At 47.1% G+C, this 72,089-nt stretch overlaps 1 pseudogene; it reads right to left on the bottom strand.

The window, feature by feature from the left end:
* Positions 1-45,200: 45,200 nt before the first annotated feature.
* On the bottom strand, positions 45,201-71,627 carry LOC136545359 (protein NRT1/ PTR FAMILY 8.3-like; annotated as a pseudogene).
* Positions 71,628-72,089: the final 462 nt, after the last annotated feature.

The raw sequence follows: 72,089 nt of genomic DNA, 5'->3' as shown, positions 1-72,089 counted from the left end.
GATCAAGTTCAAGCAAGTTGTGTTGTTCTTCCTCGACATCATCCATTGCTTTGGAGTATCGAACTCCATCATCATGGACAACAACACACAGTTCACCAGCAACAAATTCCTTCGGTTTTGCGATGAACAACACATCCGAGTCGATTGGGCCACCGTTGCGTGTGGCAGAACCTCCTAAGAAATTGGGCCCACGTGCATCTATAGTTGTCTTAACAGACCTCTGATAGCGTATATGAGTTCCCAACAACTTAACAGGTCTATCGGGTGTCCTCAGGAAACCTGAATCATCCACGAATCTTTTTTGAACAGGATCCCAATCACAGACATTGCAGATTACAATAATTTATTCAAATATATACATCAGAGTAAAATATAGCGGAAGTCTTAAGATAACATAGTTTACAAACCAGCTGTTTCAAACTTACAAAACCATAAGTGTCATACAACCATAGTAGTAGGATAATATTACATTAACATTATTTATCATACAAACTAGTGCCTTGTCCAAAGGCCATTCATCATTCCTCATCATCATTGACTTCAAACACAGACATGCAGCAGGGACCAAAACAAGCCTATGCATGCAACTCACCTGCAACAAGGGTTAACAAACCCTAAGTACAAAAGTACTCAACAAGACTAACCCGACGTAAAGGGGGTGTAAGACTTTAGAGATGCAGGTGTTGGGGCAAGGTAAGGATGTAGCAAGATTCAAAAGTTGTTTGCCAAAAGCTTACTATTCTTGATCCTATTTTCAAGTTTTTACCCCCTAAGTATTCTTAGTTTATTATCTCAACTAAGTGTTCACATCCCATGTTCCCATCCTTTCCATTCCATTCCTTTTCTCAAATTTTAGTAATTCACCAGTTCTGCATTGCTTCTGTAATGAAATGAGTCTCCATATCCGCAGAGCACCGGCAATTCGAATTGATTCAAGTCCCAGCTGAGGATTCCTTATCACACGACATATGTAGAACTTAATCTTGCATATATCAACCTCGCTATAGGATCCTCCTATACTAAGCCGTCTCCATGCCACCCGAGAGCACACCACACCTCAAATCTGGCCACATTCTAGCCATGAGGGTACACGCTACTCCCACCATCTCTCCACTCCTAGTGCATGGGCATTCGTCTTAGTATTGGATTAGCTGAAGTAGGCTTACCGGAGTATGTGACCAGTACTACAAAGTGTCTCGTTCAGAAGATCCACAATGAGTGGCCTTTAAGCGACGTAGTCGGCAACATTACCCAACATTCAAGATAAGTCACCTGACTAGTCTCTAGTTCATTCTATCTTCCTTCTTTCTTTGGCTAGTATGCCATCTTTGATTGTATCAAAACTTTTACTTTGAAAGCCTACCATAAAGCATACTAAGCATTCTATGCCTTTATAAATAAAATCATCTTCAAGGATGGTAAACAATTAACAAGGTAGGCAATGCATCAAGTAGGTAACATTTGAATAAATCAACTTAATGCAATAGGTAATATAGGTGATAAACTTTTCAAAGTAAACAAGGTAATGGTTTAATGCATAAACTAGGGCTTGCCTTCGTTGACGATCTTAGGTTCCAGATCAGCACCACAAATATCGAATCTCGAGGCAACCGGGGATCCTTCCACAACTTGCTCAACCAGGATCGTTTCACTCTCAGATTCTACACGAAATGATAACATATGCTTCAACATGATGATAATGTAAACATGATGCTTTCATGGTACATGAAATATAACAACACCTCGAATACAACTTTCCTTCACGGTATAGTTGCAAGCCAACAAAACCAACTTGCAATTCTACCATCAAGGACCACACAAGTGATTTGACCAAAATGATCTTGAAACCCTACTGGTCACAAAACATGACCAAAACAAGATCAAACCCTAAACTAACACTTAGGGTTTGCTTTCATCCATTTTTGAATGAATTTGGAAATAAGCCCAAAAATGAACTTATTCCAAATGACCTCAAAATTTTATGTAAGCTTCCTCATGACAAATTAGTGTACCAAAACAAATTTCATAATTTTTGGAGTTATACAGTGGCCTACAAAAATCATGGAAATTACATTTATCAATTAATTGACTGAATTATTAAACATTAAAAATTTATTCAAATTTCAAGTTTCATATTTTTAAACCATAATAGAACATGTACAGAAGCTACACATAAATTTTCAGAATTTCTAGAGCTGTAATTATTTTCCTATAAATTTCCAAAGTTGCTGCACTATTCACAATTCAGAAAATATCAAAACCTCATTGTTCTCTCTCTCTCTCTCTCACTGATGACCCGACCCCGCTGTCAGTGACACAGACAAGGCACACGACGGCGCTGCCATCACCGGTCGGCCAAAACGCGCCGACGGTGATGCTCCGGTGAGGTGAACCACACCTGTATGACCTACACTACCCCACGAATCTATCCCAGCCTTCAGAAAGGCAGCATGCGCACCGGAGAGAGCTCCACGCTGGCCATGGCAGCGCGCGGCACGACGTAACTACGGTTACGATGCAGTAGAGGCTAAAGCGAAGAGAGCATCACGCTCAGGAGCTCACCACAATCACGTCGATGTGCTTGGTGAAGGCGAAGATGGGTTGGAACGACGTGGCCACGGTGAGGTCGATGGTGGCGGAGCTCCGGCCGGTCATGGGGAAGAATGCGTTGCGCCAGGCGATTCCGGCCAACCCAAGCGATGCGAGCAAGCCTAAGAGGAGCGCTAGGTCAAGGCGATCATGCTGGCTTAGCTAGGCACGACAGAAAGGGGTCAACGGTGGCTATGGCGAGCGGCGGAGCTGATCGGTGGTGGAGCAGAGCAGAGGGGAAAAAGGAGGATGACGGTGGCGGTGCTCCTATTTATAGCAGAGAAGGATGTGCCCGACGTCGATAGCTCACGCACGAGCTCGCCACGGAGCCTGCTGCATGTCACCGTGCGAGAAAGCGGCGAAAAACGATCGACGGCGGCAGCTGCGTGGCGCCGACGGCAAGCAGGGAGGTGGCGCTCGGTTGCCAACGAAAATTTTGAAATATTTACAGAATTGCCACTGCGTTTATTTTGCAAATTACTCACAATTTTTCTAAAGAAGTTGAAAATCTCCAAAAATGAAAGTTGCTCAACTTTTCAAACTCTACAACTTTGCTTCAAGGAATATTTTCAATTTCTGCCTCCATTTTGAAATTTGAATTTGGGGTGCATTTGAGCATTTGAATCATTTCAAAATTATTCCAAATTTTATATGTAAACTTTAAAAACTTTGAATACCAAAGTTGATCCTTATAAAATAAGCTTCAACTTTGCTTTTTGTCACAATCCCAAATTCCAAATGGATTTTGAATTAGACAAAAGGGGCAAAAAGGACTTTTATGATTTGAATTTGAATTCAGATTTGATTTTGTTTACCTTTTTACTTTACTTTGATTTTTGACCAGTAACATGGCCCATTAGGGTTATTTGAGTCAATTGACACATGGTCTCATATGATCACATGAAATTTGACCCTTGTAGTCATGATCTTTATTTAGAGTTTTGAATCACATCACATAAAATAACAACTTATGAAATATAGCTTATTTAGTGAATGCATTCAAAATTTTCTACTTTATGAGTGCTTTGCAATGCATATGATGACATGTCAAGTTTTAGTGCTAGGTCAAAACACCAAAGGTGTTACATTGTGCACCCCTGAACAAACAGGCAGGTCGAGCACACAAACGACATGCTCCTACAGGGTCTCAAACCCAGAATCTTTAACTGTTTGAACAAGTTCAGCGCATGCTAGGTCACCGAGCTCCCCGCGGTGCTCTAGAGCCTGAGAACAACTCCTAGCCGAGCCACTAGCTACACATCTTTCTTTATAGTCTACGGTTTAGAGGCTGTCCTCCCAATTGACCTCGACTATGGAGCGTCAAGGATCAGAGCATACGACGAATAGGGAGCCAAGGTGTCCCATGAAGATGCCATGGACCAGCTAGACGAAGCTCACGACATCGGCCTCCTCCGCTCAGCCAAGTACTAGCAGGCGTTGCATCGGTACCATAGCCGACGGGTGTAGGACTAAGCCTTCAACGTCAGGGACCTAGTTCTCCACCTCGTGTAGAGCAACAAGGACCATCATAAGCTCTCCCTGCCCTAGGAGGGGCCATATATCATCATGGAAGTACTCCGGCCAGGCGCCTACAAGTTGAAAACCATCAATGGTGAGGTCTTCACCAATGCCTAGAACATTGAGCAGCTACGTCATTTTTACCCTTAAATAAACACATAATTTTTCTTATCAGTTTTTGTCATCAAAATCCCCAACCTTTTGTAACATCCGACCCCTGCAAGTGTGAAGGGTCGGACCCCACTCGGGGGCTGATATAAGTACGTTTATCTTGCAAACACTCTATGTGTTATCTTTGTAAACATTCTCTATGTTTTCCCTCTTTTCTTATGGTAAGTCCTAAGGGCTAGGATTTTAGGAACAAAATCTGAGTATAACTGGTAGGACTACGGGAAACCCACGCCCCAGCGGCTACGGCCTCCTTGCTCACCAACATAATCAGAATTGGCTCACCCACACTCTGAGTCTTTTGTGACCGTAACTATGGGAAGGTCGGAAGGCATTAAACCTCCTTTGCCAAAAAGAGGGAGAAGAGCTAAAAAGCTGTTTGCCATAACAAAATTTAAGTACTTGTTCACTTTTTGCACAAATTCATCGCTTACAAAGTGATTTCATCACGAAAAGGACTGATGTATTCACAAATATAAAAGACTGTTCACTCAAGGGCTTCCCCATGATTTATTCGATTATAGTTTCTGACCAGTTCTACTATAAGCACTACTATGGTCGCCGCACCATGCTCTCCATCGGTGATGTCCTACCGCTCTGTGGGATCATCGAGAGCGCCGTCGTCTACAATGTCGAGCACCACGTTGGTGACTGTGGTGCCTTTGCCAGGGCATCTAGGGACTACGCCATCATGCATGATCAGCCACAACCCTAACAACGACACCTGGATAAGGGGTGCTCCCCGCCGAAGAAAGGCCACCATGGCTGATGGATGTCTCTTACATCTCATCAAGCTTCATGAACTAGCCAATCTGAATGGCTACAAGGGCGAAGCCCCCCATCGACGTAGTCTTGGGTGGCTTCCCCACCAACAAGACTCGCCTAGAGAAGATTCGCTAGAAGAGCTTCCCGTATGGCTCCATCCCGACGAAGGCCTCGCTAACGATGGCAAAACTGATGACGCTCAGCACCCTCTAGTGCGCCTCCTCCTTCGATGGAAGCGGCCCCTTCTCAGCGAAGGTGTCTAACACCATCTCATCTATGTTGGATGACCTCTAGCTCGACATTACGCTCTGGATTCATGAGCGGATCTGTGAGTTTTTCTCTCCTTGGCATTACCCTCTCTCACATGGGAACCATCGCGACATACGAAGGCGCTCGGCGAGAAGGTGAAAAGGAGGAGAGGTAGAGGCTCAGTAACAGGTGAAGGAATGGGACGAGAACTCCCCTCCCCCTGCCTATTTAAGAAAGAGGTGCAGTAGCTGAGGAAAGGCAAAAGGTTGGGACAAAAAACTCTCTCCCTTCCCCTATTCAATGCAGATGGGAAATCGATGCTAACGAGAATTCGAGGGGACACGCTTGGACCGACGGGACATGCTCTGATCAACAAGACGTTGCCTAGTGAAACAGGACATTTCCTGGGCATGGCCCACCACTACCACACACCGGGCACAAGAATCAGGGCGCACCCGTATGTAGGCGACTCTCCGCTTCCCCAAGCAAGACCATGGAACGACCCGACAATGGAACACCCATAAAGGGGGGCCCAATGGGCCTCCTAGGTTGATTGGATGCCCTAGGTAAAATGATGAACGAATGACTGCCAAAAGATAAGCACCTCTATTTATTTACTTTGCGTGATTAATTTCATTACCAAGCTTCCAAACCTAGCAACGGTAGGGCATGGACATCGCTTGGAGGCTACCGAGAGTGTCTACTTGTTTAGATATCCTCTTCGCTCGACCCCTCCTTATGTTTAAAACTAGAGGCGTGGTGTGCGGGTGTAAAACTTTGAGTAAAACTGGATGAACTGCTAGACCCTATGCCCCGACGGTTATGGTGTTTTTGTTCACCAGCATAATCGAATTCACAGTTCCCTACACCCCAAGCTTTGACATCCACCTTCTCGAGAAGGGTTCGGAGGGATCCTCCTGTAGAATCTCCTTTAAGGAGAAGCTGTCAGGTCGCCTAAATCAATCAAACGGCTCAGATCATCACCGAGAGACATAAACAAAAAATTGTGATGCCCGTGTAGGTTACACCGGCCATGTCGTAAATGTCAGACTCAAACCCCACATGAACATGTCCGGTAAGAGCTTCTTGTCGCTCATGCCACCAATCTAACATTATCGACCCTGCTTTTGTTTCAATTAAATTGTACATTAAACCCATACATCAAAACGGTGCATATGCAATTGCTGCATCTCAACGCTTCATGTTGCATCATGAAGCGGTAGTCGCCTCATTCAATATGAGTGACAACTAACCAAGGTTCAAAGGCTGGCCCACAAAGGGCTCGAGGTCGCCTCGCGTTAAATAGAGCTAGGGGAGAAAAACCGAGATGAGCGCCAGCAGCCTTGCCTGACCCCGCTCATAAGCAGACGGGGACATCTTGACCTTTCTCGTTTGATTCTAACCTTGAGCCAAACCTAAAGAATCTCCATCGAGGAGAGGCCAACAGGCCACCTGAGCCTATCGAATAGCTTGGGCATCTACCAAGAGGCAGGTTAAGTAGTGGAATGCCACATACGGTCACTACCGACCCCGTCAGCGAATGACGGACCCGAATTCCACATGAATGTGACTATTAGCGAGCTCATTGAGCATGACACTTGAGCCGTCGAGCCAAGTGTCATTAGCTCAGCCCCTCCGGTTGCAGAAATTGAGGACATGGTGACACACGAAACAAGGTCGAGCCCTATCAGACCCTAAGGGGCTCAGGGGCTCGAGCCGCTCGATCCAAGATCAAGAGACCAAGGTTCAAAGGCTGGCCCATGAAGGGTCTGAGGCTGCCTCGCATCAAACAAGAGCCAGGGGAGAAAACACAGATGAGCCTCAGCGGCCCTTACCCAACCCGCATTGAGGCGGATAGGGTCATCTCAATGTTCTAGTTCAATCCAGCATTTAGCCGAGCCCATAGAATCCCCATTGAGGGGGAATCTATTGTTAGGCAGGTCAAGGAGCAACAGAATACCACCCAAGGGCTTTGCTGACCCTGTCGCAAAGCAATAGGATTGGATTCCATTCAAACATCCCCATTAGCAAGCTCATCAAGCACGTCACTTGAGCCATCGAGGCAAGTGACGCCGCCTCAACCCCTCTAGTTGCAGAAACCACGGATGGGGCGATAGTCACAAAATGAGCCAACCCTTGACCGAATCCCCACCATGCATGGGGGCTCGGGGAAGGCCAGGCCAGCAATGGCACCAAATGCACGGTCATGGAATGATCGCTAAAATCCTAAGTAAGGGGTACATGTGAATACAAGAGTAAGTTCGCTACCCTTGCTTCAGTCTCTAGTAACATTCAGCCCTAGCGACCACAAGGGGTCGGATCTCACTCGGGGCTGATAAAGGTATGAATACCTCCTTTTTTCGAAATAGTTGTTGCATCAGACCTCTTCCTCATGTTAAGGTTAGCGACAAGGTTTGTGGGAACAGACAAACGAGCATACTTTGTAAGACTACAAAAAAACCAATGCCCCGACAGCCATGGTAACTTTGCTCACCAACATAATTGAAATTTCCCCTATATACACCTTGGGCCCTACAGTCTTAATGAATGGAAGGATCAGATTACATAAACCTTTTTTCTCGAATGCAAAAGGGAAGAAAGTAAGTTTAGACAAACAAAACAAAATTATGAAACAAAATTACGAATCTGTTTTTAGACACAAAAGTATCGACAATTGTCCACAGATTATACATAAATGTTTATTAGACTCATTCGACTAACTACTTCCTTGGAGGGAGAACTATGTCTTTCAGCCTGTCTGCCAGGTTCCACGCAATAGGAGTCACTGCCTTCTCAATCTCATCTAGCTCAGAGTTTTCGTAGCCAGGCATGAAGCCAAGGCTCATTGCCTCCAAGTTAACTTCCTGATCATAATGAGAGCGGGCAACAGCAAAGGCTTGGGTGATCCCAGCATGAAAGGCTTTCTCTTCAAGCTGGCGCACCCGCGCCATGATATCTACGGCACGGGCCACAAGTGAGCCGGTTTCCTCTGGCCGTGCCACCCCTAGGTCATTGAAAACAACCCCAATGGCAGCGCATAGCAGATTGTGCTCATCACTCTCAGCTTGAAGAATCCCCTGTACCTCAGCAAGCTCCATGCCTAGCCCGGTAGAGATGCTCTCAGCCTCTAGCCTTTGGGCCACCGTGGCTCCAAGATTCGCTCAGAGGGAGCTGATCCCCTGACGCGCCTCATTGTGCTCTCGGACGGTGTGGTCGCGCTCCTCATGGGCCATGCCATGCTCTGAGCAGAGTCTTTCTATAGTCTGGCATAACTCATCTCACTCCCTGCTCACCTATCCTCAGCCTCCAGATTGCCCCTCTACTGTAGGGCCATGGACCTATCCTCGGCCTCCAACTTGAGATCATGCTCTGTCTCCAGCTCAGCTAGGAGGTCGATGGCCCACTGGCAGGCCTCAGCATCCTTCTAAAGTAGCTTGTCCCACTCATTTTGAACCCTGGCATCTGCCTCCTTGTTCTACTACACCCTCGCTGACAAATCCTAGAACATCACCTGGATCTCCTCCGTGTCCCGACGTGCCTTGGCTTCCCGCTGTTGGGCGGCAGCAAGCTAGGCACTCACATCTTCATGTGGCCAGGCCTCCTCGATGAGGCGGTCCCATTCTACCTTCTGCTCATAGAGGAACCAAGATTTCTCCTAGCTATGAGCAATGAGGGAATGAAAAGAAGACCAGTGTTAAAAATACAAAAATACATGGAGAAAAAAGAAAGCGAGAGGGAAGATCAAGCGGATACCTGACCATTGGGAATGATGACATCACACAGGACGCCCCTAGCCTAGTTTAGGACATCCATCATCACTGAGATCTCTTTGTCGAGACTCCCCCGCTCTATGCTCTCGGTAGCATCATTGAGCGAGAAGAGAGTCGATGTTGGGTCTTGGGGATCCATCCACTAGAGCAGCAACTCACCCCGTGCGGGCAAGCGGCTGCCCCCCGATACCAGGGCCAAGGGTGACCCCCTATTGATCCTCTCCACTACTGCCACAATGCCCAAAGACCCTCTAGCCATGTCCTCCTCCATTTGGCTTGCCTCAGACTTCGTCGCCTTGGCCGCCGGTGGCACGGATCGTGCTGCTTCCTCAGACACCACCATGGCTGCGTCTGGCTACCTCTGGCTTGTCACAACCATGGCCACCTATGCTTGCAATGCTGGGGACTCAGCTTGCTGCGCCGTGCCCACCAAAGAGGGTGCCACAAGCACAGGTGGAAGCTCTATCCGCTCCGACGTAGGTGGCAGAATCACCTCCGTCGCCATTTGCTCGGTGACCCCCAAGGGCGCTCCTCCAACCCTAAAGATGGCAACGGGGCCCCAATACCCAATACTCGACGGGTATTTGATCCATTAGGGGATGGGGATGGGATCATATCTTTACCCACGGGCATCTAAATGGAAAAGAATCCATACTCGACGGATATAGCGGGTACGGGAACGTTCCCTGTTTACCTGTCCCCGTTACCTATTGGGGAACCTGACTATTTGAGCTATCATGTGAGTATTAGGCCCAAAGAAACTCAACATAGGTATTTTGGTCCAAATCTGAACAGTCATATATATAGTTTGTGTGTTCTAGGAACCTTCTTTCAATTTTTCCTCACCATCTCCGCTAGCAGCACAAGCACGCCTGTCTCACGAGCGCTCGTGCCCCTTGCTTCCTCAGTTCGGTCTCTCTACCACCTTTGCTCGTCCTCCTCGCAACCTCGCTCCTTCTTCTCGGCATCTCCGAGACTTCGACACTTATACTCAGGTGAAGAAGAAACATCTCTGATTGCAAAGCTGTGACCCCAAGTGTCCTTGTTTATCGGGTATGCAGTACCCATCGGGTATCTGTTACCCGACCGATACTCGACGGGTATGGGGATGGGCAAGAATCTATACCCGAGATAGTTAATGGGGATGGAGACGGGATGAATTCTCCGTAGCGGGGAAGAGAACATTCTAGCAATACCCGATGGGTATATCCCCGTTGCCATCCTTATCCAACCCTAGCATCTGCTTGACCCACCAAGAGCATGGCTAGCCAATGAGGCTGCAACATCGGCTCTGCTCCTGCCCAAAACAGGAGCAACATCGGGTGATGGCACCCGTTCCGCCTGAAGAGTGATGCTCTTCTTGGGTGCCAGTGCCAAAGAGTGGCCCCATCTCAAGACTCTGCTAGAGTTAAAAGGCATAGGTCACACTAAAAAATAGAAAAATAGGAAAAATAGAGGAATCGATGACTTATGCTGGCGCCATTGGGCGGTAGGGACATTTTGGGGATGAACCCTTAGATTCCTGCTCCAACTAATATGAGCCTGCCCCCTGCTCTCGGGTAGAGAGGCTCATCTCCCTTGCCTCCGAGGGAGCAGCGGTGGAGCCACCCCTCTCTATCGGTGCCTCAGGCGTGGCGGCAGATCCGCTCGCCCCTATCAGCTCATGGGGCATGGTAGTGGTGCCGCCCCCCTCCACCAGCACCCCAAGCATGGCGGCAGATCCACCTGCTCCCACTAGTCCTGAGGATGGGCCGATAGTCTAGCCCATCTCCACTAGCCGCATGGACTCACTTCCCCCCGCATGGAACAGGAAGGGTCCCTACAAGGATGAGTGGGTACCTATCAATGAATCCTCGCCCTCCAGGACATCCTACTCCATATCAGCAACTACCTCATCATACTCCTCATCATTGTCTTTGCTGTCGTCATCACTGTCTATCTCCTCTCCTCATTCCTGTGCTTGTTGCTTCTGTAGTAACTTCTTCCTCTTGAGCTCCTTCATCTTCCTATCCCACTCGATCATGGTGTGATTGGCCATCACCATGAGCCAATCCTTCGGCAGCAGAGCCAGGCTATCCCTGAAGATGAGTCTCTTTGACTGGTCCTGCTATCCCAAGGTCAGCATCAAGGGGTTAGGAATTCAAGTAAAAAGGAGGCATGGGGAAGGAGTACTTACAAAGTCAATGAACCCTGGTTCCAGCTGCATTGGGGGATGCCCCGGCATTGGATACACAAAATCGAGGACAACGCCAGCATTGTCCTTTGAATGCTCCATCGCCTCCTTGATGCGTTGCACCACTTCAGAGGGGGGAGTGCTTCGTCGACAAGTGCCATCCCTTCGAGCGATGCTATAGGCCCCATTAGGTATAGGGGAAGTGTGCAGCTCATCAATGGCACCACCCTCCGCGTATGGTAGGCGTCGATGATCCTCGATCCCTTCACGCCCCCTCCTTTAGAATTTGGAGGGCAGCGAGATGGTCCTTGATCTTCTTCTTGTCTTTGTCCAGGACACCCCACTTCCACGACCCCAGGACCTCTTCAATGATGCACCTGGAGAATGCTGGCAAGGGGGTGGCGATGTCATCGTCCTTGACGTAAAACCAATGCAAATGCCACCCCTTGTTGGAGGTCGATAGATGCATCGATGGGTATTCGTTTACCCGGTTGTTGCGGAGATGAATGTCGACGCATCCCATCGGCACGCTCAGCTCTTGCTTCTCGAGCCACTTCTTCAAAAGGTTGAGATGAAGAGATACCGCCATAGGTCAAAGTAGGGACTAATCCCTAGGAACCCCTAACATAGGGCAATGAACGCCGTAATGTGTTGGACCCCATTGGGAGTCAGGTGCTACAACTCCACCTTGTAGTAATCCAACAGCCCATGAAGGAACTTATGGGTAGGTATGGTGAATCACCGCTTGTGGAAGTGAGCGAAGGACACGACATACCCTTCGGGTGGTGATGGCTCATCCTCATTACTGAGCAGCCACCACTCCTCGGCGGCGGTCAGTGGGCAAAGGAGGGCACGACGAATGATGCCCTCTAGGCACTGAGGGGTGATGTCTGATCTGCACCATGGCTCCATTGAACAATTGGGAGGGGGGGTGAATGTGAGCTTGGTGGTGACTGTAATGCGGATGAGAGCTTGACGGCGGCTACGATGCGGGTGTGGAAGGCTTAGGCGATTGGTGGCAGAGGTTGCAGATGCAAAGGTGAGGAGGCGAAGTACGGAACCCTGGGGGTAAACCCCTTGGTTTTATAGGGGCGACGGATGTGAGAAGAGCAGCTACCCGCCTAGGTCTCTGAGCCTGCCATGATACACCACCACATCACATCGTGGGATATCCGCCCGCGATCCCTATCTTCTCTCGCCAAAATCGCGTTGGGCATTTCGCCTTCCCGAGTAGACCAGAACTCTTTTCCCACAAAGGGGATACGAGTCAAAAAGCATATCTTCGGCCTGCCTAGGCCTAGGAGTTCGATGACTGGCCCAATAGTTTCGACGACCATCCCAACGAGGGGTGGGCCCATGAGCGGCCAGAACTTAGGCACACGAGCCTTAAGGGAGCCTCCATCCACAATCGAGTCCCAACTAGGCTGACCCTGGATGAGTCCCCGCGAATGGGAAACCAGGGTTTCCTTTAAGCTGTCTAGTTGTTGAAACACCAAATCTCACAGCCATACCCATGAAGGGTCCAAAATTACCCCCTGGGCGATTCTATCTGAATCACCCGGGGGCTCAGGGGCTACACCCAATGGGTGCGCTCGTGCGCACCCTCTGGCGAATCAAAATACCCCTAGGCCATTCTGCCCAAATCACTTAGGGCTCAGGGGCTACACCCGTCGGGTGCGCTCGCGCGCACCCTCTAGCAAGTCAAATCAACCCCTGGGCGACTTTATCCAAAACACGCGGGGTCTCGAGGGCTACTGTTGGGGACCTAATACTAGGGTACCCAATGAGGTGGAACTAATAACCATCAAATGTTGATGCTTTTGAATAGGTGAGAGCGCAACTACACCCCTTGTCCATACAACTGAAGGTTGGCCATGCCTCGCCCTGTCCCTAAGGGTTGGCTCCGCCTCGCCCGACCCCCAAGGGCTAGACTCTGCCTCGCTCGACCCTCGATGGCTAGGTTCCGCCTCGCCCGACGTCTGGGAGAGGGCTTCGCTTTGCCTGATGGCTAAGGGTAGGCTCTGCCCCACCCGACACCTAAGGGCTGGCTCCGCCTTACCCGGTGACTGAGGGCTAGTTCTGCCTTGCCCGACGGCTGAGGGCAGGCTATGTCCCATCCAACACCTGAGGGCTAGCTCCACCTCACCTGATGGCTGAGGACTGGCTTTGTCTCGCCCGACATCTAGGATCAGGCTCCACCTCACCTGTTGTCTGAGCTCTAGGGCTAGCCCCACCTCGCCCGACGTCTACACCGTACCCTCTCATAATGACGAGCACAGGGCCAGATAGGACACTTAGGTCAACCATAGTACCAAGGACCATGCCCTGTGCACCTGCAAGAAGATAACATTAGGATACAATGGGACGAGCACTTTAAGCCCTCCCAGGCATGGCAGAGCCCAAATAGTGTTGTGGGCGTCGACTTTTGTCCTATAGTATTGTAGGCGCCGCCATCAGCCCTCGGGCGTGGATCCTGACATAAGCATACGACAACCACTACAATTCAAGGAAGAACTCACATCATCTACAGTAATGGGTGTATGGTCATTTCCCCATCTACTCCCCGTGGAGTCATGGCTTTGTGACCTAACACACCGCACTATACACTAGGGGGACGATGGGACGTGACCACTCGCTAAAACAAAGCCAGAGCCTAGCCCTATCAGGATCAGCGAAACATGCTATCCCTGGCATGGTCTGCCAAGTCAGCAGGGCAGGCTCAAGGGAAAAGGAAGACCCGGCACCTTCGAAGGACCTTCTCTACCTTTGGTTTTTTTCCTCTTTAAAGCATCTAGGCCACTAGTTGGGCTTCATTGATTAATGACAATACATGATTACTATGGCTAACATGTGTTTTGTAGAAGCAATTAAGTTAGGTCATGGTAATGGAGATCGATTGGGCTATCATGGTGGTCATGTCCCTATGATGGAAATCATTTCAGTTTTCAAAGGATGGACGACAAGGTTAAGGATGGACTAGTTCTAAGTGTCGATTGGAGTGGAAGAGACACTTAGAGTAGTTTAGGACTTTGTTTTTTTCCTTGTAGCTTGACCTAGGTGAGTCTAGTGAGTTAGGTGTGGTGCACACTTGCTAAATGTAGCACTAGGTAGCTCCTAAAAAGCCCTTAGATCCATTGGAGCAAACTTCATTCACAAATGATCAAGAGTTGGAAGTGAATGGAGGGTCAAATACTGACCGGACGCTGGCTCCGGGGTGACCGGACACTAGCTTAGAGTCTGGTAAGTTCATTTGATCTAGGTGAAATCATCTATTACGACCGGACGCTAAGAGGTGAAGTGACTGGATGCTGAGTCCCACCGTCCGGTCGACTCCAATAAGGTTCCAGAGAGGGAAAATCATGACCGGACGTGTCCAGTCAGTGTTGACCGAATGTTGTCCAGCATCCGGTCACAACTTAAACACTGGAGTTCGGGAAGAACTGACCAGAGCGTTCGGTCAAAATGACCGAAGCATCTGGTCAACATGATCAAAGCGTCCGGTCACCCCGCAGAGGCACATAACGGTTCATTTTTCAGCCATGGTTATAAATACCTCCTCTATTCATGTGTGGGGGTACTTTTGCTCATTCCAACAACTGAGAAACACCTTTGAGAGTGCCAAGAAAAGCAAGGTCCTAGTGAGGTGATTGAGATTTGAGAATCCCAAAGAGAGCCCTCATTAGTGAAAGCAAGAGTAGCAAAGTGTGCATCCACCCTTCTCATTAGGCTTGTCGTGGTCAAGTGAGAGTTCGTGCATGTTACTCTTGGTGATCGCCATCACCTAGATGGCTTGGTGGTGATTGGGAGTTTAGTGATCATCCGGCGGAGCTTGTGGATGACCCAACTCAAGTTGTGAGCGGTTGTGGGTGATTCACCGCGATGGAGTATCAAAGAATCAACCCGTAGAGAGCACTTGATCCTTGCGCGGATCAAGGGGGAGCTACACCCTTGTGCAGGTGCTCCAACAAGGACTAGTGGGGAGTGGCGACTCTCCGATACCTCGTCAAAACATCGCCGCGTTCCTCCTTCTCTCTTTACTTTGTGCATTTACTTTGCGCAATTCAATTCTTGTCATTTACATTCATAGAATTGCCATGCTAGAGTAGAATTGAAACATAAGTTGGTAAACTTTATGCGGTAGATCAATAGAAACACTTTCTAGGCACAAGGGGTTAATTGGGCTAACCATAGAATTTAATTATTGCAAAGAAATTTTGAATTAGCCTAATTCACCCCCCTCTTGGGCATCTTGATCCTTTGACCTCTTTCTCCCACCTGTAACCCCTGCTCCCCCTTGGTCTATAAAAGGGAGGGTAGGACGCCCCACTAACGGGGGATCAATTCCACACACAACACACAGCCAAGCAGCAACCGAGCTCTTGGTATCCTTTCGACCTTTTCATCAGAGACTTGGGACATATCCCTCTCTCGACCGTTTGAACCCCCTACTATAAAGCTTTTTCGAGACTAATAACACGAGCAGTAGCAAACTGGATGTAGGGACGTTCTGCCTGAACCAGTATAAACCTTATGTCTTTTAGTACACCATCCGAGCCTAACGCGCAACAAATATAAATTTACTAGTTGGTGTTTGTTTGAAACATCGACAAATTGTTTGGCATGAAGAACAATTTATATAAACAAAAATCAAATTTGAAGTTAAGATAAGCTCTTTTTGTTAAGTCGGCAAACACTTGAACTATTGTTTAAAATGCCATTTTTGGTGAATTATATTGAGTAAAATAGTTAGATAGTGCTTAAGTATTTCATTCCTATAGTCTAGTATGAAGTATGGGCTATCACATGTAGTATTTCTTGGTTGAAGTTACTAAGGTATGGACCTCTTAAAAATTATGGCAACAAGTGTTCATGGATGTTATGTCCAAATTGAACCCTTGTCTTTTCTAAGTCTGAAAAGAGTGTTGGACAATGCTATTTTGGCGTTTAAATTCTAACTAAAATGTTTAAACACTAGCTGCATGTTTTGGTATGGTTGATTGCATCAAAGTGAGTACTTGAGTATGGTATAGGTGGTTGTTGTGTTGGGTGTCATGTTGCTCTCATAAAAATTACCCAAATTTCGTGGGAATGCGCTAGATTATGTCATGGGCGCTCCGTTCATGAACCAATGCTTAGCGCGATGAGCTCATGTTGGCATCCTTCCAGTCCCCTCTCTGGTCACTCTATGGGAGTGTAGTTTACTTTGCTAGCTAGGTGATAGTACCGGCCCTGGGTTGGTAACTTTGGTTGGACCTCCACTGAGCTGGGTTTGAAGTTTGGCGCGCTCCAAAAATCATGCAAGCACGTGGTTTGGCCGTTTGGGCCAAGGGACGCGGTCACCGCGTCCGGTGTCGCATTGTCGTGGGCTACCTACACTGCTGCCGGCCACTGCTACCACGCATTGCACCATGCATTGGCTGGCGTACCCTGCGGCTATGACCGTTGTCCCGTTGGCCAGTCGTGTGGCGTCGACTGCCCACCGGGCCAGTCATGGCCGCAGCTGCTCTCCACCATGCACGGGATGCTACCAACCATGGTGCTGTCCGAGGGCACATGATGGGCTGTCCCTTGTCCTCTTGTCATTTTGGTTACTACAACGCTCGCCCTTCGCCACTCAACCCACCTACTCTAGCTCTATTTTCGATGCAGTGGCGTGACTTGCCATGTCGCGAGGTCACGCTGCAGCGTGCACATGGCCACATAGCCACCCCTAAAGGCTCCACCCGAGCATTTAGCAACATGACTTTTGCACTCACTCAAGCGGTCATATCCCTATGCTGTCATGCCTCATTGGGTCATGGTCGGGCCACCTATGCCAGGGCTGCTTCCCGCGACGTGGCGGTGGCAGTGCACCGCTCTCCCTTCCCCTTTCTTAATCACTAGCCCAAGGCTTCCTAGTCCAATTCCTCACATCAGCGAGTAGCAGAGGAAATTAGCTAGGTTCCCCGTTCACACCGAGTCCAGTCATTGTGTGTCATGGTCGAATTTGATTTTTACCCGCCGCCAGTCATGTGCGCCGCCAAACCGGTAGGTCAGAAGGTAAGGCATGTAGGAGTGGTAGCAGTTCAATTGCTCATAACCCTGAGCTCGCCTTGACTTCCTCCATCTGGTGCACACGCTATTTTGCCTAGGGTGCTCATCATCGGTGGGGTGACACGCTGGTGACCATCGTAGAGCGCCGCCGCCCCGCTCGGTCGCATGTGGCTAGCCCTGTTCGAAACGCCTCTGACCAAACCATCACCGTGGGCAAGCTCGCTGTAAGTGTGGTAGAATCGCCCAAAATAACACACTTACGGAGACGCTCGTCTTCCACCAGACACAAAGCACCCCAAAAGCATGCTACAATAGGCAGTATCCGTCGGGCACACCCCAAGGGAGAACCCGAAAGATCCACATTTTCCCCTCAAGGATCCAATAATGAGAATGAGTTACAATAATTAATACATTTCATACATCCAAAGTTCTTAGAAATTCTTTATTACATTGCCAAATGTCAGAGTGCGGAATATTAAACAACAGAATTGAAAATAAACATCTAGCGTTAAAGAACAAGGATCCATCTGTGCCCACCAGATGAATCCTCTACACAAAGGTACTCCTCATGTGTTACCTGCAATAGGGGTAAATAAACCCTGAGTACACAATGTACTCGCAAGACTTATCCGACTAGTGGAAATAATTTCCTGACTACAAGGAATATGATAAGTTTTATGGTTTGCTGGTTTCCTTTTTGCAGAAAGCAATACTAATAGCGAGTCCTTATTTATGTTATTATTATCAGCCGTATTAATTTATTATCTAGCCAGTCTAGGTAAGCACCTATTCTACTTTCAAGCAAGAGTTGAGCAATCAGTCCATTTCATCACCTTTCATCTTTTGGTTCTTACAACGATGCTAAACCATAGACAAGCCATACCGGATCGCCCGACGATTCACGAATCAATGCCCCTAGCTAGGTACTCCAAAAACACATGCCCTGCTTGTACCCCAGGCATAAGTAGGGCTAACCCATCACCCTCCTGTCCTAGGTGTCTAGGTCCCCATTCAAACTTGGACTCCAAGCCCCCACTCCTGAGTCCTGGACTCAGTGCGGTACAAGGACCTCCACCATCCCTACCTCCAATGAGTCGGTCTGGAAAGAGTCGGATCCATAACAAGTGAGCAATGAGTCTTCTCTACACCCTTACCTAAGTATGTGCTCGGGATAAAAAAAATCTGTGACTTGCCTAGAGCCTTATGCAACGATCGGTCCTCAACCGACACAGACAGGAAAAAAGTGTAACCAAGCTATGCTCTGTTGGCTGCAGAACACAACATCTTACACCCACCAATACCCAAACCATATCCCTGCCTAGTCACAACTTTTCCTTTCAACCATTTTATCATGAGTGATCATAATTATCACATATTACGAGTAACGGTAGGTTACTCGTGCTACTGAAATCTTGAGCATAGCAGCTACTCGACCTGTACTACTAGGACTCATAGGTTGATATATTTATGCATGTACTTTCCATAAAATACCTATAATGTAAATGCACATCATATATATATTTAGTGATCATTAAAAATAGGGGTTATGCACCGGGGCTTACCTTGGGTAGGCGGTGGGTCAGCAAAGTTAGCACCAAAAGGCTCTGGGGCTCCCTCCTATATGAGGATCTCCTCCTCATACTCCTCAATGACATCTCCATAGTCCTGTTCGTCCACGGGCACGAACTCTACCAACTTATGATCTACATGCATAAAATGATGATGCAACACTTAGCAATATGACAACAGCAACTCTCAAAATAAAAATACCTCTATCAACTACTAAGCTAGTGCTACCGACCAAGGTACTAAGTTACCTACTGTTACCACTAACAAGTATGAAGCATGGCATACAATATCATAGCAACTAAAAGTATTCTTACTTCTAATACTGATTTACTCTATATATGATAAAACAAGGATAATAGCTACTCTATTTATCAACCTACTCTAGGGTTAGAAAATTTACAACAAGTACATAATAATCTAATGAGCCTACTGTAAAAGTTTCGTAGCTAAAGCTATCACCAATTTACCATAATAATTCCTACAAATATTAAGCTAAATAATACTAAGCTTTCTAAATTGAATTTATGAGTCTATCATTCTCATAGCTAACTATAACTACACTAACAGATAGATGGCATTTTTGTGAACCTAACTAATTTTGTTGTACTATTTTTGGACATCTACAGGATTTACTATAATTTATCAAAGTTCAGCTCAAAACTAAATTGAATAAGCATTTACTACTTTACTAGAAAATGAAAACCCAACTTCTATCGCGTGGCCCAAACGCGCGTGTCTCGGCCCAGTCCAGCATAACGCGCGTGCGCTACGCTTGGCGCGGCCCATGTAGGGGCACGACCTAGCCAAGCGATGCCGGCCCATGATGGGAAGACACACACGCGATGGCCGGTTTGTGAAAACGTCCTTGACCTACCAGTGAATCACCCTAACACCCATGGCACTGTTTCTATAGACAACTACTTCATAGATAAGCCCTTGGAATAAATCATCTTTGTAACGGCGACACCCTCGACCACCCACGCGTGCACCGGCATGGTGGCGCTGGCACCAAGCTATTATGCCAGCCAGACCAGCCCCTCCCCGCCCCCAATCTCGAGCCGATGCTCACCTAGACGTAGACCCAAAGCAATGGGTGGTGAAGCGGCAAACAGAGTTGCTGTCCCAAGCTCCCTTCACGATGGCAGACTCCTACCTTCGATGGCAACCACGTTCCCATGAGCCAAGGCATCAACAACGTAAACGAGCTCAAGAATGGGCATTAGCGACTCACCCTGAACCTACCAGACATGGCAGATTGACTAGAGGAAGCTCAAGCCAAGATGGCCGCGTGCACACGAATGGTGTGGTGGCGCATGATGGTGGCACGACTGCATCAGGGATGGCTAGGCAATGGTAGCAATTTGGCAAAGGTGCGTAGGGGGATGAGTGGGTGGAGGCAAAGTTGGTGGTGCAACTAATTGGACGTGAGAAGCTCTAAAGAGGGGGCTAGACGTCGACATAGGCCATGACGGTCTTAACGACCCGGTGAGAGGAAAACTCCAAATTGGAGCACAACACAGCAAGGATCATGGTGCGGTGGGGTCAGGTGGTTGGCTGACAACCCCATGAAGCCATCCACTAAGTTAATTGAACTGAGGTGGCTCCTCCAGGCTGAATTGAAATGCACGGTTCGGCGACCATGGCGATAGTGGAATAGGGGAAAGCCGACATGGCTTGGCCTATTGCTACCATGGTGGGATGTGGCTGTCAACTCGATGCACAATCGCGCATGGGCTATAGGGTGGTGGGGAATAGCAAAATGTGCTCTAGAAGGCTAGCCGCACTGCCTAACACGCAAGCCGATGACGGCTCGGTCCTTTGTGCCACAGTGGACGACGTCGGCCAGGGAGAGGCTTCCACGTAGCGTCGCATCAAGCTCAGACATGATGGTAGAGGTAGGAAAGGCAAGCTCATGTGTGTGCAGCTATGAAGGTCAACAGCAGCAGTGGCTGTAGTGGCGGTGGGAGCGCAGCACAATCGGGCCACAGCATGATGCAACGGTGGGCATCAGTGGCACCATGCAACAGCAGCCGAGTTGGCCAAGCCACAGGCCAGTCGAGGATGGGCATGCGCACACGGTCCCACGTAGGTGAGCATGAGGCGACAGGATGATTCAGGTGGATGCAATGGCTGTGGCGGCAGAGTGGCTGGGCCTGCCAGGCACGACGTGCGCGTGCGATCGTGAGGCGCTTGGCAGAGCGTGGCCATAGCGGTGCGGGTGATGGTGGCCAGAGGTAGGCCTGGGCAATGGTGCATGCGGTGCATGCATGTGTGTGTTGGTGAACCAGCACAGTGCACCGAGCCGAGGCAAGGGTGACCGTGGCTAAACGCAACAGCCATCGCTAACGTGTCATGCACGGTTTTTAAAGCTTCTCAAACATCCAACTCAATGATCCAAATGCTAAACCAACTATTTTATGCTCAAGATGGTATATCAAGCTACTAAACCCAACCACAAGATTATGCCACTACTTAACCCGATTCCTCTATACAAATCGTCAAACTTAGCTTCGTTGAACTATTTTTTGACTTACGAAAATTGACTAAGTTTCAAACGGTTTGGCGTCGAATTTCATTTCCAAGCTATTAAGTAAGTTATCTAGCGAATTTTGTTCTCGACCAACATATTTCACCATCACCTACAAAGTTCATGCTACAAACTTTACCAAAGTTTCGCATATTCGTTCTATAGCATTTCCGTTCAATAAAAATTCATTTAGAGCCCTAAGTGATACAACGCAACATGAAATGTAACATTCGTTTCATGTTTTAAATGAATGTTTCAAGTTCCGTATATTGCTTTATACCCTATATTACACACATTTACACACAAGTATGATGTTCATACAGTGTTTTAGCAAAAAGTTGTACAGTGTAACACCGAGGGTGTTACAATAAGATTTTCGTGCTCACTCACTCACGTGTTAGTCCTCTGGCGGCTCTAGCTCATCGAAACTGGCACGCCGCCACCACGGATAGCCACTCACTGCAGCAGCCTATGATAGTACGCCTCTGAGTCCCTAACCGTCACCCATCTTAGCGCATTTAGCCATAGATGGTGACCGACCAGCTAAATGGGTCTGCGCAGGCCTCTGGTGGCCAGCGTGGACGCCTAGTGCCGCCGCTCGTTGTGCCACCGTGCATGGGATGACCGGGGTGTTCGCAAAGAAATTTGGAAAAATCTAGGGGGTTAAGTGAATTCGTTAGAGAAAGGAAGAAATAGTATTAGGACCGAGTCATGGTTTGGGAAAAGTCTGAGGGCTCATTTGCTAAAGTGCCGAAGCGGGCTCCTAGCCGTGGGCCGTCTCACACATGCACCCGCATTTTGCACTGGGCCACGGGGTCTGCTGGGCCGAATGCTTGCCACTGGCCCTTTTGTTTTCTAAAGCATTTTCTAATTTAGTTTCTAAGGTAAACTTATAAATTCAATATAAAATTATGTAGTTAACCAAAAATTATGAAACTAATTTTATTAGGTTCCTAAAATTATGATCTATCTACTAGTACATTTTGTTCATATAGTTTTATAATATTTTCATGAGTTATCTAATTAATTTGAGATGCTTAATATTTTAAGATATAAACTTGTAGGAATTTTTATGATAAATTGGTGATAGTGTTGGCTCTGAAACTTTCATAGTAAATTCTTAACATTATTAGGTGCTCACTTTAATTTTTGTAACTCCATAATAATTAGTTTGCTAAGATAGCTAAATGAGTCCTAGTTCAAAAATATATATTTAATCAATAAAACACCGAAACACCTTGGGATTTTAGAACTAAAACATTTTTCTAGAGGCGGAGCCTTACTTGATGATGTGGATACGTAGACTAGTATGTTAGTCATTAAACCTAGCTCGTTAGTGTGCGGAGCGTAATCGTATTTTAGATTTGTAGTTGTCGTTGATTATTTACGTCTCTGCGTTGCATCCACGTATATCATAATAGGGACAACGATGGATCATGGAGTCAACTGAAGTAGTGGAAAAAGATGGTGCCTTGATGATCGTGTCACCATGATGGAATGCTAACTTTTGGTTATATCTTTCCCAGACAAGCAACGATGCATAACCTCTAATATTCTGCACTTTATTTTATGCTTGTGCATTAAGTTTTGAGGAGTTGAATGAAACCCACTTGAATATATATATACATATATATATCCTTATCCTATGAGTACTACTACTGTGTTAGGATCGTGTAGATTGCTATGCTATAGGATCCGGTAGAAGTTGAGTGATTACCTGTCACTCACGAGAGATAGGAAATATATTATTGTTGTTATTATATTTCTATCATATGGAAATATATATGGAGGATAATTAGAGAATGGGTAGGACTGTGCTTTGGATTTGGACTTGGTTAGGCAACCGAGTGAGGCTTAGATTGCATTGGTTCCACCTATGTCGATTGAGGACCGTTCATTGCTGTGGATGGTAGTAAGGTTACAGACTTATTATCCTGAGCACATACTTGCTTATAGGAACGGGAAGGCTCGTTACGCTCTTGTCATGGGTTCTGTCTCTTTCTGGACTGACTGACTGGAGGCAGAGAAAGGTGGAGGTCTAAGCACCATACTAGGACTGGGTTTTAAGTGTGGGGGCTTGGAGTCCAAGTTTGGACGGGGACTTGGACCTCGTGATAGGAGTGGAATGGGTTGGTCTTGTTTGTGCCTGGGGTACAAATAGGGCATGTGTTTCGGGGTACCCAGCTAGGATATATTGATTCATGAATCGCCGTTTCTATGAGACGATACCGACTCAGCTATAGTCTAGCACCGTAGTAAGAACTGGAATATAGAAGATGGTAAAATGGTTCTGATTGCTTACCACCTACTTGAAAGTAGCACAGGTGCTTACATAGAATGGTTAGTTCATGAACTAATGATGACTGCTAATAAAATTGAATATAAGGATGCACGTTTAGTAATACTTTCACAGATGCAGTAACCCACAAACCAAATAAGCCTTGCATATCCTTTGAGTCTTTTGTTTTCCTCCTATCGGGTAAGTCTTACTGAGTACAATCGAGTACTCAAGGTTTTATTCCCCTAGTTGTAGGTGATCAAACGATACTTAGAGCTGACTCTTGTGTGTAGAAACCTCCTGGTGGGCTCAGAGAGGATTCCTTTCACGCTACGACTGTAGTGATTATTTACAGCCCTCACTAAAGGTTTTTATAAGAAAAGATATAAAAATTTGCTAGCATCTCTCGTATATAAATGTCCACTATGTTAATACTCCACCATGTCATTAAATTAATCTTTGTTTTCTCTATGACTCTAATCAATTAAGGTAATATTTGGTTACTGTAATAAAGTGATGTAAGAAATGGCTTAAGAATATTGTAAGCTTTATTCTCTCATTTATGATCCTGATGAAAAATGTGAATTTTTGAGTTCTCTCTTGGGGTGTGCTCGATGGAACTGTGTTGTTTAGTGTACCCTCTTGAGTACTTATTGTCTAATAGAAGACAAGTACTCCTAAGAGGCATTAGATTCGGCGGTTCTACCATAAGGAGGTGGGGAGGACGGTGGGTGGGGAGAGTGGGCTTGAGGAGGAGGGGGCGGACAGTGGGTGGGGAGGACGGGCTCAAGGAGGTGGGGGTAGATGGTGGGCAGGAGCCGCCGGCCGTCGGTGGTGGAGGGCGGCAGAGGGGGCGATGGAGGAAGGGCATAGTGTCGGTGTTTTGGACCGGCGAGTCCTCAACCAACTAGTAAATTTGTACTACGTGTTTCTAGTCCCGGATGGTGATGTAAAGAGACACAAGGTTTATACTGGTTCGGGTAATGAACACCCTACGTCTAGTTTGAGAGGTCAATCTTGTATTCCTTGCATGAAAGTGCTTGTAGTAGGGGGTTACAAGTAGGGCGAGAGAGGGGGCTTAGTCCAAGGTCTCTTCGTGGTACGACGTGGATTGCTTGAGATATTGATCTCAAGCCATGGGGGAGCTCGGGTGTTCATCCATGCGTTTGTGCGTGAGTTTGTTGCGTGATCCTAGGTCTAATCGCCCGCCTCCCCCCTCGAAACGGCCCTGGTCCCTCCCTTTTGTAGTTGAAGGGGGGACGAGGGTAATACATTCGCTAGCTACATGGCATCGTGCGGACGGAGGTGGCATGTCCGAGCCCTATAGCCTATTCCTGTGGCGGCATGGCCGATGGAGTGGTCTGTCCTTGAAGTACTAGGGCGACGCACCGGTCATATCTAATCCTATGCGTCATGGGAGCTCTAGTGTTATCTCGAAGCGGGCGCGGCCGTCGGCGTGTTGGTCACTGCGTGCTGATAACACGAGAGGCCGAGGCTTAATTGGTGCCGAGGCCGAGCCATCATGGGAGGCTCGGCAGACGTGAATCCCATGGTTGCTGAGACCCTATAGTAGATTGTCGAGGCTCAGAAGGAGCAGTTGCCCTCGTACGCTGATTCCAAGGCTATGGTGACCCAGACCTGACTCCCCATGTCGCATTGTCTTTGGGGCGGGGGTTAGGTGGCACAGCATAGTGTAGGCGCTTGATCGTGGGCGCAGTACTAGAACACAGTGGCCGGTAATCCCGGCCGTGCCCTATCCTGGTCGGTATGGTGTTGATGCGACTTCTTGTCCCGTCGACCACTCTGCGGTGTCGAGCCGTCGTCCAGCTGAGATTGCGGGAGTGGTTGATGCATTAATGGGATGTGGTGCACTGTTGGGAAGACTGGTCGAGGCAGGAGCGATGGGCCATTGCCGAGCTAGCCTTGAGCGATATGGAGAATCACCATCTAGTTAGAGACTTCACACGCGGGGCCCCGAGCGAGACGAAGCATTGGTTCCCTGCCAAGGCCGGCTCGTGTGAAGCGTCGAGCAAGACGAAGAGCCGGTAGCCTCGGACGAGGCCGGGGTTTAACCTATGGCTTGCCTTTTGGCTTTGTTTTCGATGGGGTCTAAGTGATTCTTTTGGTATACGCTTGGGGTACGCCATTTTATGGTACCCGACAGTAGCCCCCGAGCCTCAGGGGGAGTGTGAGCGCTCTCCGTGAGGTTTTGACGAGGCTCGACTTGCGGTAGCTCCTGGCGGGATAGTGTTTCGTACTTTGAGGCCTCGGTGGGTGCGCACGATCGCACCCGCCGGGTGTAGCCCCGAGGCCCTGGGGGAGTGGATTCATTTCTCTAGGGTCTTTTTTCTCACGCTAAACGAGAGATTTTATCGTTTATTTGCCAAGCCCACAAGTGCGAGTTCGGGTCGGGGGGGTTTCAACAAGGTCGCAGGAAGAGCCCTTGAGCCTCTGCACGGAGCGAGAGGGCGACCAGGGGTTCCCGTGACTTTTTGTGTGACCCTCGTGCTTCCTTTTTGCTCGAAAGGAGGGGTGGAACATGCCAGGCTACCCTCGGTGGGCGCGAGCGGTGGCATTTCTGATGAGCTATTATCGGGTAAGTCCGAGTGGAGGCCCATGCCCCATTCGCTAGGGGTCGGCTAGCGGTCCAGAGACGCTCTCCAAGAGTACCAGAGGGTTTCTCTAGTGGGTGTCGGGGCTATTCGCTGGGCCCTGGTGGCTCAGTGCATCCCTACGGTGGGATCCCATTCGGAGACCTCCCTGCCGGTCTCGGACATGACTTAGGACGTCCTGAGCAATCGTTTGCTCGGGCCTTGGCCATACGTGGGCTCACCCATAGTTGTCCCTGACTCTGTTGCCCTAGGGCGGCTTTTGAAACCCCAGGGGGCCCAGCCTTCGAACCCCTAGACCGTAACAGGCTCGATGCCCTTCATCGTGTTTTTAACGAATCTTCCAGCGCGGGCTTAGGTCGCTTGTCTTTGTCTTGGGTGCAGGAGGAGCCCCTGAGCCTCCACATGGAGCAAGAGGGCGGTCAGGGGTCCCTCTAACTTTTTTGTTCAACCCTCACACATCCTTTTTGTTCGGACAGAGGGGTTGTTTGCTGAGCCCACTCGGGTGCGAGCCTAGGTCATTGGGTCTCAGCAAGGTTGTAGGAAGAGCCCCCTAGCCTCTACACAGGGTGAGAGGGCCATCAGGAGTTCCCCTGGCTTTTTGTACGCCCCTCGCGCGTGAGGGTTTGTTTGATGAGGCCCCCTCGGGTGTGAGCCTAGGTCGCGGGGTCTCGGCATATCTGTAGGTTGAGCCCCCTAGCCTCTACACGGAGCGAGAGGGCCGTCAGGAGTTCCCTTGGCTTTTTGTACGACCCTCGTGCTTCCTTTTTACTCGGAAGGAGAGGTTGTTTTGCTGAGCCCCCTCGAGTGCGAGCTGGGGTCACTGGGTCTCGGCAAGGTTGTAGGAAGAGCCCCTTAGCCTCTGCCCGAAGCAAGAGGGCCATCAGGAGTTCCCCTAGCTTTTTGTATGACCCTCATGCTTCCTTTTTGCTCGGAAGGAGGGGTGGAATGTGCTAGGCTACCCTTGGTGGGCGCGAGCGGTGGCACTTCTGGTGAGCTGTTATCGGGTAAGTCCGAGTGGAGGCCCATGCCCCGTTCACTGGGGGTCAGCTAGTGGTCTAGGGACACACTCCAAGAGTACCAGAGGGTTTCTCTAGTGGGTGCCACGGCCATTCGCTAGGCCCCGGTGGCTCGGTGCCTCCCTACGGTGGGATCCCATTCAAAGACCTCCCTGCTGGTCTCGGACATGACTTTGTGCGTCCCAAGCGTTTCGCTTGCTTGGGTCTCAGCCCCGTATGGGCTCACCCGCGGTCGTCCCTCACTCTATTGCCATGGGGTGGCCGTCGAAACCCCTAGGGGCCTAGCCTTCGAACCCCTAGACCGTAATGGGCTCGGCGCCTCGTTCCTTCGTCAAAAAGGAATAGGGTGGGGGATATCTCCCCCATTGGCTCGACAATGGCTGGCGCGCCTTATGAGGTGATTTTCTCAGGGAGGCGGAATGACGCTTGCTGCTATAGCGGTTGGACATGACGTGGTGTCAGTGGATGGGACGTAACTGTTCCCGCGATTAACGAGGAAAAGGTGGGCACGTGGGTGGTAAAATCAGATCAGGATTAACCGCACCGGATCTAGGGGAAACTTCCCTGATTTTGTCGACCATCCATTTCGTCTTCACCCTACATAAATACACAACGAGCCTCGCCCCTCCCCTCCTTACCTTGCCTGCATTAGCTCTGCCCCCATTGAGCCGTCGCAACAGCAGCAAGCATCGAGAAGAAGAAGGGAGAAGGGTGAGCCAGAGAGAGAGAGACAGAGAGACAGACTCACCACCGCATTTGAACCCTCCACCGCACTCATGGCTGATGACATCATTGTTATCAAGGCAGACCCTTGGGATCCATCCAATGTTACCATGGAGATGCTTCAGTCGCTCATCGACGGTAGACTTCTTCGACCGGTTACCGACCCCATCAGGCCAGAGTGGATCACTTCGTTGGGCGAGCCAGAGTTGAGGCCTCACGACGGTTATGTCATGAGCTTTGTGTCCTTTCATGAGCATAGCCTCAGCCTCCCGGTGGACCGGTTCATGCGGGCGCTCCTGCATTACTATGGCGTGGAGCTCCACAACTTCAACCATAATTCCATTGCACATGCGGCCATCTATGTCGCTGTCTGCGAGGGGTATTTGGGGATTGCTTCCCATTAGGAGTTGTGGCTCTATCTCTTCTGAGCGGGGCATACCACCAAGCTAACGGGTACGTCGGGCATGAGGAAGGCGGTGAGGGCCGGCGGCTGCACTCTCCACGTGCGCCAGGACCGCCAGCACCTCTATATTCAGGCCCAGCTCGTGTCAACCAATCGTCGATGGTACACGAGCTGGTTCTATCTCCGCAACGACGATGGCGGACTTCCCCCCTACACTGGGCAGATTGTGGGGAGCTGCCCAGAGAGGTGGAAGTATGGCGTCTCGAGGGAGGATCAGCCCAAGCTACAACCGCTCCTAGAGGGGCTGGGGAGGCTGTGGGACCATGGCCTTACTACGGCTGTGGTCATGGCTGCCTTCCACCGCCAAAGGGTGCTGCCACTGATGGCTTGGTGGCGGCGCCTATTCGAGATGAGGCCGGATGAGCCGATCACGGACATCCGGATGTCTGCCTCCGCCCTCTCTAACGAGGAAATTCTTCACCGGGTGAGGGAGATGGTGGATGCGAAGCTAAGGAGCGGTGGTCTGACCACCCTCGCGATGCGTCCGTCATGGGGGTTCCTCTCGTTGGTAAGTCACGCACCGTTATAGCCCCCGAGCCCTCTCCGTTTCTCATCATTTCTCATTCCCTTTATGCGCATTCACCGTTCCTACAGGGGATGAGGGATGTGTGAGCCTCCCTGCCGCCCGTTCCTGAGGATGCGAGGTGGCGGGCGATCAATCGGGCACACGCCAAGGTGTAGAAAAAGCGGAAGGATGCCAAGGTGGTGAAGCGCACGAAGCAGATCCTTGCACGTGAGAAACTAGATGAGCGTCGCCGGCAGCAAAGGAAGGATGGCCTCCCATTGGAGGAGTCCCCATCACCGTCGCTATCAATGGATGCCTTGGACGGAGATGAGGAGGGTGAGATGGGGCGGGGTCCCTTGGACCATCTCCCTAACATAGGGGAGACAGTGCCCGAGGTGTCGGCAAGCAGCCCGGCGCTCCTAGGGGGAGGAGGAGGAGTTGTCCCGGGGTCGACAATCGCTTGCCTCAGGGCCAAGGCCAACACACCCCAGGCATGGGCGCTGGGCAAGCGTGATGCCAGCCCGATGGGCTCGACGGCAGTAGTGGAGCAGGTGGTGGCGGGGGTGACACAACTACCCACACAGAGGACCGAGGGGGCGCCGGGGTCCATCGAGGACCGGCCGGTGCCGGTGGATACAGAGGCCGTGCCTTTGCCACCGCCACCGCCTTTGTAGATGAGGGTTGTCGTGCTGAAGCGGTTGCAGCCTCGCTCAAGGTAAGCATATTTTTGGCAGAGCCACAGCGTTTTTACGTTCGTTCTTTGGTCTCATGCTAACCCTGCAAGTGTTCTATTCTTAGTCGGAAGCGACCTGCGGAGGTGCCTACCTTGGCGCCCCTTAAGGCACTCAAGGTGAACCCTGGTTCCACCGCCCACTGGGTGGCAGAGGCGCAAGCCGCCCTACAACATGGCGCGGCATTGGCAAGGGCCAACCTGAAGGAGCCGACCACCCAAGGAGGGGCTACCGAGGCGGCCCCAACATGGATGGGGGAGGGAGCGCCTACGCCCCATGAGGGCAAGACCCATGAGTCGGATGGGGCTGAAGTGCCCTTAGTTGCCGAGGCCACCGAGGTCGAGGCCCCCTTGGTCTTCGAGGCTGAGGCGGTGGAGGCCGGGGCGCCCAGGACCATCAAGGCCGCTGCGGCAGGCGCCGAAGCCCCCGCGACCACCGAGGCCATGATGGCGGAGGCCAGAGCCCCCGGGACCACCGAGGCCACGATAGTGGAGGCTGGAGCCCCTAGGACCACCGAGGCCATGATGGCGGAGGCCGGAGCCCCTAGGACCACCGAGGCCGATGTGATCGCGGCGAGGCCATTAGCCTAGGATGTGGAGATGAAGGCGGCGGAGGCCTTGGTGGCACCCTTGGTTCAAGGCCCGCCGTCGTTGCGGGAGAGCACCCGGGAGGTGGAGGTCCTTCTGATCTCCTCCGATGATACTTCCCGGGCATAGGAGATGGCCAACGCCGAGGTGGCCGGTGTCGTGGAACAGCCGGTTCTGACCCTGGGCGAGGGAACTTGGCCCTCGTGCGGGTATGACCCGAGCCCTGTGGGTGGGATCACCCGCATGTCCTGTGGCAGAGCCAGGACAACCCTGAGGCAGAGCCTCTGTTTGCCCTCGAGGACGCGGCCGAGGGCGGGCGCTGGGACACCTTCAAGCAGTACCACCAGCTGGTGGAGCGGTCACTACGGACAGCGCTGTCTGTGGTGGCCGACGATCTGCTCGGAGTCGCCCAGGTTCATGCTTTCTTTTCTTATGCAATGTTGTCTTTTTCTGACTTTTCTTGTAGGGATTGACCCCTGTTCTGTTTCCCCCAGGAGCTCGAGACCTGGTCTCTTGGGAAGTCGGTCTTTCTCCAGCGGGAGAGGGACGTCTGGGACCAGCTTTAGCGGCAGAAGGGCCTTCTTACCAGCGCCAACGAGCTCCTATCGGCACGGAGCGCAGAGGTGGAGGACCTTTGCCTTTGTTGTCCCGATGCAAAGGTCGAGGCGGCCATGGCCCAGGAACAAGTCACCCCTCTGGCAGTGCGGGTCAAGGAGTTGGAGGAGGAGCTCACCCGCGTGGCCGGTGATCAGGATACCTTCAGGTCCCGAGCCGAAGAAGCCACAGCCTCAGGCAAGGCTCTTGCTGGGCAATTAGGAGTGGAGCAGAGTGTGCACCAGCTAATGAAAGGTGCCTTAGATGAGGCCCTTATGGTGGTTGAGGCCTCCTGGACCGAGGCTGTGGTCTGGCGGGGAAAGGCCGAGGGTGAGTCATATTCCCCTTGTTTTATTCGCTTTTTTTGTATTCGCCCCCTAATTCTCTGGTGTGATGCAGAGCTATGGAGAGAGGCTTCTAGGGCGGCCGAGGCTACTCGGGTTGAGGCCCAGCGCCTGAAGGAGAAGGTCGAGGCTTCCCGGGCCGAGGCCCTGCACTGGAAGGAGAAAGTCGAGGCCTCTCGGGTCGAGGCCCAACGCTGGGAGCAGAAGGCCAAGGGTGAGTCCTGTAGGCTTCTGTCCCTATTTGGCTTGTTTTCCTTTGCGCTCCACCCCATTCCATTTCCTATGGCACAGAGTCGGAGGCGGAGGTCACCCGGGCAGTCGAGGCTTCCGTCGCGGTGTAGGCGGTGCTCGAGACTGAGATCGGGGAGCACGACACACTGAAGGGTGCCGCCCGTACCACTTACGAGGCTCTGGAGGTCGAGGGGGTATAGTCAGGCAGCTCCCTTGGGAGCCGTCTAATTGCATTGAGCGGCCAAGTGGGCGAGCGACTCCGAGGGGCACTGCATACAGGCATCAAGCGCGCGCTGGCCATAATCGCTTCGCACTACATTGGCATTGACCTCCAAGCCATCAGCAATGGCTACGTCTTGCCCGATGATGACAAGGAGGCCAACGAGGCAGTCGTGAAGCTGATAGAGGCGGCGGAGGGCCCCAGCACACCGCTGGCCAAGCTGTTCGAAGAGGAGGTGGTCCCTCCCCCGCCGTCTGCCGATCCTGGAGGCCCTAAGCCTTGACCTAGGCCTAAGAGGCTATGTAAATAGAATAGGGATTAACTTTGTATCGAAATTCTTGTAGCCGTCGAGGCCCCTTTTTTTAAGTACTCATGTTTTTTAATCGTTTTTCTTGTATTTCCAAGCCTCTGCCCTCTGTTGTCTCTGATCAGATTTCTTTTGCAAAAAACCTCCTCAGAACCTAAGCTGCCCCTTGGGCGAAAGGTGGTGAGGGAGTGCCATAGCCCAGGGGCATAGGCCATCTCATGACTCTACCGGCCTTCTGTCCCTGAGACGGACTTTCGGTCCTTGGGTTTTTCGCAACCGATTTGTCAGAGCGTGCTAGAGAGTTTTGGCATAGGAACTTTTTTGAAAAATGACTAAAAATGGTGCATGGGACTTAGGGGGAATCCCCCACCTAGCCCCCGAGGGAGGCATGGTTCTGAGGAAGTAGAGTTGTATCTCCCTTGTGATGTTGTCACACTGTCGAGGCCCGTGACAAGGCTCGGGGGTTTCTCGAGGACTTAGAACAACTAAAGAACGCTTCTTAATTGTATTTCGAGAAACAATGTATACAATGCTTGGAAATTAAAGGGTAAAAGTGACGTAGCTGTTCTATGTTCCAAGCGTTGTTGAGGATTTCGCCCTTCTCGTTGGCTAACTTGTAGGTCTCGGGCTTTAGCACTTGGGCGACGATGTATGGTCCTTCCCATGGTGGGGTCAGCTTGTGGTGGCCCTTGTTGCTCTGCCTTAGCCTCAACACTAGGTCGCCCACCTTTAGGTCTTGGCTTCGAATGCGCCAGGCCTAATAGCACCGTAGGGCTTGCTGGTACTTGGCCGAGTGTAGTAGCGCCACATCTCGGGCTTCCTCTAGTTGGTCGAGGGCGTCTTCGCGGGTGGTGCGGTTACTTTGCTCGTTGTAGGCCTATAGCCTCGGGGAACCATATTCCAAGTCAGTGGGGAGGAGAGTCTCGGCTCCATAGACTAGGAAGAAAGGTGTGAACCCCGCGGCTTGACTTGGAGTGTTCCTCAGGCTCTAGATGACCAACGGGAGTTTGGCGAGCCATTTCTTGCCAAACTTCTTCAATTGGTTGTAAATTCTTGGCTTGAGGCCTTGTAGGATCATGCTGTTAGCATGTTCTACTTGGCCGTTTGTCCTTGGGTGTCCTATGGCCGACCAGGCCACACGGATGTGGTGGTCGTCACAGAATGTTAGGAATTTTCTATCGGTGAACTGCGTCTCGTTGTCGGTGATGATGGTGTTCAGAACCTCGAACCTATGGATGATGTTAGTGAAGAATAGCACCGCTTGCTTGGATTTGATTTGATTGATCGAACGAGCCTCGATACATTTGGAGAACTTATCGATTGCTACCAGTAGGTGGGTGTAGCCCCGGGGGCCTTCTGCAGAGGCCCGACCATGTCGAGCCCCCACACGACAAATGACCATGTAATGGGGATGGTTTGGAGGGCTTGGGCCAGGAGGTGCATCTGTCGTGCATAGTACTAGCATCCCTCATAGGAGCGTACTAGCTTGGTGGCGTCGGCAACCGCCGTCGGCCAGTAGAACCCTTGGCGGAAGGCATTTCCGATGAGTGTCCGAGGCGCCGCATGGTGCCCGTAGGCCCCCGTGTGCAAGTCCCAAAGTAGGGTTTGGCCTGCCTCGGTGGTGACACATTGTTGGAGGACACCAGATGGACTTTGCCTGTATAACTCGCCGTTGCAGAGGACGTAAGTTTTGGCTTGTTGTGCAAGCCATAGGGCTTTGGTCCTATCACTAGGAAGCTCTCCCTAAGCGAGCCAATCAAGGAACGGGACTCGCCAGTCCGTGTCCGGGTCGGTCTAGGGAGGCTCTGCGTCGACTTCCATGACCTCGGGCTCGGCCAAAGGAGTCTCGACAGCAGAGGGGGCATCAAGCCCCGCTGTGGGTTCAATCAGTGGGCCCTCCTCTGTTGCTGAGGCATAGTCAATGGAAGGTTTGTGGAGGTCCCTGGCAAAGACGTTCGGGGGGACCGGAGCCCATGCTGAGGCCATCTTTGCCAGTTCGTCGGTGGCCTCGTTGTACTTCCACATGATGTGGTTGAGTTTGAGACCATCGAACTTGTCTTCTAGGTGACGTACCAACTTGCAGTATGCCTCCATTTTGGGGTCGAGGCAGTTCGACTCCTTCATGACTTGATCGACGATGAGCTGCGAGTCGCCCCGGACATTGAGACGTCGTACCCCAAGTTCGATGGTGATTTGCAAGCCATTGACGAGGGCCTCATACTCAGCCACACTATTGGAGGCGACAAAGTGGAGCTACACCATGTAGCACATGTGTACTCCGAGGGGTGAGATGAAGAGTAGACCCGCGCCTGCCCCGGTCTTCATCAGAGACCTGTCGAAGTACATGGTCTAGCACTCTGTCTAAATTTGAGCAAGTGGCAGTTGGGTGTCAGTCCACTTAGCCACAAAATTGGCCAAGACCTGAGACTTAATCGCTTTACAAGGCGCAAAAGTCAAGGCTTCCCCCATAAGCTCGATGGCCCACTTGGCTATCCTACCCGAGGCCTCCCGGTTATGGATTATCTCTCCCAAGGGGAAAGACGATACCATGGTCACTGGGTGGGACTCAAAGTAGTGACACAGCTTGCGCCGGGCCAGGACTATGGCGTAGACCAGCTTCTGGATGTGGAGGTAGCGAGTTTTGGTCTTAGAGAGCACTTCGCTGATGAAGTAAATAGGTCGTTGGATGGGTAGAGCATGCCCTTCTTCCTGCCTCTCCACTACCAAGGCCGTGCTGACCACTTAGGTTGTTGCGGCTACGTAGAGTAAGAGGGCCTCATCTCTGGCTGGCGGCATCAGGATGGGAGGATTGGTGAGCAGTGCCTTGAGCTTGGCGAGGGCTTCTTCAGCCTTAGGGGTCCAAGAAAAGCGTTCGGATTTCCTCAAGAGGCGATATAGAGGCAAGCCTTTTTTGCCAAGGCATGAGATGAAGCGGCTCAGGGCCGCAAGGCATCCCATGACCCTCTACACTCCCTTGAGGTCTTGGATTGGTCCCATGCTAGTCACGGCCAAGACCTTCTCTGAGTTGGCCTCGATGCCGTGTTCTAAGACTATGAATCCCAAGAGCATGCCTCGGGGGACTCCAAACACACACTTCTTGGGGTTGAGCTTGATGCCCTTCTCTCTTAGGCATTTGAAGGCGATCTCTAGGTCATCGATGAGATTCCCGGCCCTTCTAGACTTGACCATGATGTCGTCCACATAGGCCTCAACGGTTCGCCCAATGTGGTCGCCAAAGACCTGGGTCATGCACCACTGGTATGTGGCCCCTTCATTTCTAAGGCCAAAAGGCATAGTCACATAGCAGTACATGCCGAATGGGGTGATGAAAGAAGTCATGAGCTGGTCGGACTCTTTCATCTTGATTTGATGGTAACCGGAATATGCATCAAGGAAAGACAGGGTCTCGCATCCCGCAGTGGAGTCAATGATTTGATCGATTCGAGGTAATGGGAAGGGGATTTTTGGATAGGGTTTATTCAAATTGGTGTAGTCTACATGCATCCTCCACTTCCCACTTTTCTTCTTGACCAACATGGGGTTAGCCAACCACTCTGGATGGGATACTTCCTTGATGAATTTGGCCACCAAGAGCTTCTGCACCTCCTCGCCAATGGTCCTACATTTTTCCTCATTGAATCAGCGTAGGCACTGCTTCACCGGTCTAGAGCCGGCCCGGATGTCCAAGGCGTGCTCGGCGACCTCCCTCGGTATGCCCAGCATGTCTGAGGGACTCCATGCGAATGTATCGGCATTTGCACGAAGAAAGTCGATGAGCACGGCTTCCTATTTGATGTCGAGAGTGGCGCTGATCCTCAGCACTCGGTCGTCAGGGCAGGCGGGGTCAACTGGGATGAGCTTGATGGCCTCAGCGGGCTCAAACATCCTGGTGCGACGCTTGGAGTTAGGCGCCTCACCACCGAGCTGGTCGAGGTTGGCGATGAGGGTCTCAGCCTCCACGAGAGCCTCGACGTACTCGATGCACTCGACATCGCAGTCGTATGCATATTCGTACGTGGACTCAATCGTGATGACGCCGTTGGGACCCGGCATCTTGAGCTTGAGGTAGGTGTAGTTGGGGACTACCATGAACTTGGCGTACCACGGTCACCCCAAAATGGCATGGTAGGTTCCCCTGAATCCGACCACCTCAAAGGTAAGGACCTCCTTGAGGTAGTTGGAGGGGGTGCCGAAGTAGACGAGAAGGTCGATGCGCCCGAGGGGTCGCGTGTGTTTCCCTGGCACGATGCCGTGGAAAGGCACAGCATCACCCCGGAGCCTCGACCTGTCGATCTCCAAGAGCTCTAGGGTGCTGGCATAGAGGATGTTGAGGCCGCTGCCTCTGTCCATCAACACCTTGGAGAGCCGGGTGTTGCCCATGATCGGGTCGACAACGAGCGGGTACTGCCCGGGATTTAGGACATGGTCGGGGTGGTCATCTCGATCAAAGGTGATCACCTCCCAAGACCAGTCGAGGTATCGGGGAGTGGCCACCTTGACCAAGAAGACCTCTCGGCGTTCCTTCTTTTGCTGGCGCGTCGTAAGGCACGCCGAGGGCCGCCAAAGATCATGAAGGCGTTGTGCACCTCGAGAAACCCATCGTCCCGATCGCCGGTGCCTTTCTGCTTGGCATCGTCATCGGGGAGCCTGAGCTTGGCATAGTAACACCAGAGCATGGAGCAATCCTCGAGGGCATGCTTTACCGGGCCCTGGTGGTAAGGACAGGGTTTCCTAAGCATGTCGTTGAAGGGCCTAGGGCCCCGGGGATTCTTGTGTTCTATGGCTGCAACCAGATCGGCCTCAAGGACAGCCTGCTTCCCCTGGCGACCCTTTTTCTTTCTCTTGGGGAGGTGGGGAGCCGAGGCCTTGGGGGCCTCGTCCCTCCGCTTCCCCTTGGCGTCGTTCTCGAGGAAGATGGCCCCAACATCCTCTTTGCCTGAGGCGAAGTTGGTGGCGATGTCGATGAGCGTGGCACGTTTTGGCCTAACTCTCGGACCAAGTCTCGGCAGGTGGTGCCAAAGAGGAAATCCTGGACAATTTCTGAGTCGTCGACGCTTGGCAACTCGGTGCACTATTTAGAGAAGCGCCGGATAAAGTCTCAGAGAGACTCGTCCGGTTTCTGATGGCAGCTCTTAAGGTCCCAGGAGTTTCCAGGGCGCACGTATGTGCCCTAGAAATTCCCAACGAAGATCCTAACCAAGTCACGCCAGTCGTGGATCTGTGAGGGAGGAAGGTGCTCGAGCCAGGCTCGCACCGAGTCTGACAAGAGCAAGGGGAGGTTGCGGATGATGAGCAGGTCATCGTCCATGCCACCTAGTTGACAAGCCAGGCGGTAATCAGCAAGCCAAAGTTCAGGATCGGTCTCGCCGCTATACTTCGTGAGGTTGGCTGGTTGCCGAAACTGGGCCAGGAAATGAGCAGCGCGGATGGCTCTGCTGAAGACTCGAGGGCCAGGCGGTTTAGGAGAAGGACTACGGTCCTCCTCACTGTCATAATGGCCACCTCGGTGTGGATGGTAGCCCCGGGCGGGTCCCTCATTATCATGGCATCGTCGCCTGCTGACCACCTCATGGTCTCCCTGCGCCTCACGTTGGTTGCCGAGGCGGTCAAGCAGCAAGGGGACCCAGGGGGCTATCGGTGCCCGAGCAGGCTCGGGACATACCGAGGCCTCCCTATTCTACCGAGGTGGTGCCATGGGAAGGTCTGAGGAGCCCCCACGCCATCAAGAGGCGGAACTCTTGGCTTGCTGCACCGCGGCGGTCTCGAGGAGATCCCAGAGCTCGCTGCGGACCCGTCGCCCCTCCATGGTGGAGGGTTCGGGTAATGAACACCCTACGTCTAGTTTGAGAGGTCGATCTTGTATTCCTTGCATCGAAGTGCTTGTAGTAGGGGGTTACAAGCAGGGCGAGAGAGGGGGCTTAGTCCCAGGTCTCTTCGTGGTGCGGCGTGGATTGCTTGAGATGTTGATCTCAAGCCATGGGGGAGCTCGGGTGTTCGTCCGTGCGTTTGTGCGTGAGTTCGTTGCGTGATCCTAGGTCTAATCTCCCACCTCCCCCCCTCGAAACGGCCCTGGTCCCTCCCTTTTATAGTTGAAGGGGGGACGAGGGTAATACATTCGCTAGCTACACGGTGTCGTGCGAACGGAGGCGGCATGTCCAAGCCCTGTAGCCTGTTCCTATGGCGGCATGGCCGACGGAGTGGTCCATCCTTGAAGTACTGGGGCGATGCGTCGATCACATCCAATCCTATGCGTCATGGGAGCTCTAGTGTTATCTCAAAGCGGGCGCGGTAGTCGGCGTGTTGGTCACTGCGTGCTGATAATGCGAGAGGCCGAGGCTTAATTGGTGCCGAGGCCGAGCCATCGTGGGAGGCTCGGCAGACGTGAATCCCGTGGTTGCCGAGACCCTGCAGTAGATTATCGAGGCTCAGAAGGAGCAGTTGGCCTCGTACGCTGATTCCGAGGCTATGGTGACCCGGACCTAACTCCCCATGCCACGTTGTCTCTGGGGCGGGGGTTAGGTGGCATAGCGTAGTGCAGGCACTTGATCGTGGGCGCAGTACCAGAACACAGTGGCCGATAATCCCGGCCGCGTCTTGTCCTAGTCGGTATGGCGTTGATGCAACTTCTTGTCCCGTCGACCACTCCGCGGTGTTGAGCCATCGTCCGGCTGAGATTGTGGGAGTGGTTGATGCATTAATGGGACGCGACGCGCTGTCAGGAAGACTGGTCGAGGCAGGAGCGATGGGTCATTGCCGAGCCGGCCTCGAGCGATACGGAGAATCGCCATCTAGTCTGAGACTTCACGCGCGGGGCCCTAGGCGAGACGGAGCATTGGTTCCCTGCTGAGGCCGGCTCGTGCAAAGCCTCGAGCGAGACGAAGAGCCGGCGGCCTCGGACGAGGCCGGGGTTTAACCTATGGCTTGCCTTTTGGCTTTGTTTTCGATGGGGTCTAAGTGATTCTTTTGGTATACGCTCGGGGTACCCCCATTTTATGGTACCCGACACATAGGGAGGAAGAAGAAGACCGTGGGGGAGGCGCGTCGTGAGGAGGAAGAAGGGTCGCACAACATCATTGTTTGTCGGTTAGTATGAACTGAGGAAATATGCGAACATGTGACGAATTGGATAATATAGATAAGAAACTATGTGTACATAACAAACATGAAAAGAATAGGTGTGATAGGTAGATGATAGGTGAAATAAGATATGTGCTTAGACGAAAAAGAATTTCAAAAAACACCAATTAAACTATGGTTTCTGCGTATAGTTTCTAATTATATGAAATCACAAGTATTGAAACTATCACATAAAATTTAGATTGGGACAGACCTAGTAACAAACTATCACATAAAATCTACTCCCTCCTTTTCAAATTATAAGTCGCTTTGACTTTTTGGTTCATCCATTTTGCTATGTATCTAAGACATATTATTATATCTAGATGCATAGCAAAATGGATGTACCAAAAAAGTCAATGCGTCTTATAATTTAGAATGGAAGGGGTAGTTTGAAACTATCAGTTTGAACATAAGTTTATTTACACCCCATTTGGATGTAGATATTGAAGCCTAGAATTGGGAATTGGAATCACGTTTCCTGAATTATGTCGTTTAGATGTCCAGGGAATTGAGATCTAGAATTGTAACACCAATACCTTGGTATTGGACCACAACTAGGAGTGACCTCTCCCAATACAGAAGGATAAGGCTTTATATTGGGTGGAATTGGGCCTCATCTCTGCACCCAGCCTCCCTCTCGACGCGCGCCTCCGACCCTCGGTGCGACGGCGCCTCCCCCGCCAACGTCGGCTCTCCCGCCGGTCTTCTCCCCCGCTGGTCAAGGGTCGTCACCCCGACGCCTCCCTCTCCTCTTGAGCCCTAGCTCCCGGCATCTCCCTCTCTGCGCGTGCCCCAACCCTCGTCGCCTCCCTCTCTGCGCGCACGCCCCAGCCCTTGTCGCCTCCCTCGATAGTCGGTGCCCCGGATCTGCACAGCCCCAAGCCCTGGACGGCTCTCCACATCGGGTATGGCGGGTGGGCCTCTCCTTCTCCAGCTCCGGTGGGATCCTCTGCTTCTTCCCTAGCTCTGGTAGGATCCTCTCCTTCTCCCCCAGCTTCGGCAGGTGCAGCTACAGGAGGGCAGGGTGGTGCAGTGGAGAGGAGATGGGTCAATTCTGTGTACATCCAAATAATAGATTTGGTATTGTGAGTCCTTTCCAATACAAGACTGATTTGGTATTGGACGCAATTCAATGCCAACACCTTTAATATCTACATTCAAACAGATCCTTAGATTTGTTCTAATTTGATCAATATTTTAGCCTTGAGCATCAATAGAGGAAAATGTAATATTGACAATATATGTTGATGATACTAGTTTCATAAAAAGGTATTATTTGAAAAATATTTTTTATGACGTTTTTGTAGTGAACTTGGATCTTAGTGGTAATAAAAGGAAAAAAGAAAACTTGCGTGATCATGGAGTTGGCCCTCAAAGGTGGCGCCTACCATATTCAAACATGCTTATCCAAAAGTAGCAGTGGACCAGGCTGGATTAGAAACGCGGGGAGCCCCGTTAGTGACGGGCCGCCCTACTAACTGATCCGCAGATCTGCTCATAAAAAACAACACAAAACAGCAGAGCCCGGCGGGGATCGGTTCAAAGTTCAAACCGCTGGTGGCTGGTGGGAGACCGTGCGTGCCGCGTGCTGCCTCCTTCCGTGGCCGCTGGATGCCGATGCCGTGCCCGGAGACGGATTCCCTTCCGCGGCACGGCGGTCGCGGTGCGGCCGGTTCCCATGGGCGGGCACATGTACGGCATGCTATGTTCCGTCTCGGCGCGGCCTCCAGTGCTGCGGGGAAGCGTGATTATCCGTTTCTCCGCGCACGGCGCAGTCCACAGTTGTGATGTCTGTCGTCACCCGTCTGGCCTCTACTGTTCCGTTTTCAACGAGGACGGAGGACCACGACAGTCGACAGGAGTCGACGGTAGGCGTCTGGGAACGGAAATCGATGTGCGCGCTGCCGGACACGAGAAAGTCATGTGGTCTCGTCGAACGTCGAGGCATGGAGCAGCCTGGTGCACGGTCCAAAGTCCTTGTTGCATCGGAACCCGGAGGATTGAAAGTCTTGGCCCAAGGTAGCCCTGCAGGCCGTAGCCGAGTCGAGAGCCCTTTCGTTAGCCCGAGTCGTGGCAAACATAAACCCAGCAAACAACTAACGTGTTGCGACTTCAATTTAGGCCTTGTTTAGATTGCAAGTTTTTTCACTTTTTTCATCACATCAAATTTTTGGATATATGTATGGAGTATTAAATGTAGATAAAAAATAACTAATTACACAGTTTAATTGTAAATTACGAGACGAATTTTTTGAGCCTAGTTAGGTCATGATTGGACAATAATTATCAAATACAAACGAAAGTGCTACAGTGCCAAATACTGATTCCTAACCTCAATCTAAACAAGGCCTTACAAAAAGTCTACTTCCCCTCCCTTAACTATGGCAAAAGTCAGTTTTTTCTCCCTGAACTAAAAAACCAGATATAACTCCTTCCTCATCTTTTTAAATCGGACATATGACCTCCTGGCTGTTTCTCTAGGTGTTTTTTCTCTTTTTCTTTTATATTTATTTTGGCTCAATCTTTGAAAAATTATAATAAATTATAGAAAAAATTATAAAATAAAAAATTCAATTTTGTTGGACTTCACATGAGTAGATCTACACAGTAAATATATGATATGGTATGCTTTAGTAAAAAAATCTCTGGCTTTAAATCTATGATTTTCTGTGATCAATTCATAGCTGCAGTTTCTGTGGCCCTATTGTGGTGAAATTTTTATGGTGGACTAATCATTGTATGCTTGAGATATAGTAAAAATTTTATGCTCATTGGATCATGTATGACTGAGTTATAGACTTATTCAGGTTTATGCTTATTAAATAGTTTAAAATAATTATAAATGTGTAAAAATAGAAAATGTATGTTCTCTGTGTAATTTTCTCTGTGATAACATGATTATGTTAAGTGTTCGTACGATATCAGAATAGTAATATTACATAGAGAACACATATTTTCTATTTTTACACACTTTTAACTATTTAATAAGCATTAACCTGAATAAATCTATAACTCCGTCATATATGATCCAATGAGCATGAAATTTTTATTTCATCTCAAACATACAATAAATAGTCCACCATAAAAATTTCACCACAATAGGACCACAAAAACTACAGCTATGAATTAATCATAGAAAAACATAGATCTAAAGATAGAGCAAAAATTTTGTACTCAAGCATACCATATCATATATTTAATGGGTAGATATACTCACGTGAAGTCCAACAAAATTGGATTTTCTATTTTTATTTTTTCTATAATTTACTATGATTTTTTAAAGATTCCGTCAATATAAATATAAATGAAAAGGAGAAAAAACCACCTACAAAACAGCCAGAGAGGTCATGTAACACCCAAAAATTTGCATTCTTTCAAAATAGTTAAATTTGATTTATTTGTGCAATTATGTGAGCATTCAAATGCAGAAAATAATATTTTTGGTAAAATTAAAATCAATAATAAGGAATAGATATAAGTTGATGCATACATGTTGTTGCACATTTGTTTTTGTAATGATTAGTTTTGACTAAAATTTGAATTGAATTCAAATTCAACTTGAAAATGAGTTTGGAAAATTTATTTGAAAAAAGAAAAGGAATTTGTTTCTTTTCTCTCTCCCTTCCTCACTTTTGGCCCGCAGGCCCTTTCTACCACCAGAGCCGCTGCAGCCATGGTCGTCGTCGTTCGCCGCTTCTCCATCGACCCTAGTCTGTCGCCGATCATCCCATCATGTTAGTGAACCTCCCCGACTGGTTTTCCCTCTTTCTCTCACTCTTTATTGCTCAAACATCGTCATCATTCTTTGTAGAAAGCCGTCGTCCGCTGCTCACCGTGGTCCGTCGTCCTCGCTTCATCTCCGCCTCCGATTTTCGCCCGTGGTGAGCTTGCCTTGCTCTCCTCTTTCTCCCCATCCAATTCCCGTTTTGAATCGTGGCACGTAGGCCTTGTTTCCCACACACCGACGAGCTCTCCAAAGTACGCTTTCTCGTTTTGAAAACGTAAAGTATACTATTTAAGTCCAAAATACGTTTTCAGTATTTACAGAAATGCCACTAGATTTGTTTTGCTCATAAAAACTTCGTTTTAGCTCTGAATTGACCCGTTCAAATTGCGTTAGTTTCGTAATTTCATAATCTACGTGTTAGTACCACTGTTAATCATGTTTGCAACTTTTAAATTTCATGGTTAGATTTAAGTAAATAAATTGCTATAGGAAATCCCGTTTAAATCATAACTTTCGAGTATTAGCTCCGTTTTTCGTGAACTTCGCGTTGCCGTGATCGTAGCGAGACGTATATTCTTTTCATAAACATTTTAATTTGTTTTCTATACTGCTGGTGTACTGTTCTAACTATAGTATTGTTTACTTTGCATGAATGCTCCTGGAATGTTGTATGTTGTTGTGTTGGTCATGTTCAGACGATGAGGAGAACGTTGGTGATCAGGAGTACTTTGACGACCAGCAGGATCAGCAGGAGTTTGCTAACCAAGGCAAGTATAGCATGGGCCTACCTTGATGTCCTATTTACTTTAATCATTCACTCATGTGCATGTGTCTAAATTTGATAACCATAAGGACATCCTAGTTATTTGATGACATGTTCCCTTGACTCCTTTGGGTTAATTGCATATGGGTAGATTGCCAGCGCTCTAACTGAACATGATCTATACAATGGTTAATGGTTCTATGGAACTAAAAGTAAAATATGTTTTATAACAACTAATCCATAGGGCGAAGGTGCAAATGACTTTTGATCATGTTGCTCCCGGCCCTCCATAAGAACTTATCTGTTGGCAAAAGTTGGGACTGACAGTGCAACCGTGAGAGTCATATGGCTCTGACTTTAGCTCAGTAATAGGACATTTTCTAGCTTGTTAGAGGTTACCTTTATGACGCAAAAGGGGCTTGCCATGTTGGGTATAAGGCTGCCTCTGTTTCTATGTGTATAGCCGCGATGGATATGTGTCATAGGAAAGGGGAGTTCCTACATCTGCCTGCCGAGAAAACCTAGCGGCCCTAACTTGTTAGAGAAACCTATGAAATGGCTTCATAGTGTACCCTGTTCGCTCACCTTGACAGTGACATGGGAGTAATTAATCAGGGCATATGGGAATCACGACTCGCGGTGAATGTGCACCACCTCTGCAGAGGGTTACAAACTGTTATAGTAGCCGTGCTCACGGTCACGAGCGACCCGGAAAACTCACAGAATAATTTGTTACTCATTGTGGTTCATTTATGATGGTATACGATGATAATATAATGCAAATGATTCTGATATCTGATTATGTGGGTATAAATGGGAGCTTAAGCATAACTTGATAATACTTGATAATAAAATCTTGACTTACTAAAAGTGCTAACTGCAGTAAACCAATGTCATCCTTTTCGAGCTTCATAACCCCATGTTATCTTGTTAAGTACGAGAAGTACTTACGCTTGTTTACTTTTTATATTTGGATAAAAATCCCGGATGGGTAACAGATGACAACGGGTATGAGGAGTTTCCTGAGGATTATTAGGTTTGTGGTCAACCAATTGACCTTCCCTGTGATGGAGTTCCACGAGAGAGTTATCGTTTTATTTTTCGCTGTGTTGTGTAAGACTATGTGTTGTTATTAATCGTGATGAAAGATACACCGTGATGATACTTTATATGATTTGTCAACTTGTGTGTGTGACTAATCTCTGGACACACATGAATTTAGTGCATTCAATTTTATCCTTAAAATTAGGTGTGACACGTCATATGTCCGGTTTGAAAAGATGGAGGAGAAGTTATGTCTGGTTTTTCAGTTCAGGGAGAAAAAGCTTACTTTCGCGATAGTCTAGGGAGGCGAAGTAGACTTTTCCCTCTTATTTCTTTGAAAAAACAAGCAACTAGACATCTTGGCTTCCCCCAGCGCGGCAGCGCCGGAAAATGCTGCCCGGAAAATGTAAAGCATCTGTTTCAGATTGCAGAAATTGGAAGATAAAATGATTTCTGAGTGCATTTCTCACGTGTGCAACGAAACTATATAGCACGCCATAACTGAGGGGAAAATGATGATGAAAATCACACATGCTTTCACAGAAACGCAGAGTTCTAAAGCTTGATGTCGATAATGTGCAATGCCAAACATACATGCAACGTTGGTATGCAATCCATATAATACAATAAAAGTCGACATTACCACTGCATGTCAGATGCGAGTAAACCAAACCCTTTAGAAATTGATGTTTGTCATCATAGTGGCCACATTAACATATCTCAGGAAAACTTTTTACTCTTGTACCTCATTGCACAGAAGATAAAGGCTAGCGGATTGAGAAACTGAGCCCAACCATCATCCAGTAAAACCGATCCAAGTGCCCTTCGTTCAAGTTATCAGGGATCCATCCTGGAGTGCCGCCTCCTCTGGCGGTGAACACCGGCACAAGAGAAACAATGAATGAGCTCAAGGTAATATCCAGCTGAATCGTTAGCAAATGAGAATGCCAGACAAATGCTTCTCATGGCGCCTGGTGATTCCTCGTAAAAGAACTCTTGCAACCCAATGGAGAACACCTCGCCGGCACCTATCAGAAAGTACTGGGGTCCTTGCCACAGGATGCTCATCGGAACAGCGACCTCACCGTGCACCAAACCTTCGGCATGAGCAATCTGTAAGCGATTGCTCTCCACCGATGCTGCTGACACCATCGAGAGCATGGATAGAAATAAAACTGATCCCCATCCGCTGCAGTGGCGTGATGCCATACGCCATGCCAATAAATCTTCTGAATACTGGAACTAGGATTCTTTCATAGACTGGAACAAGAACAAGGACAGTGATGACATCTACGCATTGGAAGGACGCTGCTGGTATTTCAAAAGAGCCGATATGTTTGTCCATTACCATGCCTTGTTCTACAAATGTTGAGTACATCTGTTCTAGGACTATCGAAAACAGCATCATCGTGGCCCAGATAGGTAAGTAGCATTCTAATCAGGATCTTGAGCTCTTCCACTTGAGTCACGGTACAGATTCTCCATGTATTAAGCATGTCAACAGATTCACAGTCAGATTGATTTACAATCGCAGCTTTGTCAAAGAACCTGCGAGAGAAAAAAGAGTACTGCTTTGAGAAATATGGCATAAGTTGATTGGATAGCTTCTTGAGGGCTTTCTATGGACGAAATTTAACCGCAGAAGCACAACAAGCATCACAGTTGAGTCAAATGTCGTCTAAAAAAATTGAGTTAAATATTTTTTTATATTTTCAACACATCAACTATCAATTCTAGAATTTCAACATGCACAACAATTCTTTTGCTTGTAGGGTTCCAAATACATGTTTAGAATAATCTCAAATGGTCATATATAGTTAATAAATAAATGAACTATAAACTAAATTTATACAGAGTTGCAACATAAGTAAATGTATCTCTACTATTACAACAACAACAACAAAGCCTTTAAGTCTCAAACAAGTTAGGGTAGGCTAGAGTTGAAACCCAGCAGAAGCAATCAAGGTTCAGGCACGTGAATAGCTGTCCTCCAAGCACTCCTATCTAAAGCTAAGTCTTTGGGTATATTTCATCCTTTCAAGTCTCCTTTTATTGCCTCTACCCAAGTCAACTTCGGTCTTCCTCTGCCTCTCTTCACGTTACTATCCTGGCTTAGGATTCCACTACGCACCGGTGTCTCTGGAGGTCTCCGTTAGACATGTCCAAACCATCTCAGCCGGTGTTGGACAAGCTTTTCTTTAATTGGTGCTACCCCTAATCTATCACGTATATCATCGTTCGGAACTCGATCCCTTCTTGTATGACCACAAATCTAACGCAACATACGCATTTTCGCGACACTTATCTGTTGAACATGTCGTCTTTTCGTAGGCCAATATTCTGCACCATACAACATAGCAGGTCTAATCGCCGTCCTATAAAACTTGCCTTTTAGCTTCTGTGGTACCCTTTTGTCACATAGGACACCAGATGCTTGCCGCCACTCCATCCACCCTGCTTTGATTCTATGGCTAACATCTTCATCAATATCTCCGTCTCTCTGTAGCATTGATCCTAAATATCAAAAGGTATTCTTCCTAGGCACTACTTGACCTTCCAAACTAATATCTTTCTCCTTCGGAATAGTAGTGCCGAAGTCACATCTCATATACTCAGTTTTAGTTCTACTGAGTCTAAAACCTTTGGACTCTAAAGTCTCCCGCCATAACTCTAGTTTCTGATTCACTCTTGTCCGGCTTTCATCCACTAGCACCATATCGTCCGCGAAAATCATACACCAAGGGATGTCCCCTTGTATGTCCCTTGTGACCTCATCCATCACTAAGGCAAACAAATAAGGGCTCAAAGCTGACCCTTGATGTAGTCCTATCCTAATCGGGAAGTCATCCGTGTCTCCATCACTTGTTCGAACTTTAGTCACAACATTGTTGTACATGTCCTTAATGAGCCCGACGTACTTTGTTGGGACTTTATGTTTGTCCAAAGCCCACCACATAACATTCATTGATATTTTATCATAAGCCTTCTCCAAGTCAATAAAAACCATGTGTAGGTCCTTCTTCTTCTCCCTATACCGCTCCATAAGTTGTCTTATTAAGAAAATGGCTTCCATGGTTGACCTTTCGGGCATGAAACCAAATTGGTTCATAGAGACCCGTGTTATTACTCTCAAGCGATGCTCGATAACTCTCTCCCACAACTTTATAGTATGACTCATCAACTTAATTCCCCGGTAATTAGTACAACTTTGAATATCCATTTTATTCTTGTAGATCGGTACCAATATACTTCTCCACTCATCAGGCATCTTGTTCGATCGAAAAATATGGTTGAACAACTTGGTTAGCCATACTATAGCTATGTCCCTGAGGCATCTTCACACCTCGATTGGGATACCATCCGGTCCCATTGCCTTACCTCCTTTCATCCTTTTCAACGCCTCTCTGACCTCAGATTCTTGATTCTCCGCACAAAGCGCCTATTGATGTCATCAAAAGAGTCATCCAACTGAAAGGTTGTGTCCGTATTCTCACCATTGAAACATTTATCAAAATACTCTTGCCATCGATGTCGGATCTCATCCTCCTTCACCAAGAGATACTCCCTTTCATCCTTAATGCACTTAACTTGGTTGAAGTCCCTTGTCTTTCTCTCACGAACCCTAGCCATCCTATAAATGACATTCTCTCCTTCCTTCGTACTCAAACGTTGGTAAAGATCCTTGTACGCTCTACCCTTTGCCACACTTACAGCTCGCTTTGCAGTCTTCTTTGCCACCTTGTACTTCTCTATGTTGTCCACATTCCTATCATGGTACAAGCATCTATAGCACTCTTTCTACTCCTTAATAGCCCTTTGGACTTCCTCGTTCCACCACAAAGTATCTTTAGCCTCGCCTTCACTTCCTTTGGTTACTCCATACACCTCTGAGGCCACCTTCCGAATGTTGGTTGCCATCTTCTCCCATATGTTGTTTATGTCCTCTTCTTCCTTCCAAGAGCCCTCTTGAATAACTCTTTCTCTGAATACCTCTGACGTTTCCCCTTTCAGTTTCCACCACTTTGTTCTTTCAATCTTAGCTTATTTATCCCTACGGGCACGCACCTGAAAACGAAAGTCTGCCACTAAAAGCTTATGTTGAGAAACAACACACTCCCCTGGTATCACCTTGCAACCCAAGCATGCTCGTTTGTCCTTTCTTCTTGTGAGGACAAAGTCAATCTGGCTAGAGTGTTGTCCGCTACTGAAGATCATTAGATGAGATTCTCTTTCTAAAGAAAGTGTTGGCTATCATCAGGTCAAAAGCTACCGTGAAGTCTAGAACTTCCTCCCCCTCCTGATTATTACTACCATACCCAAAACCTCCATGAATTGCCTCGAAACATGTGCTTGTAGTACCTACATGTCCATTAAGATCTTCTCCTATAAAAAGCTTCTCACTACTGGGTATAGCTCTAATCAGGCCGCCTAAGTCTTTCCAGAACTGTCTCTTAGCACTCTCGTCGAGGCCTACTTGGGGGGCATACGCACTAATTACGTTCAAGACCATATCACCAATGACAAGCTTGACTAAGATAATCCTATCTCCTTGCCTTCTCACTCCCACCACACTATTCTTGAGGCTTTTATCAATCAAAACTCCTACTCCATTTCTATTCGCAATTGTCCCTGTGTACCAAAGCTTGAAACCTGTATTGTCCACCTCCTTCGCCTTCTGACCCTTCCATTTAGTCTCTTGAACGCATAATATATTTACACGCCTCCTAGTCGCGGTATCAACTAATTCTCTTAACTTACCTATAAGCGACCCTACATTTCAACTGTCTAAACGGATCTTAGTTGGTTCGACTAGCTTCCTTACCTTTCGCACCCATCGAATCAGATATGAAGACCCTTGCTTATTTTTCACTACACCCGGGCGTCGATGTAGTGCGCCACTAAGGATGCGACGACCCGATCCTTGATCACTTGACACCGTGTCCAGATCGCGACACGGCGCGTCACGGGGGTGACAACCCGGCCCTTGCTCATTTAACACCATACCCGGGTTCCGATATGGCGCGTCGCTAAGAGGGTAACGCCCCAACGATTTTCTTTCGGGTTTCATCTCCATTAGAATGGCTAGATTTAACGTTGGCTCGCCACGCCTAACACAACCCTCCTCCTTTACCAGGGCTTGGGACCTGCTATGTTGAGACAACATAGGGGAGTTAAATGTATCTCTACTATTATTAAAAACAATCTAAATATCCTCCATATTATTAAGATTATTTTCAATAATAATAGAGGTGACTAACTAGACATTTCTTTTGGAGCGTCCATATTAATTCTCACAGGATATGCTAAAAAAAGATAAATTCTAGATTTTCGCAAAATCATAATCAGTTTAGTAAACTCTAATCATCATTGATAATATAGCCATTGGGTCAATTCTATTTTATTAAAAAAACACCCCTAAAGTTATATCTAAATTACCCACCTAAACTATTAATCTAAATATCCTCTAATCTATACCTAAATTACACCAAGTGTATAGTTATGGAAATAATCTAAAGTAAAATCATATACAAACTAATAATTGCCATGTGATTTAAAATAACCTAAAATGACAGTGATTTAAAATACCATGTTCAAAATCTGCTTATGGTTCAGTTCCCCACGTGGAACTAGCACACATACGCATAACACATTTCTTATACTTTTTTTTACCGCAAAAGACTGTGGGGGAGTACCCCACACATTTCTTATACTTTTGTTCTAGCTTTTTGTAAAAATGTTAAACTAGAGGTGATACGTTTGGAACGACAAAGATTATAATATATAAGTTGGCCATCATCATCCTAAACTTTTAAGGTGGTACAAAACACTAACCACAACTACACACGGACCATATGGGCAAACTACTACATGCCATTAATGGGCCGAGTACTACATTCACCTGTTTTAAGGGTTAACACCCTTAGTAGTTCACCCCACTACATTACAGACGCCTACGACTGTGCCACTCTTACCTCCTCCACGAGCAATGTAAGAGTGCACGCTATACCCTTTTTATTTACAAGGCACAATGCAACATGCGCAGATGCAACGATAGTTGATTTTCTAATACCATATGTAATACCAATATACCATATATCCAAAATATGTTTACGGTTCAGTTCAGATCCTCACATGGAATACTCGTAACACCTCTATTAGACTATTACTTTTGTTCTCACTTCGTGTATAAAGGTTAGCATGTATGTGACAAGGATTATAGGCTAGTCATCACCCTCACAAATTTCAAATGTGCCAATGTGGTACTAAACCCACCAACTACATATGGCCACATGGGCCAACTACAAGTTACTAATAGGTTAAAGTATTACATTCACCCCCCTAAGGGCTAACACCCTCGGTGGCTTAATCAGATGCAGTATTCAAATGTGGTAAATAAAACTTTCGTGTCATTCTAGGATGTCATAGTAGATTTTCCACCTATGCTATTATGAAAATGATCTAAAGTAGCCCTCTAAATTTGTATGTCAATTACCCAACTTTTGTCATTATTAAAAATAACATAAAAAACCCCAAATCTACATCTAAACTACTCCCTCCGTCCAAAAAAAACGCAATTCTTACATTTCGAGGAGTCAAACAGTTTGAAGTTTGACTAAAATTATATAAAAAAACTAATAATACTCATGGGACAAAATAAATACCATTAGATTAGTTATACAATATATTTTCATAATAATTTTATTTGGAAACATAAATGCTAATACTATTTACTAAAAATTTAGTCAAACTTGAGCCAGTTTGACTGGCACGGTTCCCGTAGTTGCATTCTTTCCTTGACGGAGGGAGTACCTACCTCCTTTTACATTAAGATAATCCCAAGGTACTATAAATATGCTTCTAAACCACTCATATGGTATTGTTAATATAAAGAAACTAACTCAAGGTATATATGCATGTGTGTAATGAGAGAGACCAGGTATATATGTATGTAGGAAACAATGAGCATTATTGATACCCATGCCAAACACACATGGAGGTGCAATTCAAAGGTGAAAAGCATAAACATATATGATAGTTTGGAACTAGATTATATCACAACTGGATAAATATAAGAAATTATTTATATGTGTATTGTCATAGATGTTATAATGTGAACAAAATGAAACAAGAGAGCAAAGATAAGCAATGTTGTTGGCTTCATATTTATCCATGAATTTCAAACACTTGTACGTTAAAGAATTATTAGTTTGTGAAGGAGTATAGGTTGATGAACTAGTTAATATAATTGTACGGAATAAAATGTAAGAGTAGAGTTCTACTCAAGTCCAGTTGTATGCTCCAGTTTCCTGCTTCGTTCAGTTGAGGAATGTTGCTCTAGAACCTCATAAAGAAGCGAAGAATCGCATGGCAAGTCTTTGTTGAAGTTGCATGTAGCTGCCACAATAACCTGGCATAAACTTGCCATAGGGCTTCCTCCAATCTTCTGAAATCTATATAAAGTAGATCCCGAAAGAAATATAACTGCACCTAAAGCCACAAATAGCGCAGCAATGGTAAAACCCCAGAGCCATCCCTCATGATCTTGTACCCACACAGTAATAGTCCCCGAGATCAACGAACCAGCATTGATTATGAAATAGCACCAATTAAAGAAAGAACTCTTTTTATTTCTCTCCTCTTCATCAGTATGATCAAACTAATCAGCACCAAAGGATGTAATGCAAGGGTTCTGTGCACCATACCCTAAAGCAACCATGTACAAACCGACAAAATCTATGATGTACTGAAATGATATTGTATCTGTCCAAGTAAGCCAAACAAGGGAACGAGTTGAGATTAACGGAACTGCTGCTGACACAATCAACATCACCATTCCCTGAATCAACAAAATGGTGTGGGGTGGGGTGGGGTGGGGGGGGGGGGGGGGGGGGGGGGTTGGACAAGAAATAAAAGAAACAAGGGTAAAAACTTGAGCTCAAATGTTCAATGCTCATCTAATACAGAAGAGCAAGCATAGTCAAAATTCAACTCTGGCGCATCTACGGTCTCTATATTGTCTTTCCATTAAAGTAACTACCACTATATTCTACAAATAGTTAACTCATCCGAAATATTCCACATATAGTTAGGATCTCCTCTTATATATAGTATTTGTTTCAAGAGAGAAGAGTTCTCTTCTTGAAAATTACATACTTATAGTAATCTTACCAGTTAAAGCAATATAGTGTGGGTTGAATAACACTTACAGTAATGAAGATTGTGCAGAAGATTAGGGAAGTCCAGCACTTTCCAAGATATGAATCAGCTATGAAGGCTCCAACAAGAGGTGCGAGATAGCTAGTACCATGCCATGTTGAAACATTTCTTGCAGCAGCAACATTTGTTTCATGTAAGACTTTTGTGAGATAACTCACTAGGTTTTTTGTAAGTGAAGAAAATGCCAGATACGAGCAGAACAAACAAACTGCAACAATGTTTCACTATGTATTAGATGTCTATTTGAATACAAAACTCTGAAAATTACTAACATAACAATTCAACACAATTTGACCATTTCACGCCCCTACTTTGGTTTACAAAAACAAAGGTTGACTGTACCATAGCATTTTTTCTATACTTGCCTAAGCTTAAGGAGGAAGCCTTCCAGTTTCCTGTATGATTTTTGGAAGCCGGATGTCCAAAGATACAAATAGATCCATCACCCGTATATTCTATGGTACTCTGTATTCCATAGATAGAAATAACAATCAGCTGGGAAAGACAAAAAGTATATGCCAAATGCAGGTTTGATTTTTAAACTGAACATGGAATATTCAAGAACGAAATGGGGAAGTCATCACCCAAGATGACAGTCTCACCCATATAGTAGCATAGTTTTTCCACAAATGTTTAGATAGAGAAAGTGTTAGACAGTAGTATGTCATGCGTGTGTATGGGTCCCGCGCTAGGCTGTTTAGCCAGCCGGCCCTGGTTGTTTTAGTCATTGAGATGAGAGGAGTAGAGAGATGGGAGGAGATCTCAGAGAGAGTAGAGGTGCAGAGAGATTGTAGGAGATCTTGACTGGTGTTACTTCTATGAACCACAAGATCTCCTCACCCTCACCTATGTAAAGCTCCCCTTCTCTGAATCAATCCATCATGCAATTCCGCGCAATATCTCCTTTCAGAAAGGATGTACATTTATGTTTGCAAATGATTGTACCTTCTAATATCCAAGAACAAAGTAACAAAAACTGAGAGAGATTGTTAAATATAATGTATCAACTATTTTATTTTCTTATAGGAGAGGTGTGTATCACTACATCAAGAAGACAAACATGAGTTTACAAAACTAGAAAAGTAAGTATACAAATACGCATGAACCATATGAACTTAGCAGTTAGTCCACCTTCCATGCTTTTTAACCAGAAACAAAGACAAGCTTCTAAAGCTTTGATTTATCTTATTTTTCATCCACCACACACGTATGCGTATACTAACTCAAGATTTATGTCAGATGAATTTAGCTATATCTAGAGAGTTAGTAACAATCCTATTGAACTTCGCTTCACCATACTTTGAACTTGAACAACATGGTGCTAAATAGTACCAAAACACCAAACAAGAAAAATACATTTTATTTTTCACATTTCTTGATGCAATAAAAATAGAACTAGATTAAGTGGGAAATGAGGTATGCATTTAACTTAAATGTGGATGAAGAGAGATAATTTCCATTAAAAAAGGGGGCGTACCCAGTGTAGAGAGCTCCCGCTCTGTGCGGAGTCTGGGGAAGGGTGTCAGTGGCAAGCCTCACCCTCGCCTGTGCAATGCGAGGAGACCACGACTTGAACCCAGGACCTTCCGGTCACAGGCGGTAAGACTCTACCGCTTGCACCAGGCCCGCCCTTCAGAGATAATTTCCATTAAGTATTTAATATATATAGTAAAATATTTAAAAGGGGTCATACTTCAGAAAACTAAGCATAGAAGATTATTAGGTTGTTAGAACACAGAAAGCATGTATGTTACCGTTTTGCGGACAAAGTACCATAATAGTTGATAGTATCAAGAATCCAAATCGCATACGATGTTGAAAATGTGGATGTGCTTATGTATGATGACATTAATTAGCAGGTAGATACAATATATTCATTCATGTGCACAAATAAATGAACGTCTTCAACATGCATTTGCACATATGCCTGTTTACCTACAATCCTGTAGCCATTTCTTAAGCGGTTTATTCATTTACTTGTTTATTTTCAATGTGAAATTTGGGTGGGTGTTCTAGGCAGCGGTCTCCACCTAGCTTTGGGAGATCAGGCCTGCCTGGAGACTGAAGTACAAGGGTTTCATCCTACAGGTCATAGATAAAGGGAGTTATATTAACCTCTCGTGAGCTGCCTTCTTGCAGTAGAGGAATCTTACAAACTTGATCTGGTGAATCTAAATCCATGACTTCCTAAAAGTAGAAAATACGATATTGATATACTGAGAAAGCAAGAGAATGAAGATATAAGAAGCAAAGAAGAAATCATATTGCTCCAAACCTTGGATGTCATATGGCCAATGATGCTGCTTCTTGAGATGCTCATTCTAGATTCAAATAGTCTCACGCAATGAGTACCTGATATATGTTTTTCCTTCTCGAACACGCAGGAGAACTGCGTATCTTTATATTAAGAAGAAAAAAGGGGGGGGGGGCAAGAGCCCTTACAACACACACTCACACTCCTAAGCTCTTAGACAAACACACGCGCCTTTTACTAATATAGGAAACGACTTCACCTCCACAAAAGGATCCTACTAGCTATCTACAGGCTCAAGAGAAGGGGAGGAGCTTCCCTAAGCCTTTGCAAGCTTCCAGAAACGTTGTTCCTCACTTGCGAGCAGCAATGCTCTAGCCAGGCTAGGAGGAGTCCCATCGAAAACACACCGGTTGCGATGGTTCCAAATTGTCCATGCACCAAGGATGATAAGCGAGTTGAGTCCTTTTTTGTGTGAACCATCCATTCTAGACTCTGCTTTGGCCCACCAATCATCGAAGGAGGGTTCATCTTGTGGCGGAAGGGCCTGTAGACCCACTCTTCGTAGCAAAACAAACCAAAATTCGCGTGCAAACACACATGAGACTAGTAGATGATTGATAGTTTCTTCTTCTTGTTCACAGTGGGGGCAGCAAGCAGGATGTGGGAGACCTCGGCGTGCCAGCCTGTCTGCTGTCCAACATTTGTTGTGTGCTACCAACCACATAAAGAAGCGGCATTTTCCTGGGGCCCAAGTTTTCCAAATACGCTCCCAAGGCCTGAATACAGTGGAGCCAATGAAGAAACCCTCATATGCAGATTTTGCCGAATATTGTCCTGATGTCGATAGACGCCAAATATGAACATCCTCCACTCCAAGCTGCAGAACCACCTCCGAGAGAATATCCCATAGCGCTAAGAATTCAATGATGATTCCCATAGTATGAGCTCCTTGGATATCCGCAATCCAACCATGGTTAGTAAGGGCTTCCAGGACAGTCCTCTTATTAGCTCTTCTTTTGCTAACAATGGCAAAAATTTGTGGGGCAAGGTCAGCCACTCGTTGTCCATTGATCCATCTATCTTTCCAGAATAATGTGCGAGCACCATCACCCACCTCTGAAATGATTGCCGTAGAGAAGAGAGCTCTTACTGACTGATGAACCTGTATAGGAAAGACCGACCATGGTTTATTGGGCTCAGTTTTCTGTAGCCACAGCCATCTCATTCTAAGTGCCCATCCCAGCCTTTGCAAATCAGAGATTCCAAGCCCTCCAAGATCTGGTGGTCGGCAAACCTTGGGCCATGCCACAAGACAATGCCCACCTTTCACATCTTTGCGTCCCTTCCAGAGAAATCCCCTTCTTATTTTATCTATTGCCTTTAGAGCCCATGCTGGAAGGTCCAGGGCCATTGCCAAATAGACCAAGGTTGATGTGAGTACAAATTGGACCAGTATTCTTCTCCCAGCTTGAGAGATCAAGTCTGCTTTCCAGCCAGGTAGCAAGTCTGCAATTCTGTCAATTATCGGCTAGATTTGTGCTCTAGTTAATTTATGCATAGGCAAGGGTATACCAAGATACTTGCATGGGAAATCCAGAATTGCACACGGCAAGCTATCTTGCAGCACCATAATATCTGTCTCTGAGCATTGGATGGGATAAGCACTGCTTTTCTATAAATTGGTTTTAAGACCAGATGCTTCACCAAAAAGTTGCAGAATGTCTAGGATCAAATTGATGTCACTGGAAGTGGGTCGAAGGAATAAAACAACATCATCCGCGTACAAGGAAATCTGATGAGACAAAGCCCGAGTTGCAAGGGTCTGCAGAAGTCCCTCGGTTGAGGCCTTTGCCACCATACGAGCAAGTACATCCATCACCAATATAAAGAGCATGGGAGATAATGGATCACCTTGTCGTAGTCCTCGCCTGTGAGAAATTATCTCACCGGGGACACCATTTAGTATGACCTGTGTTGATGAAGATGCTAGGAGTCCACAAATTATGTCACACCAAATTACACCAAAACCCATCTTCTTCATGACTTCTACGAGGAATGGCTAGGACACCGAATCAAAAGCTTTCATGATATCCAGTTTAATGAGAACCCGGGGCTGTTTCTGGTGTTGGAGAAACCTTGTCGTCTGTTGGACAAGCATGAAGTTGTCCTGGATGAATCTCTTTTTTATGAAGGCACTTTGAGTAGTTGAGACCATCTGGTTCAGATGAGAAGCTAGCCTATTTGCAAGGATTTTTGTGATCAATTTTGCAAAACTATGCACTAGGCTTATAAGCCAAAAATCCTTGACATTCCTTGCGTCATCCCTTTTGGGCAGCAAGGTAATATAAGCTGTATTAAGAGCTTCCAGGTTTCTGAATTTTCTGCTGCCAATGGCAGAAACTGCGTTCATAATGTCTTGTTTTATAATTGACCAGCAAGTCTGATAGAACTGACCCGTAAATCCATCAGGTCCTGGCGCTTTATTACTCGCAGTTGGCGGATAGTGCTCCACACTTCATCCTCAGAGAAAGGAGCATCAAGCTGACCAAGCTCATGGGCTGTGATGTTTAGCTCATCAAGATTAATTGTCCGGTTTCTATCCACACTTGTCCCAATTAGATCATTGTAAAAGTTATACATTGCTGCTGCCTTGCCATCATGATCTGTAATCACTTGGTCCCCTTGAATCAGCTGAGCAATGAAATTCTTGTTCTTACGGTGCCGGGCATGGAGGTGAAATAAGGCGGTGTTGGCATCACCATCACTAAGCCAATTAATCCGAGAGTGACATCTTGCAATTGTTCGTTGTAGAGAGGATAAAGCCAGGGAGTGTTTTTTTAATTGATTATATAGCCACCTCTCACTAGGTGACAGCTCTCTGTTATCCTGGGCGATCTCCAGCATATGTAAGATCTCTCTTGCTAGTCCAAGCTGACTATTGATGTGCCCAATCTTGTTTTGGCTCCAACTCTGCAGTCCCTTGGCAGTTGCTCTGAATTTCCTTGACAGGGTCTCAAAGGGGCAGGAAACAGCAGAAATAGAATTCCAAGCCGTCTCAACTACACCCTGAAAATCATCCTGCTTGGACCAAAAAGGTTCAAAATGGAACCTAGGTTTCCCAGCTTTACGATCTGTTAACCCAAGGATCAGAGGACAATGATCAGAATCTTTAGATGCCGCACTTTGTAGGAGGCAGTCCGAAAAGAGCTGTTCCCAATCAACAGAACATTGATCCAGCTTAACCAATGTTGGTGAGTCTTGCAGATTAGACCATGTAAATTTGCGTCCATGAAGAGGTATTTCCTTCAAGGACAAATCATTGATCAGCCTTCTGAATCTTCCCATCATTGCACGGTTTAGGTTACTATTGTTCTTATCCTCATCTTTGTATATGAGATTAAAGTCTCCGAGTATCACCCACGGTCCTTGGCAAGCAGCACGAATATCTCTCAATTCCTGTAGAAAAATGATTTTATTATTGTTGCCTTGCGGTCCATATACACAGGTGAGCCACCAAGTCTGTCCACTGAAAGATCGAAACTGAATTGACACACTGTGGGCATCAACTCTAGTCGCAATAGCAGGTCCAAGAGCATGGCGCCATGCTACCAGAAGTCCCCCACTTGCACCATCAGATGGTAGTTCTACAGAATTATCGAAATCGGACCCAAGTGAGGAAAGAAGAGTTCGCCATGATATTTGCTCCATTTTTGTCTCTTGGATGCAAACAATGTCTGCTTTGACAGCATCAACAAAGGTGCGAACAGAATTCTGACGAGCAACAGAGTTGAGACCGCGTACATTCCATGTCACAATTTTGGAGGGATTCATCTAGATAGATGTGATTGACGACCATGGGGACTAACAAGAGCACGTTCAGGTCATCAGAACCTCCTCATCAGGAGAGCTCCATCCAAACAGAGCTGCCAGCGCCTGGATGTGGGAAGCCGAGAGAGGTTGGGTGAAGAATTTGGCGTATTCTTCCAAGGCCTGTTGATCGATACCCTCCTGTTCACTAATGATGTCCAGTGATCTCATGACCCGCTTCTTGAAACGAGAGGGGGCAGGCTGTTTTGGTGATTCAACTCCTATGCCCGCAAGACGACGACTGCGGCGAGGAGCGCCCGGTGGGAGACGCTGTTGTTTCCTTCTAGAGATACAAGGGGTCAGGAGAATTTTGGTTGTTTTCTTGCTGAGGCGCTTGATGAATTCCTTGCCAGCTCGTCGAGGTGAAGGTGTTGAGGGAGAGGCTACAGCAAGCGGAGGGGCAGCCAGGTCGCTGGAAGACTTGACCAGCCGACGTCTCCGGTTGTAGACCTTGGAGAAGAATCTTGGCGATCTCGTTACAGTAGCTGCCCTTCGCAGTCTTCGTAGTTCCTGATGCCTGGGATGTTCTGCTTCAGGGTCACCCGAACAAATAACTTGTGGTGCAGCAACTTCTTCTTCATTTTGCAGCCCAACATCCAGGAAGGCCTCATATTCAGGCCCATCAACTGGAACTGGGATAATAGGAGATGGCCCACCCCTATTCAAGCCCTGTCCATCATCAGGCTGAGAAGCATGCCCAAGGCCATCCAACAGAGCTTCTGTGGGGGACACCGCATGCGCACAGGAGAGTTCCGAGGGGACCTCAATCCCTGGCCCAGCAATGCCATTACTTCACCCGACATCAGTGATGAGGACATCATTGGCTCAAATATGACCATGCCAACCACTTCTATACCAAAGGTGCAACCATTCTATATGAGGCTTATCATTGATGCATTTGATGAATTGGTGCTCTACCATAAAATGTGTTCATTCTCATTTTCAGAATTACTTACATGGATCAAGGGAAGGCTTGATTGCATATGGAAAGCATGGAAGGTTAATGAAGTTGATTGGGGACCAAATCCAAGTATTCCTAACGTCCTCTGCTAGGCCACCACGTCACTTTGGTTCCAAGGATAGAAAGAGTCCAAGTCCAACACGTTTTGGAAGTTGAATTCGAACTGCAAAATAGTCCCAAATTGCGACGGTCGCCACGACTTCATACGGACTTCGATTGGGACGTTCTAGCACTTTTTGGAAAGCTTATCAAGTCTATTTTCCAACGGATCTGGACTCATGGCTATATCTTATCTGATGCTTCCGCAGTCGTCATTTCAATGCCAGGACCTTTTCTGCCTTTGGTGATGCGTCACCCTATTTTGGGCCGATGGTCCATGTATCAAGTTGGGTCCATTAGGGACGCATCCTAGGGTTGGAGAACGACCCCAACACCCCCTGGTCATTCCCCTAGGTATTAATAAGGATTAGAGCTGCCACAAACAGATTGTGTTTTGTTTTGTTGAAAGTTTAGCCATTGCTACTTCCTAGTAGACGCATGTGTCGACTAGACCATCCGTTCTACTCGATTCAGAACCCCAACTTTGTGATTTCAGATTGGTTTTCATCTCCATATTTGCAATTGAGTTGCTTGTTCTACTTGTTCTTGTTTGTTCCTCGATTGCTTGCAGGAATTACCCTAGTGGTTTGGTTGATCGTGCTCCACAAGATCGCGACGGCTGTTGGAGGTGGTGTATCGGTTGCTAAGGCGTAGCTTGGAAGGCTGTAGTCGGGCCGTGAACGTCATCTCCATCCCCAAATCGAGTTATCCACCTTCTCTCATCGAAAGATCGGGATTCACCCTAGCGGGTTCATATCAGTTGGTAATCAGAGCAAGGTTGATCGGTGAGAGACTTCCAGTTCTTTGTTGTTTTTAATCTCCTATAGTCCAGAAAAAGCCAAAACAAAATTAGTAGATTAGTTCTCCATAATCCCAAAAACCCTTTGTGCTTAATACTATTACTGCTTAGTTAGGGCTTATTGAATTAACGGGTGCATCGTCATGTTAAGTTGCTGGTCTTAGCATTTAGTCGTTTAGAGTTTTCGAGTTCTAGTCACGTTTCTGTCACCATAGCAGATTTGAGTTTATTTGTTTCTCTCAACGAATCCGAGTGGATTTCCAAATTCTTTTGTTTTGTTTACCACCATTATCCTAGCCACGTCCTTGGAGGTTTCATCCACGTCCATATTTCCATCTACAAAAAGGAAATCCAACAAGATCAAGATAGAATTTGATTCAGAGTCCTGTTTTATCCTAAAAAGAAAAGCATCATATTTCCTTTGTCAGGAGTCTGAATAGGGAGTTTAAATACAATCTGGAAACCTTAACTTGGTCCTCTTTCCAACGGATCAGAGCTTGCTCCGAAATTCATTCTGAGCGCTTCGCAATTGCCCTGGAGATTTGCGCGTCTGCTGGTTTTGCAAAACAGCCACTTGTTTGACTTTGCTACTGAATCACCCTTCCCAAGGAAACATTTAATTGTTGTAAGTAGCTTGTTAATTCTTGTTGCAAAAATTTCAGTTTTGTGCTAGTTGAAAAAAAAACAGAAAAAAAGATAGAAGAAAGAAAGAAAAGAAAGAAAGAAAAGAAAGATAGAAAGAAAGAAAGAAAAGAAAGAGAAAGAAGAAGAGGAGGGTTTTCTTTTGTTGTTATTCCTGTCCTTGTGATCCTTCTTTGCTGCAGCTCAGTGACTTTGTTTGTGTCCAGGCTCGCGTCTCTAGCACGTACTAGCCTAGGACCAGCATAATAACGTCGTTGAGCGTTTGTTCAATTTGCTTGCAACTAACGTGGTTCTAGTACTTCCTTTCTTTAGCCCACCTACAGCTCCACATATTCGACTACAGCTTGAGAGGTTTTTGTTGCTGCGGCACCGATACACTTCGCTCCACGGTTATAGACTTGTTGGTTGCCGTCACCTCCTGTTTGGCTTGGTAAGAACTTGTAAGGGCTTGTTTTAACAAGTTGAGTTTGAGAGAATTACAACCAACACATCCTAGTAGTTGATAGGAGGATACATATTATTTTTGTGTTTCTTGTTTTCTACTAATCATGGCAGGTGATATGGAGATTTTTGAGCTATTGAAACTAGACCCTCATATTCAGGATGTCATTCAACACTTGCTGTTATATGATGGTAAGTTTGATCCTCAAGCTTACATTGATTGGGAGTTAAAAGTAGACAATGAATTTGATGAGCATGACCTGTCCGAGAAACAAAAGATTTGTATTGCCTCTAATGTTTTGACTGAATTTGCTTTGCTAGAATGGAAACACATTCGTAGGCACAAGAAAGTTCTAGAATCTTGGGAAGACTTCAAAATTCTTTTTAGAGATGCATTCATTCCTGCATATTATGTTGATTATTTGCTTGCAAAATTAGACAACTTGAAGCAGGGTAGTAAGACTGTGAAACAATACTACCATGATTTTAAGATTTGTATCATGTTTGGTGGATTGGATGAATCCATGGAAGATGTTATGAGTAGGTTCATGAGAGGGCTCAATTCTGAAATTCGAACCTTGTTAATTAGCAAATCATATTGCCATATTGGTCAATTGTTTTGTCTTGCTCTTAATGCTGAAAAAGAGATTCTATTATCTGTGAATACTTGTCAGAATGATGTGAGCCATAATGTCCAAAATTTATCCACTCTGCATGCTAATGAAGAGCAACAAATAGTGGAACCCACTACTGATTTTCCGTTGTCACAAAATGAATTACTCGCTGTTCCTTGTGATAAAGAGGAGTTGTGTGCTGATGATTCTTTTACTCCTATGCCACAAGTAGCGAATAAGTGTGATACTTTTGGTTTAGAACCATACAAATGTGCTGAAGATAAGCTTTTTCATCCTATTACATGTGCACAAGATGAACTGAATTTGCTGTCCTCTTTAAATACTTTGGGTTATATTGAATTTGATATTCTGTGTAATCTAAATTGTCTAAAAGAGAAACTTAAATTTGATTCTGGTTTGCCAAGTTTTAATCATTGTTCGCTTTATGCAATTGGCAAATATGACAGCAAAAAAGAATATTTGGTGCATAAAGTTTATATTTGCTCTAATCTGAAATATCCTTTTAGGGCCACCACACCATGATCAAATTGAGGGCTGTACTAATACTAATGATGTCTTGCAAAGTTTTCCTAGTTTTTTCCATATGCAACAGGATAAATATCAAGAAGAGGAGCACGGTTCACTTTTACCTACAACACATCTTCCAACAAAGGTCAAACCGAGGACGGTTTGCTGTCAAGAAGGGGAGAATGATGAGGACATCATTGGCTCAAATATGACCATGCCAACCACTTCTATACCAAAGGTGCAACCATTCTATAGTGAGGCTTATCATTGATGCATTTGATGAATTGGTGCTCCACCATAAAATGTGTTCATTCTCATTTTCAGAATTACTTACATGAATCAAGGGAAGGCTTGATTGCATATGGAAAGCATGGAAGGTTAATTAAGTTGATTGGGGACCAAATCCAAGTATTCCTAACATCCTCTGCTAGGCCACCACGTCACTTTGGTTCCAAGGACAGAAAGAGTCCAAGTCCAACACGTTTTGGAAGTTGAATTCGGACTGCAAAATAGTCCCAAATTGCGACGGTCGCCACGACTTCATACGGACTTCGATTGGGACGTTCTAGCACTTTTTGGAAAGCTTATCAAGTCTATTTTCCAATGGATCTGGACTCATGGCTATATCTTATCTGATGCTTCCGCAGTCGTCATTTCAATGCCAGGACCTTTTCTGCCTTTGGTGATGCGTCACCCTATTTTAGGGCCGATGGTCCATGTATCAAGTTGGGTCCATTAGGGACGCATCCTAGGGTTGGAGAACGACCCCAACACCCCCTGGTCATTCCCCTAGGTATTAATAAGGATTAGAGCCGCCACAAACAGATTGGGTTTTGTTTTGTTGAAAGTTTAGCCATTGCTACTTCCTAGTAGACGCATGTGTCGACTAGACCATCCGTTCTACTCGATTCAGAACCCCAACTTTGTGATTTCAGATTGGTTTTCATCTCCATATTTGCAATTGAGTTGCTTGTTCTACTTGTTCTTGCTTGTTCCTCGATTGCTTGCAGGAATTACCCTAGTGGTTTGGTTGATCGTGCTCCACAAGATCGCGACGGCTGTTGGAGGTGGTGTATCGGTTGCTAAGGCGTAGCTTGGAAGGCTGTAGTCGGGCCGTGAACGTCATCTCCATCCCCAAATCGAGTTATCCACCTTCTCTCATCGAAAGATCGGGATTCACCCTAGCGGGTTCATATCAGTTGGTAATCAGAGCAAGGTTGATCGGTGAGAGACTTCCAGTTCTTTGTTGTTTTTAATCTCCTATAGTCCAGAAAAAGCCAAAACAAAATTAGTAGATTAGTTCTCCATAATCCCAAAAACCCTTTGTGCTTAATACTATTACTGCTTAGTTAGGGCTTATTGAATTAACGGGTGCATCGTCATGTTAAGTTGCTGGTCTTAGCATTTAGTCGTTTAGAGTTTTGAGTTCTAGTCACGTTTCTGTCACCATAGCAGATTTGAGTTTATTTGTTTCTCTCAACGAATCCGAGTGGATTTCCAAATTCTTTTGTTTTGTTTACCACCATTATCCTAGCCACGTCCTTGGAGGTTTCATCCACGTCCATATTTCCATCTACAAAAAGGAAATCCAACAAGATCAAGATAGAATTTGATTCAGAGTCCTGTTTTATCCTAAAAAGAAAAGCATCATATTTCCTTTGTCAGGAGTCTGAATAGGGAGTTTAAATACAATCTGGAAACCTTAACTTGTCCTCTTTCCAACGGATCAGAGCTTGCTCCGAAATTCATTCTGAGCGCTTCGCAATTGCCCTGGAGATTTGCGCGTCTGCTGGTTTTGCAAAACAGCCACTTGTTTGACTTTGCTACTGAATCACCCTTCCCAAGGAAACATTTAATTGTTGTAAGTAGCTTGTTAATTCTTGTTGCAAAAATTTCAGTTTTGTGCTAGTTGAAAAAAAAACAGAAAAAAGATAGAAGAAAGAAAGAAAAGAAAGAAAGAAAAGAAAGATAGAAAGAAAGAAAAGAAAGAGAAAGAAGAAGAGGAGGGTTTTCTTTTGTTGTTATTCCTGTCCTTGTGATCCTTCTTTGCTGCAGCTCAGTGACTTTGTTTGTGTCCAGGCTCGCGTCTCTAGCACGTACTAGCCTAGGACCAGCATAATAACGTCGTTGAGCGTTTGTTCAATTTGCTTGCAACTAACGTGGTTCTAGTACTTCCTTTCTTTAGCCCACCTACAGCTCCACATATTCGACTACAGCTTGAGAGGTTTTTGTTGCTGCGGCACCGATACACTTCGCTCCACGGTTATAGACTTGTTGGTTGCCGTCACCTCCTGTTTGGCTTGGTAAGAACTTGTAAGGGCTTGTTTTAACAAGTTGAGTTTGAGAGAATTACAACCAACACATCCTAGTAGTTGATAGGAGGATACATATTATTTTTGTGTTTCTTGTTTTCTACTAATCATGGCAGGTGATATGGAGATTTTTGAGCTATTGAAACTAGACCCTCATATTCAGGATGTCATTCAACACTTGCCGTTATATGATGGTAAGTTTGATCCTCAAGCTTACATTGATTGGGAGTTAAAAGTAGACAATGAATTTGATGAGCATGACCTGTCCGAGAAACAAAAGATTTGTATTGCCTCTAATGTTTTGACTGAATTTGCTTTGCTAGAATGGAAACACATTCGTAGGCACAAGAAAGTTCTAGAATCTTGGGAAGACTTCAAAATTCTTTTTAGAGATGCATTCATTCCTGCATATTATGTTGATTATTTGCTTGCAAAATTAGACAACTTGAAGCAGGGTAGTAAGACTGTGAAACAATACTACCATGATTTTAAGATTTGTATCATGTTTGGTGGATTGGATGAATCCATGGAAGATGTTATGAGTAGGTTCATGAGAGGGCTCAATTCTGAAATTCGAACCTTGTTAATTAGCAAATCATATTGCCATATTGGTCAATTGTTTTGTCTTGCTCTCAATGCTGAAAAAGAGATTCTATTATCTGTGAATACTTGTCAGAATGATGTGAGCCATAATGTCCAAAATTTATCCACTCTGCATGCTAATGAAGAGCAACAAATAGTGGAACCCACTACTGATTTTCCGTTGTCACAAAATGAATTACTCGCTGTTCCTTGTGATAAAGAGGAGTTGTGTGCTGATGATTCTTTTACTCCTATGCCACAAGTAGCGAATAAGTGTGATACTTTTGGTTTAGAACCATACAAATGTGCTGAAGATAAGCTTTTTCATCCTATTACATGTGCACAAGATGAACTGAATTTGCTGTCCTCTTTAAATACTTTGGGTTATATTGAATTTGATATTCTATGTAATCTAAATTGTCTAAAAGAGAAACTTAAATTTGATTCTGGTTTGCCAAGTTTTAATCATTGTTCGCTTTATGCAATTGGCAAATATGACAGCAAAAAAGAATATTTGGTGCATAAAGTTTATATTTGCTCTAATCTGAAATATCCTTTTGGGCCACCACACCATGATCAAATTGAGGGCTGCACTAATACTAATGATGTCTTGCAAAGTTTTCCTAGTTTTTTCCATATGCAACAGGATAAATATCAAGAAGAGGAGCACGGTTCACTTTTACCTACAACACATCTTCCAACAAAGGTCAAACCGAGGACGGTTTGCTGTCAAGAAGGGGAGAATGATGAGGACATCATTGGCTCAAATATGACCATGCCAACCACTTCTATACCAAAGGTGCAACCATTCTATGTGAGGCTTATCATTGATGCATTTGATGAATTGGTGCTCCACCATAAAATGTGTTCATTCTCATTTTCAGAATTACTTACATGAATCAAGGGAAGGCTTGATTGCATATGGAAAGCATGGAAGGTTAATTAAGTTGATTGGGGACCAAATCCAAGTATTCCTAACATCCTCTGCTAGGCCACCACGTCACTTTGGTTCCAAGGACAGAAAGAGTCCAAGTCCAACACGTTTTGGAAGTTGAATTCGGACTGCAAAATAGTCCCAAATTGCGACGGTCACCACGACTTCATACGGACTTCGATTGGGACGTTCTAGCACTTTTTGGAAAGCTTATCAAGTCTATTTTCCAATGGATCTAGACTCATGGCTATATCTTATCTGATGCTTCCGCAGTCGTCATTTCAATGCCAGGACCTTTTCTGCCTTTGGTGATGCGTCACCTTATTTTGGGCCGATGGTCCATGTATCAAGTTGGGTCCATTAGGGACGCATCCTAGGGTTGGAGAACGACCCCAACACCCCCTGGTCGTTCCCCTAGGTATTAATAAGGATTAGAGCCGCCACAAACAGATTGGGTTTTGTTTTGTTGAAAGTTTAGCCATTGCTACTTCCTAGTAGACGCATGTGTCGACTAGACCATCCGTTCTACTCAATTCAGAACCCCAACTTTGTGATTTCAGATTGGTTTTCATCTCCATATTTGCAATTGAGTTGCTTGTTCTACTTGTTCTTGCTTGTTCCTCGATTGCTTGCAGGAATTATCCTAGTGGTTTGGTTGATCGTGCTCCACAAGATCGCGACGGCTGTTGGAGGTGGTGTATCGGTTGCTAAGGCGTAGCTTGGAAGGCTGTAGTCGGGCCGTGAACGTCATCTCCATCCCCAAATCGAGTTATCCACCTTCTCTCATCAAAAGATCGGGATTCACCCTAGCGGGTTCATATCAATCAGGATCTTCTTTGCCCTGCACCGCCGTATCCGCGTCCGCGTCGACGTTCGCCAAAAATTCATCAGCACGCGTGCGTGAGACCTCGGGCAACGATATTGCAATAGCAGTACCATCCCCACACGCCGCAGGCTTCGTCTCCTCGGTTCCAGAGTGGGCTATCTCGGAACCAAGCGATGCCTCCTCCCTTAGCGAGAAACCAGCTGACACGGTCGTCCAGCCATCAACTGTCGTCGCCCGGCCATCAATGCCGAGCCCGAGCGTAGAGGCACCGTTAGCCAAGATGTTCGTGGTGGGGTCCGGAGCCGAAGCCTGATGGACGCGTGGGCCTAGCCGAGAGTGGACCGAAGCCCGGCCAGCCTGGGCGGACGCCGAAGGTTCACCCGGCGCCGCCGACTGTGCCGGAGAAGAGGACGACGGCGACGCGAGAGTTCGCCGCCGGCGACGAGGTTCCTGATCCTCCTCTTTAGGGGGAGGCGAGGGAGGGCAATCATGACTCGATCCAGGTTGATCAAGGAGGTGGACAGTGACCTTAATCGGATAGGACAACGTCCGCACGCCATGACCGCCCTCAGAAGGTGGCTCCACGATCTCCAGCATCATCTCGGAGGGAAAGAGGGCAGGATCAAAGCACCAAGCCTTAACCACGAACACATCACGGCGGTTTGCATTGTTAGGATGCACCCCATCAATCCAGCAGACCTCGTCCAGAAGAACATCAGCGGTGGCCAACTCCCAAGCATGGGCAGGGATGCCTTGAGCTCCACTTCCACAGCCACCAACAGACTCGCCACCGAGGCCTGGAGAAACCTTGTCCAGCGCATGACATGAAGTCGGCCAGTGGTGGTAACGATGGGGCGGCCTTCGTTGTAAACGATGCCAGCTAGCTCCTCATTAGGCAAGATCAAGATGAAGCTGGACGGACCCCATGGATGCAGGGTTAGCCGAGCTTCATCGATCTCAAACCTATGGGCGACCGTGGCACGAATGAACTCTAACTCGCCGTCCCCTGATCCCCCCAGCAAGGTGATGACCAGGGCGCATCTCAGGGCATCCTCGTTGTGGGAGAGATGGTCCGACCGGTGGAGAACGCGTCTTGGGATGACCGGAGCCCTAGCGGCGCCAGACAGTGCAACCTCGGCATTAGGCCCCGAGGAGGGGTGGCTAGGCACATCTTCCTCACCAATGTCGTCGTCCGCATTTGCCGCACCCATCGCAGGACGCGTCCGACGTGGCCGCCGCCACCGCTTGCGCTTGTGCTCACTTCCGCCGCCCGTGGCCTTGGAGACTGCATGGCAGGTGACCGCGTCATCACCGAGACCTTCGGCCGCCAAACCAGCTGCCTGCAGGCGTCCAGAGGCCAGGAAGGGCAGGCACCAGAGAGATGCCCCAGACCTCGGCAAACGAAGCACCGTGGACAGGACCGGCAGCTCGCGGCCTTGTGAGCTGTGGACAAACAGTTGAAGCAGCGCCCGCGAAGATCCTCCGGGACAGGCCACCGAGGAGGGAGCTCCTGCCGGCGGTGCTCGCGGCGGGCACGTCGATTCTCCGAGGTTACCCAACCATCACGGTCAGGGATAATCACCCCAGCAGTGCGAACATGACGGTCACGCAGCCTGAGGACGATCCGGGTCGACGCGCGAGGACGAGCCGACGAGGCAGCAGCCGCGGACGGGGCAAGCGCGCGAGGAGCAGCAGCCGCGGATGGGGCAGCGTGAGCGGACAAGACGCCACCGCTCAGGAGAACGTCCTTGTAAGAAGGTGACCCGTCATCGGAGAAGCACTCAGAAGACGGGGAGGCGTCCCTCCAGCGCTGGTCCTTAGAGCGCCCTGCCGTGACGAATGGGGATCCCTCAGGCGCCGGAGAGGGAGGGGGTTGGGTGGTCGACGCGCCCGGAATAGGCAGCGGCGAGCGGCTGGTGGAGCAGGAGGACGGGAAGGGGTGGGCGCCGTGAGGTGGAGGGGGAGCAGGAGCGGTAGCGACAGGAGCCATTCCCCCCGTACCTGATATATGTTACTATGTCGGTGTCATATCTTGGTATTAGGCTAACCTTTCAAAGGTCACTGATAACTTTAACATGCTCGTTAATTTTAATACTTAATGCTTAACTGGATAGAAATATGTAAATTGGACAACATTTTGCAGACATATATATAAATTTAGCACATCTCAGATAGATGTTATACTGAAAAGTGTTATCTAGTCCCCAAAAAACAAGCATCAATTATACAACTAATACTAGTTTTGATATTCTTCACCTGTTTTTAGTGAATGTATTTACACCCATTAACTTAACACACTGCAACAAATTAGTCTAGATGTTTGACTAGATCATCATTTAAGAGGTGATTGAACAATGCATCAGTGCTAATTCTCATTCGAGTTCATGTGCATTTTCTTGTACCTCATAGAATATGTTAGCATATGTGACGCTCAAAGTGTTGTGGACCCTTTTTGGCAAGTATTAGAGATGTATAGATTCTGTATATCCCGATTTCATGTATTCTTATAACACGAACCATATCCGGCTATACAAAGTGAGGCACACAAAATCTACGAGCGCGGCGTGGCGCGCCAATTGTCCTAGTTTGGTTAGATATCTGTATTTTTTCTGGGCAGCCAGCTACATAGTGCCTAGCCTTGGATGATTAAAGTAAAAAACTATTGAAACCTAAATAACTCAGAGCCTCCCTGCAGGGAGAGTTTGTTTACCCTATTATCTCTCGTTCCTCAGCTGTGTACCATTCCCGGATGGTAGAGGCTGGAACTTTGTTCCCTTATCTAAAAAAAAAAAATCTCTCGTTCCTCACCCGACAAATCCATCAGCCATATAACAGTGTGGTAACATATTTGGTTGTTATCTCTGGAAACTGACATTCCAAAAGAAACATCAATTATTTTTTTCTAAAACTGATGGTTGATCTTTGTTCTAAACAAAACAATGCCTATTATTTTGGAAGAATAAAATCTCAACTATAATATAGAACAGTACTCAATATAGAATAAGACCGACAGTCCACACAAAATACAACTATGCAATGATATGGCTTAACCCATGGAAAAAAACGAGGAAAAATGGGTGAAAAAATTGCACTGTCTTGAATGAACATTCTTGCAAACAACTTTCTCGAATGGTTAATCCTTTATGTATTCATGTTGTAGGATTGCATTGGTATTCATATATAATCCCAGAGTTCTTATCCGTGTTCTTTCTTTTTCCATTTCATGCATTTCATACAAGCCCCAATGCATTCATCTGGAACACCACCCATGGTTAGGCTTCATAGTGGGTCTCGCAATGATAAATGGAACTAAATTGCGCAGCATCAGTACCTATCTATTCTGCCGATGAATGAAACAAATAAAAACGGGGAGCACTTTCCACTACAAAAATGCTTCCACAGCGAGCGCCACGAGGCTGGGAGTGTTCCAAAGTCCCTGTATCAACTCGATGTACTGCTCTTTGGTTTAATAAAAGCTTCCGTTTCAAAAAAAAAGAAAAAAGAAAAAAGCGAGCGCCAAGAACGCAAGCAGGATGTCAAAACTCTCCTCCATTCCCTCCTTCGCTCGTTTCAACTTGAAACTTGCAGCAACTCCAACCAAGCAAAATCAGCACAAAGAACCTGATGGAATCGACAAATCGTGAGCTGAAGGTCGCTCAAGATGGGGTGAATCCTTAAAGAGGATAAGCCTTTTCACTATTCCCGACAGTTCATATGGTTAAGGTACCACACGGAATTGGAGAACTACACGCCGCGCCGGGGATTTGACGCTCCTGAATCCTGATGATATGGGAAGGGAGTGAAACTGTAGACAGAAGAGGTTGGAGCCTTGGAGGGAGCAGACACGCACCTGGAGACCAAATTCTTCTTGCCGCGGTTTACTTCATGGTATTCCAAGCGAGCGAGCAGAGCCACAGAGGCCGAGATTCTTGCTTTTGTACTGGAAGTAAACACTGCTAAAATATCAGGTGGAAACGGCCAAAACTACGGCACTTGTGTAGTACAAGTTTCTATAATAGTAATAAAACATTCAAATAGGAATCTGAAATGATGGCGGAAACCAGCAGCCATTTTTAAAGTTTGAAGATTAGATTCATCTTTATTTGTAACCATTTATTTATGCAAAACCACTCTCAGTGCTTGCCGTAGAGTGGAATTGAGTGGGGTTGTTGGTTCTGCAGAAGCTGCCTAAACTCGCAAGTTGTTAGTGTGGGGCCGATCAAAAAAAATTGTTTCTGTGGGTTAGGTCAAAAAATATTTCGGTTCGCCTCGCTGAAATTTGGCTTATGCTGATACTTATACTTTAGGGCTTATTTAAATTTAGGACGTAAAGTTTTAGGGTGTCATATCGGGTGTCACGTGGAGGTGTCGCATGAGGTGTTCGGATA

Source organism: Miscanthus floridulus, chromosome 1 (assembly GCF_019320115.1).
Source record: "Miscanthus floridulus cultivar M001 chromosome 1, ASM1932011v1, whole genome shotgun sequence".
Taxonomy (NCBI): domain Eukaryota; kingdom Viridiplantae; phylum Streptophyta; class Magnoliopsida; order Poales; family Poaceae; genus Miscanthus; species Miscanthus floridulus.
Note: the sequence above shows the minus strand (reverse complement) of the source record. Positions and strands in the feature narration are given on the sequence as shown.